This window comes from Choloepus didactylus, chromosome 10 (genome assembly GCF_015220235.1).
Source record: "Choloepus didactylus isolate mChoDid1 chromosome 10, mChoDid1.pri, whole genome shotgun sequence".
Taxonomy (NCBI): Eukaryota; Metazoa; Chordata; class Mammalia; order Pilosa; family Megalonychidae; genus Choloepus; species Choloepus didactylus.
Window position 1 is genome coordinate 1 of NC_051316.1, and position 53950 is coordinate 53950.

Consider the following 53950-nt stretch of genomic DNA (forward strand, 5'->3'; position numbering starts at 1 on the left):
TACCCTAACCCCTAACCCTAACCCTAACCCTAACCCTAACCCGTACCCTAACCCGTACCCTAACCCCTAACCCTAACCCGTACCCTAACCCGTACCCTAACCCGTACCCTAACCCTAACCCGTACCCTAACCCGTACCCTAACCCGTACCCTAACCCTAACCCTAACCCTAACCCGTACCCTAACCCGTACCCTAACCCGTACCCGTACCCTAACCCGTACCCTAACCCGTACCCTAACCCGTACCCTAACCCGTACCCTAACCCGTACCCTAACCCGTACCCTAACCCGTACCCGTACCCTAACCCGTACCCGTACCCTAACCCGTACCCTAACCCGTACCCGTACCCTAACCCGTACCCTAACCCTAACCCTAACCCTAACCCTAACCCTAACCCTAACCCTAACCCTAACCCGTACCCTAACCCGTACCCTAACCCGTACCCTAACCCGTACCCGTACCCTAACCCGTACCCTAACCCGTACCCTAACCCGTACCCTAACCCTAACCCGTACCCTAACCCGTACCCTAACCCTAACCCGTACCCTAACCCTAACCCGTACCCTAACCCGTACCCTAACCCGTACCCTAACCCGTACCCTAACCCGTACCCTAACCCGTACCCGTACCCGTACCCTAACCCGTACCCGTACCCGTACCCGTACCCGTACCCGTACCCGTACCCGTACCCGTACCCGTACCCGTACCCTAACCCGTACCCTAACCCGTACCCTAACCCTAACCCGTACCCTAACCCGTACCCTAACCCGTACCCTAACCCCTCACCCCGACCCCCTCACCCCGACCCCCTCACCCCTGACCCCTGACCCTTCTCCTCCCAGGAAGCTCTAAAGCTCAGAGCAGGTGGGCAGTCGCTTCGTGGCAGAGAAGGGCCGCCCTATGATGCCCACTCTGTTTTCCGACGGGCTGTTCATCGCGGGCATCAACCTCACGGAGAGCCTGGAGTATGTCTTGTTTCACCCGGCCGCGTCCCTGCAGAAGCTGACGCTGTTCAACCTGCCGCACCTGATCTCCTGGGTCCGCTAGCAGCACCTGGGGCCCGTAAGGGGCTGCACAAACATCATCGCCGCAGATTTCGTCCTCGCCGACAGCTTCGTGGGCGACGTCATCAGGCTCAACGACAAGCTGCTCTGCTGTGGACAGTCGCCTTCAGTCAACTCCTGAGGCTGTGGAAAGGATCCTAGCCCAGTAAGCATGGACACTCCAGCCGCGTGCTCCCAGCACAGGCACCCGTGGGATCTGGAGCAGGTCTGCTCGGCCTCCTCTGGCCTCCTCAGTCTTCCCTGACCTGCGTGTCCCCTGGAGCTGGGCCGATCCTCGTTCTTCACTTTCTCTCCCGGGATGGATTACAATATATGCAGCTGAGAAAACGTGATTCCACTGTAGCATCTTAGAGGAAGGCTTACCCGTGAGTGGGGGCTTCACACCTCCAGGTTCCAGCCCACCTCTCTGGCAAAGAGAGGAGCTCCTGGTCCTCTCACCTTTGAGAACAGCGGGATGGAGCTTCCATGGGCTTGACGAGCTCAAAATTACCATGTGGCTTGGATAGGACTGAGGGTGTGTGAACCTGCTGAGAAAAGCATGAGAAACAAAGGAGAAGTAACCAATCTTTAATTCTCACGGAAAGCACAGACTGTTCTCTTTGCCCTGGCACTGCAGCTCTCCTGGGGCTGCTGGTTTTGCTTTGTCTTTTCTGACGGTTCAGAGGGATGAATTTAATGGAGGGGGGCAGGAGTTTATTTCAAAGATGAAAATGAGCAGCAGAGATAGAATAGTGTTGGAGACACGCTGCCCTCCCACTTCCCAGAGGCCTCCATGGTGCCTTCTCCATGCAGGTGTCAGTGGAACAGGTATGAGCAGGTGTGACACAGGTATGGAGGGCTGTCACCTTACACAGCACACCTTGCACACCTTACCACTGCACAGCATCCTCCTCCCTGACCCTCGTGTCCTGCTCACACCTTCTCTCTCGTGTGCCGCTTCCAGGAAGGACCATGACCCTCCTCCTTTCCCACTGCCCACGAGGCCCAGCTGTGACTCTGCTTCACAGAAGGGCCAGCCCCTACCCCTCTCCAGCCCTCTGCAGCCCTCTGCACCCAACGTGACTGGGTGACAGCTGCCCTCTTCCCTGCCTCTGCTGCCAACCGCCGGTCCTACTTGCCCTCATGCTCACCCTTTAGCCCTCTTTGTCCCCACCTGTCCTTCTCCCCTTTCTCCCAGGCCTCCATAGGTGTTTCTTTTGCCTCCAGCCCTTGGGCCGGACCTGCCATCTTTCCAGCAAGCCCTTGCTCTGCCTTCCAACACCCGGGGGCCAGATTTCAAACCCCCACAAATCCAGGAGCTCCTCATTTCAGCAGGTGGCTTACAGAGCGGGAGGGTTTGGCTCCTGGCCCAGTAACGAGTTTGAGCACAGCTCTTACTTCTCCTGCCGTCCTGGGCACCCCCCTTAGCATTAGGATTTCCAAGATTGCATCAGAAATGACTGTTTAGACCAGTTGGAATGCGTTCTCCTTGGGATCTGCTTCTGCTTTGAGTATCCGGTTGCCAGGATCAGTGAGAACCAGTGGGTTTCCAAGGGCTGCCTCAGGCCTGCAGCTTTCCTGATCAGGCTTCCTGAGGAGCAGAGCCTGATGCTCAGGGAGATCAAGCTGCAGATGAGGTACACGGTTAATAATGAGTCACAACATAAGGACCAGTATTTCCCTCTAAACCTGGGTCATGGTTACCTTGGATCTGGGACAACAGGAACCATTTAATTCTGCAGAACAATTAAAAGCAATTAAAGCCCAAAATGGGCATGAATTTTTGTTGCAACACACTACTGGCAGCCCTCACCCTAATTTGGGGAGGACTTTAGAAACTGGTGATCTAGTACTTTAGGCAGGTCTCCAACAGTTTTTAGTGTTTTATTTACATAAACTCAGGGAATGGATCAAATTTTGAATTTTAGTATTTTAAGCTCTTTCTGGGGACATTAAGCAAAGGTTCTGTGTTTAATTTTAAAGATGAATTTTGGGGGACTTTTGTATTTGTAGGAACATGTCTGATCAGACAACATCTTTCCCCAGGGAATGACTTCATGGTCCACCACACAGGGTCAACGGAGGAATAACAAGCGGGATGGCGGCCAGGTGCTGATCGGGGTCTTGGACTTGCGATTCTGGGTGCAGAGGTTCCGTGAGCTCCCCCAGCTGCGCCCTCTCGGCATCGCCAGGGAGGGCTCTTCAGGGAGATTAGAGGGGCTGTCTGTGGCTGGTGGGTTTGCGGGGTGCTCCCAGCATCCCGTGGGCTGGGTAGTGCACTGAGCTCTGGCCTGTGGGTTCCAGGCGTGCATTTCTGCAGAGCCACCTCCAGGACCACCTCCCCACTCCCCTGAATGCTCCCAGCCGTGGACACTCTGTCTACCTCTAGTTCTCTTTCCGGCACCCAGCCCCGGGTAGAGGAGGCCGAGCCCCCCTGGTCCTGTCCAGAGCAGCTCCTGTACCTGGGCTCCTCCCAAAGGGTCTTTGCTCTTCCCCATCACAGTGAGGGAGGCCCCGTGGGCTCTGCCCGGCCCGGACCCCTCCTCACGGCTCGGGGCTCCTCCGGGCACCCCTGGAACTGGGAGGGGAGAAGCTGGTCTGTGAAAAGGGACCAGGAGCCGAGGGCACTCGGCCACCTCCCGGGACCCCCGGCGCCTCCCGAAACGGGTCCTCTCAGGGATGCCCCCCACCCCGCTCCCCACCCAGCCCCAGCGTTTCCGCAGAGGCACCAACGGGGCCGAGCTGGGCCGCCCTCGCTCGCGCCCTCTGTGAGTGGGCTCCAGGCTGCTGGGAGCCGGGAGGGGAACCCGGGAGGACAACCAGGAGACCCCACAGCCCTTCCCCCGGGGTACAGGGAGGACTCGGGGGGTGGGGGGCAGGCCCGGGGAGGAGGCAGCCGCTCCCAGAGGACAGACAGGCGCTGTCTGTCCTGACAGAATCCCCGCAGGGCCGGGAGGGGGCGGCGAAGTCCCCGGAACGTGCTGGGTCAGCAGAGGGGGGCGGGCCCGGAGGAGGGGGTGGAGGGGTGGCCCCCACTCCGGGGGTGGGGTGGAGGGGCGGGGGCGGGGCAGGCCGCAGGCCCCGCCCTCCCCCTCCCCCTCCCCGTACCGTCCCCAGGCCCGGGGGTCTCCTAACCCCGGGGCGCGTCGTCCTGGGCAGGACGGGCTTGTAACGAGGGTCGGCCATCGGCTCGCGGAAGCCGCAGACCCCCAGGGGGCCTTGTCCCGGAGGGGCAGGTGGGCCGCGCTGCCGCGGGGACGCCGAAGCCTGGGCCGTCCGACCCCCTCCCACCCGCCCCCGGTCCTCGGCTCTGTCCCTCTAACCCCCACCCCGGCCTCCACCCTCCCTCCCCGCGACCCGCGGAGGCTGCGAGTGTCTGCCGGAGCCCGCGGACCCCGAGACAGGCAGGGCCTCCTTCAAGGGCCTCCTTGCGGGGAGCGGGGCCGGGCGCAGCTGGGTCAGGCCGGGGCAGGTTTGCAAAGCCGGGTCGGGTCGCAGGGAAGATGCCAGGCGGTGAGGGGACCCGGTGGGCGGGGAGCGGGGTGGGGTGTGTCGCTCGAGGTGGATATTTACAACAGCTCGTCTCTACCTTTTGCCCCGTTTTTCCTGCATCTGGGGTATTTTCCCTGCAGCCCCAGCTACAAGTGACAAGGCGCTGAGGACCGCGTGGGGAGAGTGGGTGGGGGGAGTGGAGTCAGCCCCCTCCCCGACAGTCTGTCTTGGTCACGCCGAGCTCCACACGCAGCCTGCGGGTCCCCGGGGCGGCTCCTCCTCTCCGCAGCCCACTCCTCCAGGGCAGCTGTGGGGCTGCCGGGGAAGGCGTCCTGCCCAAGCAGGGAGCCCCCGAACCCCCCTCCTCCCCCGGTGTACGCGTCTCCCGGGACTGCTGCAACCAAGCAGCACAAACTGCGGCTTCCAACAGCACATCCATTCCCTCGGGTGCTGGAGGTGAAGCGAAAAATCCAGGTGGGCGGCTGGCCGAGCTCCTCTGGGCCCACGGGACACTGGCGCCCGCGCCCTCCCGGCTTCTCCAGGCCCTGCATTGGGCTTGTGGCCTCTTCCTCGCTTCGCTCTGCGGGCTCCGCTCCCTCCTCCTCTCGAAGGACCTGCGATGTCCCTCCCACCTGCAAAGGCCCTGGCCGTGCCGGGTCAGATGCACAGGTTCTGGGGCTGTTATCCCGCAGACCGCACCTTCCCCAGGTGGTTTCCACAGGACGGCAGCTCTGGCGCCGGATTTCCAGCAAGGGGTAGGGCCGGGGGCCTGTCCCTCGGCACTGGGCTGCCTGTCTACAAACGGGAGGAGAGAGACCGGCTTCTGGCAAGTTCACACACTGCATTCTAATGTTCAGGAGGAGAGGGAGAGAGCTCCCCCCCCCCGCCCCCCTCAATTATCCCTGAACACTGAAATTCTGGGACATCTCACAAACAGCTAACCACCATGAGTAAATGAAATCTCAGCAAGTCAAAAACATTCTATTAACATTTTCCCCTGGGGTCAAACGGGAAAACGTCCCCTTTCCATACTGTTAAGTATTTCCCTTGGGAAACCTGCAATGGTGGGCGCCCCGGAGTCTCTGTGAGAGGCCTGTGTGTCTCTAGAAGTGAAAGCCTCCAGTCGGGTTTGCACCCAGGTGGGTGGGGGGAGGTTAGATGAGGTGCCCTGAGGGTCTGTGCAGTGCTAGCCTGAGGACAGCCTCCTCTCCCTCCTGGTGGGAGTTCTGCTCCAGGAAAGACATCAGTTTTGCTTTTCCTGTGGATAAAGGAGCTTGACTGCAACGGGTTCCCGAGCCTGGCTGTGTGAGAGGATGCGCTTGCCTTCTGTGTGTGCAGTGCAGTCTGGCTTGCTGCTTATTTTTGGAACTTTCCTTCTGCGTCCAGCTCTGTGGAGACTTCCAGGCTAGCTTGCCCCTTATTTTAATTTTCTCCCCAGTGCTACCAAGGAGAAAAGCAAAGCATGGCCGTTTGTGTTGCTTGTGAGACCCATGCACAGGGGAAAGGCCATCTGTGGTTTACACAATTGAAGGCCAGAAACTCCCAAAGCTAGGAAAACTGGTTCACAAGTTAAGAACAAACGAGACGGCATTTACTGGCTTGTAACCCAAACACCCTGGGGATAAGCTCAATTCACACGGCCCAACCTCTGTCTGGGATCACCGAGGGCTGGCACGGCTGGTGGGTGTGAGGGACACAGTGCAGCAGGGGGCTCACTGGGCAGCTCACAGCACAGATGCCCAGCAGAGTGGGGCCGGCTTCCCGGAAAAGGCCAGAGCAACACGAGGCCACGGGCACCTCCTCATCCTGGAAAGAGCTTCCGGAACCTGCCGAAAGCGGCATTGCTGATGATGACCTTCACGTGGGCCGTGCCGTCCTCAGGAACCACGGCCACATCCTGCACAGTCGCCTCCTGGTACAGCCAGCTGTGAACAAAAAGGCACGTTCCACACGCACCAGTTACAGGAGCAGGCAGCCGTTCCCGCTGATCAGGACATGAGACAGTGTGATAAATATCGACTGAACGAGCATTTGCCCAAACCACTGGTAAGAACGTTCTCTTTTTCCAGGGTGGGGAAGTGTGAGTGCCACCCCCGAACGTAAATAAGCAGAGATCAGCAGCTGACATCTGCAGGGGATGTGAGCAATGACCAGGTGGGCAGAGTACAGCAGCCCTTCCAGAAACAGCACTGGACGCTGCGTCCTCCACACTCCCACAGGTTGCACAGCCACCCACCGCTGTCGGCCCACTCAGAAGGCCGCTTCGGGGGACCCTGCTGCCGGCCCACTCAGAAGGCCGCTTTGGGGGGACCCTGCTGCCGGCCCACTCAGAAGGCCGCTTTGGGGGGACCCTGCTGTCGGCCCACTCAGAAGGCTGCTTCAGGGGGACCCACGGCCTGCACAGTGAACCCCACCATTGTCCAGCTGTGGAGCCCACCAAGCAAACCTCACACTGCCCACAAAGGTACACACCACTCCCCCACCAACTCTGCACCTCCACCCTCCGACCCTGCACCCCTCACCCCTCACCCACAACTCGACACCCCCACTCACCCACCCTGTACCCCCACCCGCTGACCCTACACCTCTCACCTATGATTCTGCACCCCCACCTGCTGACCTGCAACCTCACCCATGACCTGGCACCCCCACCCACCCGCCGACAACGCACCCATCACCCACGACTCTGCATCCCCACCTGCCGGCCTGCACCCCCACCCGCTGACCCTGCACCCCTCACCCACGACCCGGCACCCCTCACCCAAGACCAGGCACCCCCACCCACCCGCCGACAATGCACCCGTCACCCATGACTCTGCGCCCCCACCCGCCAACCCTGCACCCCCACCCACTGACCCTGCCAAGCAAACCCCGCTGTCGCCCACCTGCCAACCCCCTTGCCCCACACCAAACCACTGTCCCCACCATCGTCCCCCTGGGCCTGCGGTCCACTCACCTCAGCTGTGCTCCGGCCAGCCTGACCCTGAGGGTGAGAACCTGCCTCCCCGTCACTCTCAAAACAGCATCTTCAAGCTCCGCCTTCAGCTGCTCCAGCCCATGCCCGAGGAGGGCAGAGACGGCCAGCACCTTGGGCTCTGGCGGGCTGTACCTGTGTGGGGAGAGGGAGCCAACACACTGTGCTCAGCTCCGAGTATCAGCTGGGGCCTCCAAGGGGAGGTGCCACGTCCCAGGGGCACAGACAGCCTGGACCTCTTACTGGCTCCACCTGCCTGGCCACGTGACTGCTTTGCCTACTCAGGCCCCTACCCAGATAACTAAGATGCAGGAAACAGCCAAGGGGAAGCCACTCTAATGCCTGGGGCTCAATCTGCAAATGTAGGAGTGAGGATGGACAAGTTTCCATTAAGGAGAGAGACTGAGTCAGGTAAGTTCAGGGGGTGTGGGGGCAGGTGCAGGGGTGGGAAGGTGTGGGGGGGCAGGTGTGGGAACAGGTGTGGGGAGACAGGTGTCAGGCAGGCAGGTAAGGGGCAGGTATGGGGACAGGTGTGGGGAGACAGGTGTGGGGCAGGCAGGTAAGGGGCAGGTATGGGGACAGGTGTGGGGTGGGCAGGTGTGGGGCAGGTGTGAGGGCAGCTGCAGGGTGGGGACTCACCCCGGCACCAGGTCCACCTTGTTGTGGACCTCGATGATGGAGTCGAGCAGCGGGGCGGGCAGGCGCAGGCTGTGCAGAGTGGACAGCACACTGGCCTTCTGCAGCTCGGTCTCGGGGTGGCTCACATCCCTCACGTGGATGATCAGATCCTGCAGGACATGAGCAAGCCGCGTGACCCCCGAGGCTTAACTGACAGAAGGGCAACGAGACAGGGTGGCGAGGATGTGGGACATCGGAACCCGGCGCGTGGCTGGTGGGAACTTCAAATGATGCAGCCACTGCTTCCCAGAAAGGCACACGGAGGCTCACGGATAAGAAGACTTAATATCGTGAGGACGTCAACACCACCCAAGGCAGAATCCCAACCGAGACCCTAGCAGCCTTCCTGCAGAAATGGAAAAGCTGATCCTCAGTTCACGTGGAGTTGCAAGGGCCAGAAGAGCCATAACAACCCTCAAAAGGAAGAGCAAGGCTGGAGGGCTCACGTTCCAACTTCAAAATTTACTACAAAACCACAGGAATCAAAACAGCACGGAACTGGTGCAAGGGTAGACAGACAGACCAGAAGCAGACCTGGTGTGAGGGTAAAAAGACAGACCGCGAGCATAGACCTGAGGTTCAGGCACAGACCCTCACATCTGTGGTTAGGTGATTTTCAACAAGGGGGCCGAGTCCTCTCACTGGGGAAAGGACAGTCTCTTCAACAAATGGGGCTGCGAGGATGGGATGTCCACATGCAAAAGAATGAAACTGGACCCCATGCATCTCACCATATGCAAAAACTAACTCAAAATGGATCAGTGACCTAAACGTAAGAGCTAAAACCACAGAAGTCTTGATGAAAACACGGGAATATCTTCAAGACCTTGTATTAGGCAATGGATTCTTAGATATGACACCAAAAATATAAGCAACAACAGGAAAAATTAGATAAACTGGACTTCATTAAAATGAAAAACTTTTGTGATTAAACAACATCATGAGAAAAGTGAAAAGACACCCTAACGAATGGGAGACGATATTTGGAAACCACGTATCTAATAGAGGTTTAATATCCAGAATATATAAAGAATTCCTACAACTCAACAATGGAGACAACCCAATTTTAAAAATGGGCAAAGGACAGACATTTTTCCAGAGAAGACAGTCAATGGGCAATAAGCATGTGAAAAGATGCTAAATGTTATTAGCTATTACGGAATGTGAATCAAAAGCACAATGAGATGCCACCTCCCAAACCCACCAGAGTGGCTGTTATTTAAAAAGCAACAACAAACCAACAGAAAACAAGTGTTGGGAGGATGCAGAGAGACTGGAACTCCTGTGCGCTGCTGGTGGGAATGTAAAACAGGGGAGCCCTGTGGAAGGCAGCAGGTGGTTCCTCGAAGAATTAAACATGGAATCACTGCACCACCTGGGACATCCTCTCCTGGGCATTTACCCCAAAGAATCGAAACCGGGAGCTCGGGAACTTGTGCACTGCCGTTCACAGCAGCATTATCTCAACAGCCCCAAACGAGGAACAGGCCACGTGCCCATCAACAGAGGATGGACAAATACGGTGGAGAAATTACTCAGCTGTAAAAACAAAGGAAGCGTGGGACACACCACAGCATGGACGAACCCTGAAGATGGCATGTTGTGTGAGAGACGCCGGACAACCAAGGCCACGTATTGTAGGGTTCCCTTTCCGTGAAATGTCCCCAACAGGAGAATACCTGGAGACAGAGCCGACCACAGTGTGCTGGGGCCAGGGGGTGGGAGGGGGTGACCAGCTGAGGGCTGGAGTCTCCTGTCCGGGCGGTGGGAAGATTCCGGAACCAGACAGAGGTGATGGCTGCCCAACGCTGTGAATGTACCCAAACCAGTGAACTGCTCCCTGTGAAACGGCCAGCTGTACCGTACATGACCTTCACCTCAAGAGAAAACAAACGTGCTGCATGGTCCACTGCTTCGCCAACCCCAGGGCTGGAGCTGGAATCAAAGCCAACCCGGCGGTGTTTCTATCCACTCGCCTGCTCCGAACTCAAGGTGAGCACAGGCTCCCGTCACAGCCAGCTGCAGGGTCTCAGCAGCCCGGGGTTCTGGGCTGGGGGCCAGGTGAGGAAGCCCACCGTCTGCTGTAACCTCCTGTGACCCTCAGGTCTGCTGACGCAGGCAGGGAGGATTTTCCAGGTCCCACCCTGCCCCCCGCAGCCTCTCTGTGCACTTACTGAGCACGCCACATCCTCGAGCGTGGCGGAGAAGGACCCGATCAGGCTGTGCGGCAGCTGGGAGAGGAAGCCGATGGTGTCCATGTAGAGCACACTCAGGCGTGAGGGCAGCGAGCCCCCATGGGCAGTGACATCCAGCGTGGCAAACAGCTGGTCCCGGGGCTGCATGGCGGCGTCCCCGGTCAGTGCTTTGATTAGGGTGGTTTTTCCTGGAAAGTGGGTCATAGGAGGACACACCATCTTCATGTGGCACTCACACTTCTTCGGTTACATCTATGTCCCTCATCTAGCCCTGGGGCCTTGGGCAACACCCAAGGGGGTCCTCTGACAAGGGACAGGCTAGATGAGGTGCTTTATAAGGTTTCTGCACTCCTGGGACCCCTTGGCCTCAGGCTGCCGTCCGTGCAGTGGATGGTGGACTCCAGGGTTCAGGCTGCCATCTGTGCACTGGACGGGGACCCCAGGGGTTCAGGCTGCTGTCCATGCACTGGATGGTGACCCCAGGGCTCACGCTGATGTCTGTGCACTGGATGGGGACCCCAGGGGTTCAGGCTGACGTCCGTGCACTGGATGGGAACCCCAGGGGCTCTCAGGCCGTGGAGGAAGTCCCCTCCCACTTAACCAGAGACGCTGACGCATGGTCCTAACCGACCGTGGTATTAAACAGCTCTCCCATCATGGGTCCTGGCAGAGGGTGATGCCATCGCCACTGGCTTGACCCCTAGCCCAAGGAACGTGAAGCTGGCGGGGAGGCGACGGCTGTTTCGTGAGGTGGGGATCAGCCCTGGAGGCGGCTGCTCTGCCGCAGACACGCTGGGCCTGGGGAGGACTCAGGGACCAGCTAGGAACCTCAGCAGGAGGCTGGAAACCAGGAGCTGAGCTGACTGGGGGTGACCCCATAAGTCAGCTGTCCTGGAGAACAGGGTGGATTTCCTAGGAGTCTTTCTACACACACATGCACACATGCACGTACAAACACGTCGTGTAATCTGCTATGTAGCTTTAGTGCTCCCTCGGCTTCTGTTCCAGACTGGTGGGGAGCGACCTGCCCCTTTTCCTGACGTGGACCAGGGGCCACCTGGGCAGGGGCCTGGTTTGGCTCCCACTGGGATTACTGGCATGGGGAGGGCCTGGGTCACGTGGGAGGGCCTGGGTAATGTGGGGAGGGTGTGTGTCACGTGGGGAGGGCCTGTGTCACGTGGGAGGGCCTGGGTCACGTGGGAGGGCCAGGGTCACGTGGGGAGGGCCTGTGTCACGTGGGAGGGCCTGGGTCACGTGGGAGGACCTGGGTCACGTGGGAGGGCCTGGGTCACGTGGGAGGGCCTGGGTCACGTGGGTCGGGCCTGGGTCCATGGGTGTTCAGCAAGGGTCAGCACGCGAAGGTCCAGGAGGGCAGCGGGTGCGGCTCTGTTCTGCTTGTTTTATCGATGACGCCTGTGACTTTTCAAGGCTGTGGCTGTGAGGGGTTGAGTCGTGGCCCAGGAAGGGTACTGTGGCACCTCAGAGGTGACCCTACTTGGAAATAGGGTCGTGCAGGCGTCAGCAGGTAGGATGAGGTCACCATGGAGTAGGGGCCCAAACCCTAAAGGACTGGGGTCCTTACGAAGACGAGACACACAGAGAGGAGGAGCCTGTGTGAGACGGGGCAGAGCTGGGGCGACGCAGCCACGAGCCAGGGACGCCCGGGGCCCTGGGAGAGGCAGGAGGGGCCCCTGAGCCCTGCAGGGAGCAGCCCTGCCCACAGCCTCATTTCTAACTCTGGACCCCAGGATCATGAGAGAATAAATTCCCGATGCCTCAAGCCACCAAGTTTGCGGTACTTTGTTATGCAGCCCCAGGAAACTATAAAATAAGCCACAATTTCTGTCTTCTGTGTAACATCTGACCTGACATACACATTAAGATGTCTTAATACTGGTGAAGTTTTACTATGTAAAATCCAAATGCTTTCATTCTTCTAGGAAAATATCTACTCTAAATAGATTTTTAAGTGTTAAGCACTCAATATTGTTCCTATTTCTCAGAGTTTGGAAAGCATTCATAAAGAGATGTACCCAGCTGAGGTGGTTCGAAGCTCTACGTGCCCCAGAAAATCATGTTTTTAAACTGAATCCATTCCTGTGGGCGTGAACCCCCTGCAGGGAGGACCCTGTGACGAGGCAACTTCAGTGCAGGGGTGGCCCAGCCCCATCAGGACGGGGCTGAGTGCTACTACTGGAGAGATTTATAAGCAGAAGGAAATTCAGTCAGAGAGAGACAGAGACAGACAGAGAGAGAGACAGAGACACTCACAGAGGGAGCAGCCGGAAGCTGAAATGCGATGGAAGCCGGGAGAGAAGGGGCCAGGGGAGGCCGCCACGTGCCTTGCCGTGTGGGAGAGGAGCCCAGGGCCAAGGGTTGCCGGCAGCTGACCCCAGACCCATATTTGGGAGAAAGCATCACCTTGGTGATGCCCTGATTTGGAAATTGCCAGCCTCAAAACCATGAACTAATAGTTTCCTGTTGTTAACCTGACCATTTCCTGGTATTTGCTGGAGCAGCCCGGGAAACTAAAACCCCGGTCCAGGGTCAGGTACTCAGTCAGTGAATGAACATTGAAACCCGAGTGGCAATGGCCTCTGGCCCCTCCAAACTCCCAGAAGATGGAAGTTATTCTTCCAGTTCCTCCCAGTTATCAGCTGGACCTCACTAAATGTCAGTGTCCGTAGTGGATTCTCCTAAAATACGTGCAGCCTGCCTTAGACGGGAAAGTCACACACGTCAGCTCCACAATTTCTCCTTACCACAGTTTGTGTACCCCACCACGGAGATCATGGGAAATTCTCGCTTCCTGCGCTGCCTTCTGAGGAGATGTCTTTTCTTCTTCAGTTTCTCGAGGGCCTTCTTAATTTTCATTTCCTTTTCTTTTAAGAGGCGTTGTTGTACTTGCATGAAAGACTCTCCTAGAAGCAGCCAAGATGCCCGTGAGAAAGTCACAGAGATGCCGTGGGAGCCTCAGCCACTGCGCAGCCCTCAGGCCTCTGCACATCCGGGGGTCTCCCGCTAGAATCCCGTTTTCCCCCTTTCTGCACCGTCCTCAGGCCTGTGCACATCCGGGGGCTGCCGCTAGAATCCCGTTTTCCCCCTTTCTGCGCCATCCTCAGGCCTGTGCACATCCGGGGGCTGCTGCTAGAGTCCCCCATTCTGTGCTCCGGTGACGACAACCACAGACACCCAGGCACGGCCCCGGCTTACCTGAGCCCATGATGTAGCGCGAGCCCCCTCCGCGGTGCAGCTGAGGGACGCCGTGTCTCAGGTTCGACCTGTGTGGACACGGGAGTGGCTGGTCAGCTGCGGGCACACCCCTTCCTGCAGGAATGCAGCGTGAGCCACAGCTTCCAACGCGCAGGTGAGGACATGCTTTTCCGTGGTGGCTGTGGGGGCCTCAGCGACCCTGTGACCTTACACTTGTTGGGTGCTCACTTTCGAGGGCAGGGGGAGCGGGGTGGAGGGGGCGTTCCGAGGAGTCCAGGTGTTGGCGTCCCTCCCACCCGGCAGAACGGACACTGAAGGGCTTCTCAGGCAGGTGTTTCCCTTAGGCAGCCCAGGAGGGGTCAGAGGTGTGAAAACAGAAGGGAGGCAGGTGAGAGAGGGGAGGTGACCCAATGACAACCTGTGCAGGGCTGTGGGAGGTCGGGTGACACACCCAACAGAGACCCACTCTTCCCTGAGTGCCTGTGGGTGCGAACTCATTTGTGATAGGACCCGCTAAGGATGGCATTTTTAGTTAACGTGCAGCCGGCTGAACCAGGTAGGTCTTGACCCACGAGCCAGAGGCCCGGGGAGGAGGAAAATCCATGTCAGACGGTGGAGAAGGCCACAGGGCAGGGAGTAAGCAGAGAGGCTGACAAGGAGAGGGGAGCTGTGGACAGAGACAGAGGTGCCCACCACGGAGCCCAGGATTCCACCAGACCAGGGGGAGGGGGCTCCGTCCAGACCAGGGGGCTCCGTCCAGACCGGGGGAGGGGGCTCCGTCCAGACCAGGGGGCTCCATCCAGACCAGGGGAGGGGGCTCCGTGCAGACCGGGGGGCTCCGCCCACTCTACCTCAGCAGGGGGATCTCGGCCAGTGCCAGCTGCAGTCTCGCCTCTTTGGTTCGGGCGTTGCAGCGGAAAATGTGAAGGACAATTGTGAACCGGTCAAAAACCTCCACACCCCAGGCAGCTTCAAGTTCTTTCTGGGAAAGGAAAGAAGGCAGGCGTGGTCCAGGGTGAAGCTCCAGCCCGTTGCAGGAGGCCTCGGCTGATGGGACGGTGGACGTGGCTCAGGGGGGCTGTCACGTCCTAATCTGTTCATCTAGGGTGGGAACCCCTGACCTGAGCCCTTTGACGTCACCTGACGTACGCAGTGGCTGCAAGTCAGAACGACGGCACAGACGTGGTCCGGCATACCTTTGTCGGCGGGGCCATTCTCTCCACGTTCAGAAAGACGGATGTGATTTCTGGCGACTTTCTGATTCTCTCTAAGGCAAAGAAAAGTGGCACCAGGGTTTACACTTTCCCATACGTCCACCCTGGAAATAATCCCCGCACTGGTGTTTTCATGTGAACTTTTGTTGGCGTGCTTGCACGACACCTGTCGGGCCATGGGTGGGGTTCAGGGAGAGGAGTGGGCTCCAGTTGTGGGCGTGTGAGTGACGGGGTGTGTGGAGAAGCAGGTGATGACAGCTGGATGACCAGCCCCACTGCAGCCAGACACCAGAGGAGGGCGGCAGGGGCTCACTGCACTGGACCCTGAGTGGTGGGTGGTCCAGCAGGGGACAGCGAGACGACACAGGACCCCACACCCAGGGCGGCAGGGAGAGCGGGCGGGGTGCACGAGAGGGCTTGGCTGGGGGCTCAGGGCACAGGCATTCGGGGTGCATGAGGGGGCTTGGCTCCAGGTGCAGGGCACAGGCGGTTTTAAAATGGGCCTCACTTCCACCGTCACCCCACTCGGGCCTCAAGACCGACGATCTCTGATTTCGGAAATCCGCCTACCTGCCAAAATTTACTCATAACCCCAAATCAATGGCAGCACTTTCCCAGTCGTGTGTCTGGGCAAAGGGGCACTGATCTGAGTTGCCCGAGATGCCTGTTCCCAGCTGGGGAAGGCCATGCTCTGCCTGCTAGGGCAGCCCTGGGGCTGTGAAAAGTGTCCTTATAGGAGACAGTTTAGAGCTGCTTCTACATTGCTGTGCTTTCCAAGGGTGACCTCTCTGCTTACAACGCCCCTGGATGAGTGCTGCGGTGGTGACTAGTCCCTAGGCCAAGCTGTCCCTCACGGAGGAAACACACGTGCTGGCTGAGTCTTGCTCAGACCTGTGTTCTGGTGCTGCGGCAGAGTTCCATGAGTCAACCGTGTGAACTGAATCCAGAGTCTGTACTCGGAAACACACCTGAGACATGGTGCTGTGTGGACCGTGTCCCCACCAGGGGCTCACGGCTGCGCCCTGTGCTTCCCTGGGGCAGCTGTCCAGCTTCCCTCCACTAGGGCCCCCGGTGGCTTCCCGGAACACGCTGCCCACAGCGGGACTCGCCTGCACCCGGATCTTAGCATAGACCACCTCGGCCATGTCTTCTGGGACCTCACTCCATGTTTCTCGACACCTGACCAGCTTCCCTGGTTGTGTGGCGGTTCCTCTGTGGCCCAAGCAGCCCCTGCCCGCCCACCCCATCCCGGTGCAGGACTCAGGAAAGGAGGGGAGAGAGCACCCTTCCTCCCCGACTCACCCATCAGTTGCTCGAAGGTGCCCCTGCCAAAGACAAACTTGCTGTCAGGCACCTTCGTGGGCAGCACCACCGTGTCCACCACAACCCAGCCGTCCAGCGTGTGCACCAGCGCCATCGCCTCAGCCACCTGCCACTCGGCTGCGGGGAGAGAGGCCACCGTGAGACGCTCTCCCCCATCCCATCCCCAGACGGGAGCCCCTTCCGCTCTCGCCGGGTGTGTCTCATGGCCGCACAGTGGGCTGTCAGTCAGGGGGACACAGGCGTGTGCAGAAGTGGAAATGCCCCGAGTCCACGAGCCTCAGGCTGAACCCAGTGTGCCCTGGAGGGCCGTAGTGAAGGCTGCTGGGAGGTGTCTGCACGCTCCAGCTTCCAACAGGGATTGTGTCCGAGTTCCAAGGAGCAGAGCCCCAGGGAGTACCACCGACGAGAAACTGCGGCCTCCAACAAAGGAAGGGCCGGCCCCAGGAGGGTGCGTCCCTGTTTTCTAACCACCCTTCCGTTAAGACGCGTTGGAATCCCTGCATGTGCACAAGGCCGAGCTCCTCACGGACACCGCCGTGGGTGTCTCCCGCTGGGACAGCTTCCAGCCTTTCTCCAAGGGCTGTGAGGCTTTCCACGGAGAGGCCGTGCCAGGCTGCCTCCCCCCAGGCCACACTGGGACCCACTGCAGCCGGCCAGGACACCACGGGCCCGGCTTTCTGACGTTGACTGCCACTCCTCACGCCAGTCGCCCGCTCAGGCACCCTGAACCTGGGAAAACCGCACACAGCCACCCGGCCCTCTTCCAGGACCCCACTTCCTCCTTGGGCTGAGTGAGCCCTGGGATGAGCCCGCCCTGCAGACCTGGGTTTCAGACGTCTGGGCCCAGAACCGGGAGAGAATGGGGTCCCGTTGTTTTCCACCGCCGGTGTGTGGTGATATGATACAGTGAGCACAGGAAACGCAGCCAGTGCCCAGGCTCTACTGGGGCTCCTGCCTTGTCCCCCCACCAGAACTCTGCCCTGCCCCCTCTCTTTCCCTTGCAGCCCCAAGATTTCCCTTCAAGCACCTCATTTCCTGCAGTGTGATCTCTCCCACTTGCAACAACAAAGCACCTCTTTTCAGCCCACACCCCCTGCACCCCTTTCCGCCCCTCTCCTTTAGGGCAGTTTCACAGAGCAGAGGCCTAAGCTCTGCCTCATTCCCCGGCTCCCTGAGTCACGGACTCTACTTCAACAGCACCAAGGTGGCGGCATCTCTGGCTTTGGTCTAAGCACTTGCAAACGACAAGTCCCTCAGTCCTGGAAACCACCCCAACATATTGGTACAAGGAAGAAACTGAGACACGGGGGTCCTTCACACGACAGACAAGGCTGGGAAGAGGGGGCCAGGCTGGGTCTGAAGGTGTGTGTTGGGGGTCCCCTCATGCCGTGAGGGGGCCTGTTCCCTGTGGGGGATCCCCACTGTGCCATGGGATTTCTCTGTTCTTTGTGGGGGACCCCCATTTTCTGTGCTCTGGGGTGACCCCATTCTCTGTGCCATGGGGGCGTATCTGTTCTTTGTGGGGGACCCCCATTCTCTGTGCTTGGGGGGATCCCTATTCTCATGCCACAGGGTATCTGGTCCTACCTAGACCCCCAGACCCCATCTTCCCCTAGCCTCGCCGTCAGCTCTGGAGAATCACCACCTGCTTCGCCGTGGTCCCCGCTCCGGCCTGTGCTCCCTGAATATCCAGCCTCACGCGGACACCGGCTGAGGGGCCCACCCCTAGGAACTGCCCAGGGGAGAAGGACTGTACAAGTGCATTCGTCACAGCGTTATTCACAATCATTGCCAAAGCGAGCAGCAACGGACAGACAGAACAAGAGAACATGGTCTGTCCAAGCAATGGAGTCACAGAGCCACGACAGAATGCGGTTCTCATCCACTGAACAGCACACCCGAGCCTGAAGACACAATGCTGAGGGCAGAACCCAGTCCTGAAAGGCCACGTGCTGTGTGGCTGCATTGACGTGAAACCCAGGTCCGAGGGGGGGGGAAAGCAGACTGGTGGCCACAGGTGCTGGGAGACAGGGAGTGACGGCTGCGGGGACGGGCTTTCCTTCCGGGGCAGTGGAAGTGTTTCAGAACTAGACAGAGGTGATGGGTGCACAACTCTGTGAGTTCACTAAGCACCACTGACCTGAACGCTTAAAACGGGTGAATTACATCTCGATAACACCACTACCCGACCCCCAAAAATAGGACAAGAGAAAAGACACAAAGAATGTCAGGTCACTGCTGTGCTCTGACCCTTTTCTGGCCTCAAAACCTGGAGTGGCCGGGCTCTCACCTCCACCCTCCGTGGACCCCTCAGTCCTCTAGACCCCGGGCCAGCTCCCTGGCCTGCTCCCCGGACACAAGGCAGCACGGCCCCGCCAGCCTGGAAGCAGTCTCGGAAGCAGCCTCCCGCGGTGCTGGCTGCTAGAGGACAGGGGACGGGTCCGCCGTGTCTGCTCTGCCTCCAGCCTTGAAGGGGTCCAGGGAGAGCTGCCGAATGGGGACTGGAGGGAGGCACAGGTGCCTGTGAGGGCCTCTCCCGGCAGCTGAGTGCTGCATGAGGAGCCCTGATGACAGACACCCAGACGGCCTCAGCGGCCCCTCGGTGGGGCGGGCAGCCCATGGGGGAGGATGTGGGACACCCGACAGGGCCTGCCCCACTGAGGACACTGCACAAGGCCTGGCTCCCTTCCACTTTGAACATCTGGCTGTAAAGACAGGGCGGATCCCCAAGGCCTAGGGCTGGAGGAGTGAACCCCAAACCCGGAGGCTCCCAGGGCCTCGGCTCTGTGGAGGGAGGCAGCAGGCCCAGGGAGGGGATCTGCTCCTCGGCTCTGCGAGAATTTAACCTTTCAGACACGCTCGCAGTCAGAGGAAAACACCGATCAGCGGCAGGGGCTCGCAACGAACAAATCAACCTTTTCGAGTATGGCGCACAGAGGCTTGGTCATCTCCACTTCCTCGCTAGGGACGGGGGAACTGAGCCTCCCTCCCTCGGCCGCATCCCTCCCTCCGCCCCATCCCCTCCTGCTTTTTGGAACCCCGCATTCCCCACCCAGACCCTCGGCAGGTGAGGCCCGGAGGCCCGGCCCCATCACCCGGGCCACGCCCACCCGGAGGCCCCGCCCCTCGCAGCCCCGCTCCATCCCACAGGCCCCCGCCCCACCCCGCAGGCCCCGCCCCGGTCACCTCTGGTGAGCTGCGGGCTCCTGGCGCCCCACTTGACCTCCGGGTGGACCACGCACACGCGCTGGGCGCCCCCGGGCAGCAGAGGCTCCGTCAGCAGCAGCTCCTCCTCTTCCTCCTCCTCCTCATCCTGCTCCGCATCACTTTGCTCCTCCTCGGTCTCCTCCTCTCCCGCGCGCACCCTCCTGCCCTCCGCCCGAGGACCCCGCGCCCCGCCCGCCGCCCCCTCCAGGCCCGGGCCCCTGGGGCCGAAGGCGACGAGCGCGCGCGCGGAGCAGGGCGGCGGCGGCCGGGGTCCCGGCGGGCGGCGGCCGCAGGGCGCTCGAGAAGGCCGGAGCCCCAAGCGGACGGCGGCCCGGAGGGTCCACATCGCTCCGCGCGCGTGACGCGAGAGGGAGGAGGAAGGGGGCGGGGCCTCAGCGGGCTCCCATTGGCCGCCCGGAGTCAGGTGGGGACCGCCCGCCGCTGCCTGATTGGTCCGCGCGGTAGCGGGTCGCGGAGGCGGAGCCCGGGGATGGTGCTGTGGGGGCGGGGACGTGGCCGCGCTGCTCGCCTGGAGCCCGCGATGTGGGGTCCGCTCGGGTCTCGGGCGTCCGAATCGGTCCTGCGGTCCCAGCCCGCCCTGGGGGTGCCGACCCGGCCCTGGGGCCCCTGTTCAGCTGTGGGGTCTGGGTGGGGTCAGGTGCAGGCGTGGGTGGGGTGGGCTGAGTGCGGTCAGGTGCGGGGTCTGGGTGGGATCAGGTGGGGGTGGGGGGCTGAGTGGGGTCAGGTGCGTGGTGGGGGGGGGAGCTGAGTGGGGTCAGGTGCAGGGTGGAAGGGAGCTGAGTGAAGTCAGGTGCAGGAGTGGGTGCGGTGGGCTGAGTGGGGTCAGGTGCGGGGGGGGGAGGTCGGGAGCCGGGATGGGGGGGATGCGTGGAGGCTGAGTGGGGTCAGGTGCGGGGGGAGGGGGAGCTGGGTTCTCTGGTCCGAGAGAGCTGCGGTCTTAGGCGGCAGGAGGCTCAGGTGCTGCCTGGTGCCTGGGATAAATTCATCTTCCCTTTTAATTGTGTGAAAGGAGAAAGGGACCAGGTTAAGCCCAGCGTTTTCTCTGACTATTCTAGACCACCTCCCATTCTTTCCCGGTGGGTGCACCGCTTCCTTCAGACCAAGCCCTACCTTTGAGGGCCTGATGGGTTTGCTTTCCCGGGGTGGTTTATGTATTGGGTCGGTTTACGGTGGAGGACGGGGAGGTGGGCGGCTTGCAGTGAAACGCGGCCCCAGTGGTGCTGGTGCACACCCACCTGCTCTTTGAGGGGGGTCTGCAGGCTGATGGACCCCGGTTTGGGCTCTTGGCGGGGTCTCCTCATCTGAGAGGTTTGGTGAGAACGGGAAGAGCCTCCTTAGGAAACGGGCGCAGGCTGGGACCCCTGGCCCAGCTTTGCCAGCTTGAGGGGCTGCGCAGGGCGACCCCCTGGATGAGGACCCGCAGCGACTCGTCCCGAGTTTGCCCCACCCTCTTTGTTTCACGACCCGAGAGCTGTGCCGAGAGCTGGGCCGGCCTGTTCCATTGGGGCTGATGCCGGCTGCCTCCTGCAGGGCTGGAGAAACGCAAGCAGCCCGAGGGGCTGACTTCATTATGGGGAAAGGCCTCGCCGCCACGTGGACGGCTCAGGGGCCGTGTGAGGCCGGGCTTGGCGCGCCCGTGGAGAAAGGCTCTCGGGCTGTAGACGCCTCGGGAACCGGGGGGCGGGAATCAGGCCCGGAGCTGCGCCCACCTGCGTGCGGTGCCAGCAGGTGCCTCCACTGAGCCCTGCCCCCGTGCAGCCACCTGCCACCTGCCGGAGCAGCTTATTTTGGGGATAGAAACGGTCGCGAACGGAGCCTCGGCTGTGTCCTCGCTGGACGCCGATCTCGGGGGGTTTATGTCTGTGAGTTTCTCGCGGGTTCCTGAACGGAGCAGCTCCAGGGGCGGTGTCTTTATTTTGGGGGGTGGGGTAGAGGAGTGGGGCGCGGAGGATTTTGATAATCTTTTACTTGTCTCATTACCTGGAGGGCACTTGATATGGGACAGGTTTTTCTCCTGAGTTCAGAATCCTAAAGCCTTACCCGAACGAAAACGCAGACCTCGGAGGTCTTGGCTCGGCAAGTTTTCATGGAGCAGCTACCTTTTATGAAACCCGGCTTATATGTTTGTCTCCATAATGGTGGAGCCAGAGAAAACTGAGGGAAGAGATGGAAATAAATCACCGTGTGGTGCAGTGGGTGCCCACGCAGACGAGGAGAACAAACGGGCTAAACTGAAAAGAAACACTCTAGTTTTTGTAGTTTGGTGATGAAGGTATTTTCTTGATTGTCTAATATCTGTGATTTTTAAGATGTGTTGTGGGTTTAACTTTTGTTTTTGTTTTTGTTTTTTGTTTTTTTTTTGGCAAGGAAAAACCAAACCATTAGATACTTTCTAAATATTCACCCCAACTGAGAATCAGGGTCTGCTGGAGACTTACATCTCTATTTATATTTTACCACCATCATCCTAGTCACTCCCAAGCTCTTTTTATTGTCTGCCTCTGCCCATTGTGGCTTGTTTCCTGTGTGGACCAAGGTTTCATTGCACGCGTTAGAGCTTCGAGGGCCTTGCATGATGACTTTTGACTTTTCTCATGTCTTAGTGGGAGTTCTGTCTGAGATGCAGTGACGCTGGTGGCTTTGTCAGAAGGCCGTGATCTGTGGGGCTTGTTGGTAAGTTTTTATCACATTTGTTACTTGCACACTAAAATGCATTCTTTCCTCTAAGGAAAAAAGTGAATTTGGCATAGGTAACTAAGAAGGTACAGAAAAGAGCACAGAAGCAAATTAAAACCACTCAGAGTTTGACCATAGAGAGATAATGCTGTACTTAAGATTTTGATATACATCCTGCCTATCCTTTTTATATATGTGGGTAAGTGACAGGAGCAGGTGGACATGCATCTATGTGTCTGTGTGAGTGTGTACGTATCTGTTTCATGTGTTTATCAAAGGTGGATCCACACTGTATACATTGTTTCCTCAAAGGCAGATCCACATTGTACACGTTGTTTCCTAAACTTTTCTAAACTGTCTCCTGGTGTGTTTCCCAGGAGGAGCGTATGGCACTGTGTATCTCCTAGCTGCAGCCAGTAGTGTATCTGTTAGAATGTGGTCAAATGGACGTTTCATGACATGTTTTACCCCTTGCGCTGATGGGACCTCCAGCCTGCCCGGGGACCTCAGTGTGGGGCGGTGAGGCCGCCTTTTCCTGGCCGCCCTCCTGCATTTCTCCGTTCATTTCTCTGTGAAAGAAAGAGCCACCCAGCGGTAAGGCGGATGGTTGCATTGGGCAGATCGCTGACGTGTAGAGGAGTTCCTAATTTGGTTGTAAACATTAATAACCGTTTAGGTCAGTTCAACAGTGTTTCAGTGGCTAGCTGTGCTAGGCTGCCACTTGCACGTAGGCTCTAGAGTAACTGCCCCCCACATCAGAGCTGCTGAGTGCCTGTGAGAAGAGGGGTGCAGGGAGAGTGATCCAGCTCGTGTCCTACAGGCGTGATGTCCATGATGTCCATGAACTCAGGAAGGTGGCCCTCACAGTTCATAGGGGATGCGGATTTTATTTCGTAGGCTGTTTCCGCCCCCATCCCTGCTTCTCCCTCCAGCTCCCTCTCCCCCTCCAGGCAGAGTTATTTACTCTTTGCTATTTTGTTGTAAGTCTCACAGAATGTCACTTTGTAACAGCTTCAATTGAGGTGCAGTAGACTGCATGTTAAAAGTCTACAGTTTGGCAGGTATGCGCCCCTGGGACCCTTGCCCCACCCCAGCTAATGAACTTGTCTTCATCCTCAAAGGTCTTTCTGCCCCTGGGTGAGCCCTCCCTCTCATCCCCCACCCTCCACCCCACCCCCGTGTGTTCCAACCCCCCTGAGGCAGCTATGGACCTGCTTCTCGCACTTACTGTTAGATTGCCTTCTGCAGACTTCTGTAGATATGGACTTGTGCAGTGGGATTTGGTTTTCATTTGGTGGGGGGAGGGAGCAGTCTTCTTTCAGCAGCATTAAATATTTTGATACTCATAGTTTGTGTCAGTATTTCATTCCTTTTTATTACTGAGCAGTGTTCCGTGGTACGAATATGGTGCAATTTGTTTGCCCATTCACCTTTTGACCGATATTTTGAGTTCCCATTTTTGGCTGTTACAAATAAAGAGGCCAAGAAGGACACTCGGGTGCAAGCCTGTGTGCGTACAGCCTCTGGCTCTCAGGAGCAAGTGCTGGGACTGGAATGTAGGTGGATGTTTAATTTTCTAACAAGCTGCCAAACTGTCTCCGAAGTGGTTGTGCCGTTTCCCGTTCCTGTCAGCTGGAACTGGATGGATGTTTTACCCACATCTCCTCCAGCGCTTGGTATCATCCGTTTCCTGATATTAGCCATTTTATCTGGTGGGAGCTGGCAGCCACTGTGGTTTTCTTGATGTCAGGTGCTGCCGTTTGTTTGCAGCTGACTGATCTGAGGTTCTAGGTCTCCCCTGCATCCTGTGCAGGAGAGAGCTCTTCCTGGGGGCTGTCTGCCATCCTGGGACTGAAGGGCCCTCTCCTGTGTCTTGGGGAAGTGTGCTGGGTTTGTGGGTCCCCCGTGTTTTGGGAGGGAGCATCGAGGTTTCGGAGCCTGTGCAGTGGGGCTGGCATCTCTTCAGGGCTGGTGCCTGGAAACTGACCCATCTTCCTTGAAGGCTGCTGCCGTGCACACTGGGTCCACACCCCTGACCCCTCAGTCACACCCCTGACTCCCTCATCACCCTTTTAGGAACACAGACTTCAGTGGAAGTTGAGTGAAAAGGTGTTTTCTGTTGTGTCACATACAATAGTAAGAGAAGAACCAAGCCGAATGCTCTGTAGTAAACTTGTGGGCAAGTAAATTGTTCCACCAGTGCAGACAAGTAGCAGAGAAGCTTGGGGGATTTTGAAACCTTTTATTGTAAAATCATTTCAGAGTTAGAGAAAGTTGAAAATCACAGTATGTGAGATAACCAGGTGCCCTCCATGCAGCTTGCTTATGGGACACTTTTACCATGTGTGCCATGTCATGTTCTGTGTGTCTGCACGTGTGCATGTGTTTGAGCGTGTGTGTGCACATTTATAGTGGCACTTTCCTGGAAATGAGGGAGGGAGAGAGGCTGACATTTCTCTATGTGTAAATGCTTCTGGGGATTGGGGGTGGTGGTCCTACAATCGGAGACATTTCCACAGCCTGGGTGGTAATCAGGGTCAGCACTGACGGCACCAGCACCCGTGGGGGACGGGGCCACATCCGTGCATGCTCCTCCAGATCTGCTCCCCCGCCCTCCCAATCTGTCATCCCCAGATGTGCTACACACACACACACACACACACTCTCTCTATCTATCTATATCTCTCCCTCTCTCCCTCTCTCCCTCTCTCCCTCTCTCCCTCTCTCCCTCTCTCCCTCTCTCCCCCACCCTCCCTCCCTCCTGGGATGAGCCTGCGTGGACGGGCGGCCTCAGTGTGCTTGGGTATTCGTGGGCAGGTGACAGCAGACAGGCTATGGTGAGGATGATGATGCCATCCATGTGTGTGCCCCCCCAGATCTGCTCCCCCTGATCTGTTCTCCCCGCATCTGTTCCCCACCCCCCAGATCTGTTCTCCCCTAGATCCTTCTCCCAAGATCTGTTCCCCCACACATACATGCACACTGGCTCCTGGGGCAGCCCACCTGGGTGAGGGTTAGCGTTGCAGGTCAGGGCTCTCCTCGGCTGTCCTCAGCGAAGGACTCCCAGTGGTTGCTGCTCCTCACTTCCCCTGGAGCCCTGGGGCAGGGGGCACGGCCGACCCCTGCTGGGCTGACGGCCCTGCTCCCTGCAAGAGCTCTCCTGGGCTCATCTTCCCTTGTGCAGCCCCGGTGGGTGCCCGGCGGAGAGCACCAACCCCAACCCCTGGGGCCCTGGCTGATGTGGAGTGAGTGGGGGCTGCCTTACTGCCCCAGGACAGACCCTTGGGGGATTGGGGCCCATCACCCCACGTTCCTCAGGTCACCCCACGTTCCCCAGGTCACTCTACCTTCACCAGGTTGCCCCAATTCCCTAGTCACCCCACCTTCCCCGGGTCACCCCACCTTTCCCAGGTCACCCCACATTCCCCGGCCACCCCATAATCAGAGGTGCCCAGTCACTTCCAAGCCTGGTGAGACACAGCACTGGCCGAGCATCTGGGGTGGGTCCGGCATGGACTGCTGGGGGACAGGTCAGGGCTGTGGGGTCAGGGGTCAGAGTGCACATGGTGGAAAGTTCTGGAAGCCCTGAAATGCCCTTCGGGTCATGGTGGGAGTCAGGGGGTCCAGTGAAGTTCCCCATCCTGATGTCCCCCAGGTCACAGTGGGAATTGGGGGTCTGGGTGAAGGTCCCCACTCACCTGCCAGAGCTGGGTGCTTCCCTATTGGGTGAAGGACTTGCCCTCCCACGGGGTGTCCTAAAAGGGGGGTGGAGAGGGAGACACGGGGTGCCTGGCAGGGGGGGTGGGGCTGGTGGGGCTGGGGGGGTCTCCCGTGAGCCTGCCTTACTGCGCTTCCTGCCCCAGCCTTTCCAGGGTGCCCCGTTAGTTCAGGGGAGCTGGTTCTCAGGACCTTCTAGAACACTGTCCTGCCCCTGGTCTTGCAGAGTTGGGCTGTACCATGGGTGGGGGCCTCCTGGGAAGCAGGGAGCCCCAGGCCTCACCGTGAGGGTCTGCAGGTGCCTGGAAGGGTGGGGAGGGGCTCTGGGGGTATCAGGAGAGGAGGGGGTGCGGCTTGCTGCAGAGGGAGATCATGGCCCAGGGCAGGAGACGCAGGACCAGCCCAGAGGAGCCGTCCAGCTGCCCCATGCCCTCCCCTCCCCTCCCCTCCCCTGCCCTGCCCTGCCCAGCCCAGCAGGGGGTGTCCTCCCGGGCTGGAGAACCACGGCGGTTGGGGCCACAGAGCTAATACAGATTCTCTTCTCTGACCACTTCTAGACCTGACCTGGGGTGGGGAGGCAGGCCCCTAAGGAGGGCCCCCCATTTCAGGCAGAGCCCAGCCCTCCAGGGGCACCTGCGGCCGTTGAGAGTGCACCGTGAGCAGAGAAAGGAAAAGCTCGGGGACTGAGGTGACTGACTCATCCTGGAGACGCAGATACTGTCAGTGTAGAGGGTCCTGGGACAGTTGGAGCAGGCCCTAGAGTGGGGAGACATGGGCTGAGCCTTCCTCACCTCGTCATTGTCCCTGCTCTTTGTCCACCTGTCGTGCCAGGTGTGCTCTTGCTTCCCAGGTACGTGCTGTTCGAGTAGATGCTGCATCTGCAGACTCAAAGGGAAAAGTCTTGTTTCGTGATAGTGAACAGGGACCCCTGTGTCCTGTGAGGTCCCGCCAGTGCCCAGCATGGAGGGAGCTGGCTCCACGCACGACAGCACCAGGCTTGTGCCCACGGCACTGACATGGCGGCCTGCCCTGTTGGGGTCTTTGTGGGGGACTGGGTCCCGGGCTCTGCCCTGTCCATTCTTCCTGTGAGACCTGGGCCTGGGGTCTCTGTCCATTTCTGGACCCCCACGTCTCCAAGATGCCCCTCCTCGGTGCCAGAATCAGGCCTCCAGGACTGTGAGAGCATGAATGGTTTCAACCCCCGGGTTGTGGTCCTTGGTTATGGTGTCCCTGGAGACTCAGGCAGTTAGGAGCTTTCACTGTCAGGAAGGATGGGGAGAGGGGCTGGGAGAAAGCCCCCCACAGTCTTTGAACTTGCAGAAGGAAAGGCTCAGCTTTGTGGCACTCCTCTTCTCCAAGAGCACGCAGTGCCACGATGTGCTCCATCTGTGCGTCCACATCCCAGGGGCCAAGGAGGCCCTATGCAGGGTCATGACCCAGGACGACACACAGTCACCACGTAGGATGACATCCACACGGACGGTCACCACAAGGAGCAATGTCCACACGGACGGTCACCACCTGGGACGAGATCCACACAGGTCATCACGCGGGATGACATCCACATGGACGGTAACAACCTGGGACGAGGTCCACAAGGACAGTCACCACCTGGGACGACGTCCACACAGTCACCACGCAGGATGACATCCACACGGACGGACACCACAAGGAGCAATGTCCACACGGACGGTCACCACCTGGGACGAGGTACACACAGGTCATCACGCAGGATGACGTCCACATGGACGGTAACGACCTGGGACGAGGTCCACACAGATTATCACGCAGGATGAAGTCCACACGGATGGTCACCACCTGGGATGACGTCCACACACTCACCATGCAGGATGACATCCACACGGATGGTCACCACAAGGGGGGAGGTCCACATGGACGGTCACCACCTGGGATGAGGTCCACAAAGATCATCACGCAGGATAACATCCACATGGACAGTCACCACCTGGGACGAGGTCCACAAGGACAGTCACCACCTGGGATGACGTTCACACAGTCACCACGCAGGATGACATCCACACGGACAGTCATCACAAGGTGCAATGTCCACACAGATGGTCACCACCTGGGACGAGGTCCACACAGATCATCACGCAGGATGATGTCCACATGGACGGTCACCACCTGGGACGAGGTCCACACGGACAGTCACCACCTGGGACGACGTCCACACGGACGGTAACCACCTGGGATGAAGTCCACACAGGCCATCATGCAGGATGACGTCCACATGGAAGGTCATCACCTGGGACGAGGCCTACATGGATAGTCACCACCTGGGACGAGGTCCACACAGGTCTTCACACAGGATGACGTCCACATGGATGGTCACCAACTGGGTTGACGTACACACGGATGGTCACCACCTGGGATGACGTCCACACAGTCACCACGCAGGATGACATCTACACGGACGATCACCACAATGGTTGATGTCCAAACGGACAGTCACAACGTGGGATGAGGTCAACACAGATCATCACGCAGAATGACGTCCACATGGATGGTCACCACCTGGGAAGACGTCCACACACTCACCACGCAGGATGACATCCACACGGGATGGTCACCACAAGGGGCTATGTCCACATGGACGGTCACCACCTGGGATGACGTCAACACGGACGGTCACCACCTGGGACGAGGTCCTCACGGACTTTTACCACCTGGGATGACATCCACACGGATGGTCAACACAAGGGGCGATGTCCACACGGACGGTCACAAGGGACGAAGTCCACACAGGTCACCACGCAGATGACGTCCACACGGACGGTCACCACCTGGGACGACGTCCACACGGACGGTCACCACCTGGGATGAGGTCCACACAGGTCATCAAGCAGGACAATGTCCACACGGACAGTCACCACCTGGGACGATGTCCACACAGACGGTCACCACCTGGGACGACGTCCACACAGCCCCATGTGGCGTGGCCCCTTGTGGCCCGGACCCCACCCAGGACAAGACCCTGACCGTGTCCACGAGTGTCCGTGCAGCGTCCCGCCCATTGGCAGCACCAGCTAGCACCAGGCGACCCAGTCCCAGCCATGGACTCAGACACGTCAACAACAAGGAAACAGCCATGGGGAGGACAGCTGAGTCCCCTCGAGGAGAGGGTCTGCACCTAGGGGCTTCCTGACAGCGATGCCACAGAAGCCAACTGGGAATGATCTAAAGGCAAAAGCTAAAACCATAAAACTCTCAGAAGAGAACAGGGGAAACCTTCCAGACCCTGTACTAGGCAGTGGATTCCTAGAAGCGACACCCAAAGCACAAGCAGTGACAGAAAAGACAGATGAACTAAACACCACGAAAATACGAAGCTTCTGTGCAAAGAACGTTATCAAGAAAGTGAAAAGAAACCTGCAGGATGAAAGAAAACAGTAGCAGATCATGTCAAAAAACCATCATGGTGTTGGCATTAAACTGGTCATGTCGGGCTGGGCTGTGGGGTCTGCTATTTCCATCGTGTTCTGAATTTCAGGTTTCTACAGCCGCACATATAACATTTAATAGAGAACGTCCCAAGCTGCACTGCAAACACACACCCTTTCTAAAGGAGGAAGTGAACATTCTGTGGTTAGGGATGTGACATTTCCATGTCCCCCTGGGTCAAGGGTCGTCCCTCAGGGTGGACGTGATGCCCTTGTGTCCTGGGTCAGGGGTCGGCCTTCTGGGGTCCCCAGCCCTTGGGGGGTAGGTGGCTGTGATGTGATCCAAGTCCTCATCTCATTCTGTCCTTCGTGTTTTCATCTCTGGGCCCTTCTGCTCCGGGGCTCCAGATCGTCCAGAGGAGGGTCCCCTGCTGGCAGGTCAGCCCCCGCGGAGGTGCCCCTGTGTCCCTGCAATTCCCACTGCCCCAGGGAGGTCTCTCTCTCTGAGATGGGGTCCTGGGAAGGAGCTTGGTGCAGGTAGGTTGGCCGCACTGTGGAGCAGCTGGGCCCAAGTGAGGATGGCCCTGGGTGCACAGTGTGACCCTGCTCCTGTGTGAGCTGCGGAGGTCAATGCAGCCCAATGTCAGGCCTGCCCACGCCTGCCTCATGTCCCCTGCACTGGGGCTGCTGCCTCCCAGGGTGCTCCTCGCCCTGCTCACAGCAGAGATGGTGGACAGACAGACGGACCCCCACACGCCCTCCTGAAGCCTTGAGCTCACCGCCTGCCCCTGCTCTCCAGGCGGCCGGCAAGGGCTGGGTGGAGGCCTCCAGGGAGGATGGACACGGTGCTCCACCTGCTCTGCTGCTTCCTCAGGAGCTGTGTCTGCCCCGGCGAGCAGGGTGGGGTGTCCTCGGCCACGGAGAGAAAGTGGCTTTTAAACGACGGGTAGTTTTTACAGCTGCATTTGGACGCGCAGCATTTTCTCTCCCTCTCAGGGTAAGCATCTTACTCCTCTCTCCCTGTTCTGTCTTTAAACGCAGGAGAACGACTTTTACCTAGTCGTCGGGCCTGGCCCTTGCTGGAAAAGGTTCAGGGGCAAGGTGTGAGTTCACGGCCCTCTGGCCCAGCGGGCGCAGCGAGTGTCATGTGGGAGGTGCCTGACCACGGCGCTCTCCCTGCTCCAGGGCCTCAGCCGATCCCGTGCGCACTGCGGAATGCGCATGAGGGCAGCGGGGAGGTGCGCCCCTGCCCGAGTGGGCCCTGTGCCTCCAAGCCCCACCCCTCCTCGCCTGGGCCCCGCCCCTTATTGCCCAGGCCCCACCCCTCCTCTCCCGGGCCGCGCCCCCTGCCCACCTGCCTGGAGCCCACTGTGAACCAGACCCCAGCCCCTCTGGCCAGCAGCGTCCGGGGCTGCGCAGGGAATCGGCTCTTCCACCCTGGCGAGGGAGCCCCGCGGCTTAGGACCGGCTGACGGAGGTGCGTGAGGGCGTCACTGAGCCCACGAGCACGACACAGGAACACAGGGATGGTGGGAGGGCTGGGAGCTGGGGGGGCAGCCATGGGGGGAGAACGAAGGTGATGGAGGGACCCTGTAGGGTACCTGAGAGGAAGGCCAGGCGTCCTCGAGGCCACCTGGGGGCACGGTTTCTAGCTGGGCCCTGGTGGGGAAGTGCACTGTGCACGGACGGACATGTAGCTGGGGCCCGTCCCTCTCTCCCCTGAGAGGCCCCATTGGGCTGCCCCTGGGTGTCCTGTCCCCTCCGTCCCTGTCCCTCTGACCCCCAAGGGGCCTTGAGCTGCTCCTAGGCATTTTCTGTCCTGAACCAAACCCCCTCCCAAGAAGCCCCATGTTCAACAAATGCCAGCGCCTTCTCGGGCAGGAGCAGTTGTATCTAAGGAGCCATGGAAAGCTCCTCATTAGCAGACACCTCTGGGGAACATTGGCAGAAATTCAGTTTCCAAAGTTAAGGACGTATTTGAGTTAAGTAATCGAGGCTTTATGAGACTTGAAGTCATTTTTTTTTTGTGCCCTGGAAGGATAATTTTCAGATTAGAACAATTTCTAAATGCCTGCAGTTTTCCCCTTGATCAGGACAGGTGTACGTCTTTTTCTTCTCTTCTCCTTTAGTCTGGCAGGAGGAACATGGCCACACGTAGTTTCTTTCTCTGGAGTGTTCATGTCCCAACTTCACTACGTGGAGAGTGGTTTTCAAATCTCTTTATGACAGTTCACTATGAGCGATGTGTCGGCACCTGCACAGTATGATGGAAACGCACCTGTAATGGAAGAAACGTCTGTGAAACTGTTCTTTCCCTCGCCTGACACCGTCTGATGTTCTGTGTGTTAGTGCGGGGACTGAGCTTGTGCCTCGACTTACCAGGCCTGGGCCAGGGGACTTGATATCACCCCCTGGGGAGGGTAGTAGGTACGGGCGTGAGTGCCCTCTGCAGCCCCCCCGAGCCTGAGGAGCGAGGTCAAGGCAGCTCCCTTTTCCTCACCCAAAATGCCACTGGCAGGGGAGGCTTGCCGGAGGAAACCGCCTTTCTCCCAACTGCCCTTTCCCCACTTCCTTATCTTACCCACATACTCCCTTGTGCCAGGGCCACTCCTGCCACCGCCAGCGCGCATGCACCGTGGCCAGAACAACCCCCGCCCGCTGCAACGGCTCCTGCGTCCTCTCAGAACCAATCCTAGCCCCTCTCCCTTCAATATTGCCATTTAAGGCTGCTTCACCTCCTTTCCAGCCCTGCCCCTCTTACCAGCCTATATAACCTGTAATCACCCCTGAATAAATCTCTTTGGCGCATACTCCTACTGGATGAAGAGGGTTTTTGTCCTTATCGCCGCCCTCCATACCTTGCACGCCTCTCGCCGAGGACCTTGGCCACGTCCTCCGCCTCGCCCTCGCCTCCGGGAAAGAGCCCCCGCCGCCGGTACCCTTTAAGCAGCCCCGAGAGCTGAGGGCTCGGCTACCGGCCGCCACTCCCCCTAGAAGCAGTAACCCCGACCGCAACTGGTGCCCCGTGTGAGGAACGTCTCCACACAACAGTTTGGCAGGTCGCCCGCTCGCCCGGACGCCTCTCCAGCTTCCCGTTTCCTCGCCTGCAAGGTAAGGGCCGCCTCTCCCTCGCCGCTTCCGGAGCCGTGGGAGGTTCCTTGCTCCGAAGCCGCTCCTCCCTTCCCCCACGCTCTCTTCATCCAGTAGGAATTCCTCCCTTCCCCCACGCTCTCTTCGTCCTCTTGTATGCGCACTTCTATGACCCCCGTTCTTCCTAACACTCCCCCTCTTCCCCTCCATTACTTTGCTGTAGTTCTTTGTATCTTTATTTCCTCATTTGGTGCCGTGTGCCTCTTTGCAACCGCCCCCCCTGACTGCTCTCGTTGCCAAAGGGCACTGCTTTCTGCTCTCGCCGTCTCCTTCGGCCTTGCGGCCACAGTTTATCTCATTCTCTCTGCTCGGTAAACAACTCCTCCTCCTCCTCCCCGCCAGCCGGCCGGCCCGGCTCGGGAACAACTCCCCCTCCTCTCCCCTCAGCTATGGGTAATCGTATATCTACATGTCAGGCACCTCAAGTTCGTGCTCTGGCGGGTCTCCTAGACACGCATAGCTGTAAAGTGTCTGTCCGGCAGCTGCAGATATACTGGGATCTCCTGCTGCCCTTTAACCCATGGCTCACCACTTGCCATCTTTGGGACCCTGTTACTTATGATCGCCTTATTGATCGGGTCACCAACGCCATGGAACATGAGAGCAAGCGCTTCCCTCCCGGCTTGCTCCCCACCTTGATAACCATCCGCTCCTGCCTTCAAGGCTCCCTCCCCCCTGATAGAGGCCCCGTTAAATCCAAAGAGGCCCTATCAACCCAGCCAACAGATTCAGATAGCGATACTAATTCAAATCATGACTCGGACACAGAGTCCTTAGTCGAGCAGATTAACAACGCGCTCGAGGTGACTCCCAAAAAGCAAAATAACACTGCGCCACGCCAAGATGGCGAACTTCCTCCTTCTTCTTCCATCGAGGGGAGGAAATGCTCCGGCGATGACATCAGCCCTAAGCTGGGCCAGAAACCGCAAACGCTTTACCCCGCCCTTCCACAGGGCGGAGCTAGTCCGCCATCTTATGCCTTGGGCCCCACCCTTTCACAGGGCGGAGCTGATCCACCATCTTGTGTCTTAGCCACGCCTACCGCGCCGCCATCTTGCGACGCTTGGGGCCTCCCACTCCCGCCTCTCCCTCCGGCGAGCTCCCCCTCGGAGCCGCTACCGGCAGCTGCCGCCGCTCCTTCCACCCTGCCGACTAACAACCCCTGGCTGCCTTCTACACCTCAAGGCAACCCTTGGGGCAACGCTCCCCCTACCCCCACTCCCGCGCCAAGCCCTCTACAAGCGCGCCCTCCTTTCTCTCGTGCCTTTCACTGCTTTCCTCTTAACCTTGCCCCCACCCCACAGAGGCCGCATGACTGGTATCCCATTGACTTAGATACTATCAAGCAGCTTCGCAAGGCCGTCAGGGAGGACGGGTTAGGTAGCCCATATGCTTCCCAAATACTACAGGATCTCGCCATGAACTATTGCATCCCCCAAGACTGGGCCTCGCTTGCCCGTTCAATTTTTAACCCCGGTCAGTTTGTTGACTGGCGTGCTCACTTCCAGGCAGAAGCAGCTAAGCAAAGTGAGCAAGATGCAGCCCTTGGAGTCTATCATCCCCCCGAAGCCTATTTGGGCACTGGAGCGTTTCTAAATGCGTCTGCTTATATTAATGTCCCTGCCACCTTCTGGACTGTCCTCAGAGGCATCGCCTTACGCGCGTTTGCCAATTGCTCTGCCTGTCGGCCTAATAAATTCACCAAGCTCTTCCAGGAGCCGAGTAAGCCTTTCGCCACCTTTGTCTCCAGAGTCGAAGAAACCTACGCTTGAAAGGTAAGTAATCCCCAGGCCCAATATTACATGTGCCCATCCTCAAATCCTGGAAAATCGTACTGTAATTCCCCCAACGAGTACTACTGTGCATACTGGGGGTGTGAAACATTAGCCACTAATTGAAAGCCTCCTGTTCCTAATCATTACCTTACCTTAAAGTGGGCCCCTACAGGGTGCAAACTCCCTACTGTTAACTGGCTCGGCCAAGAAAGTAAGGGATCCTGCACACATCTTAATCTTACAGTGCAGCTCCCCACTAATCCCTCCTGTTTACTCAGTCAAACTTGAGGCTTCAGAATCTATGAGAAAGGAGCCGACCGAGAATCACTTATTCTAATAAAAAAGGAGGCTATAAGCCAACCATACCAAAATACTGCTTTAAAAACACCCTCTGACATTGGTCCCAACAAAGTCATTAACCCCCTTTTTCCACAGCCTTCCAGCCGCACCTCAAGTACAAGCAGCGCATCCGGAAACCGCACCTCAGCTGCCAACAGCGCATCGCCAACCCCACCACCCCAACCTTTTCTGCCCCCCTCTCGTTACTCCTCTCCCCTCCTCAGCCTCATCCAAGCCGCCTTTGCCTCAGTGAACTCCTCCAACCCCAATTTTACCTCCTCCTGCTGGCTCTGCCTCTCCACCTCTTCCTCACTGTACGAGCCCGTTGCCTCCAACCTCTCCTTTTCAGAAAGCACAGAAAACAGCCCCTTGGAATGCAGTTGGAATACCTCTGCCGTCCCCCTGACCTTTCATTCAGTCTCCTATACGGGAAAGTGCGTCCGCCCTCGCTCCAGTAACTCTCCCGACCTCACTGCCTGTGCCAGCTACTCATCTCCTAGCAGCTCGGCAAAATTTCTCATTCCTCATAATTCCTCCCAATGGCTCTGCTCCTCTACAGGACTTACCCCCTGTCTCAGCACGAATATCATCAGTGAATATAAAGAAACTTGCCTCCTAATTGTCCTTATCCCTAGGGTCTTATACCACAGCGAAGAAGACTTCTTCCTCCGTCTGGAAAAAACTGCAGCTCCTGCCCTTCTGCAAAAGCGAGAGCCCATCACCATCCTCACAATTGCCTCCCTCCTAGGTCTTGCCGGCGCTGGCACCGGAATCGCTGCGTTAGCCAGTCAAGGCTCCGCCCTAACTCACCTCAGGGCGGCTGTTGACGAGGACATTCGTCACCTACAAAACGCTATTTACCATCTAAAAAATTCTGTCAATTCCCTCTCTGAGGTAGTGCTCCAAAACCGCCGAGGTCTTGACCTTCTCCTCCTCAAAGAAGGAGGCCTCTGCGCCGCCCTAGGAGAAGAGTGCTATGTATATGCCAATTCCACAGGTCTCGTCGAGGACAGCCTGAAAAGGGTCCGAGAGGGACTGGAAAAGCGTAAAAGAGATCGTGAAGCCACCAGTTATTGGTCCAGTTTTTTCACTCCCATCCTCCCATACATCCTTCCTTTTCTTGGCCCCCTATTAATAATTATTCTAGCTCTCATCTTAGGACCCTGCATCATACGCAAAATTGTCCAGCTTGTAAGAAAACAAACGGATGCCATTTTTTCCTCGTTCGTGCAAATCCAGTATCAGCGACTCGCCACCTCTGACGCCCCCCACTCCAAGATGACAGTCAACCCTCCGCGACCTCAATGCCACCGGTCAACCCGCCGACCGCGAGGCCCTTCTCAATCACCTGAACATCGCTCTCACCTCGAGTTCCAGCTTCTCTGAACCCCTGAACTTTAAACCCCTCACCTTCGCCCAACCCGCTGCAGCGAAGCCCTTGTCGAGCGCCCGGGCACCACACCAACACTGAGCTCCAGCCTCGCTGAGCCACCGTCAACCCCTTTTTCCCTTCCCTTACCTCCCCCTTCCCTCACCCTTAGCGGACCTCTCCGGTAAAGCCTCTTCCTCTAATTAGAAAAGAAAGGGGAATTGCGGGGACTGAGCTTGTGCCTCAACTTACCAGGCCTGGGCCAGGGGACTTGATATCACCCCCTGGGGAGGGTAGTAGGTACGGGCGTGAGTGCCCTCTGCAGCCCCCCCGAGCCTGAGGAGCGAGGTCAAGGCAGCTCCCTTTTCCTCACCCAAAATGCCACTGGCAGGGGAGGCTTGCCGGAGGAAACCGCCTTTCTCCCAACTGCCCTTTCCCCACTTCCTTATCTTACCCACATACTCCCTTGTGCCAAGGCCACTCCTGCCACCGCCAGCGCGCATGCACCGTGGCCAGAACAACCCCCGCCCGCTGCAACGGCTCCTGCGTCCTCTCAGAACCAATCCTAGCCCCTCTCCCTTCAATATTGCCATTTAAGGCTGCTTCACCTCCTTTCCAGCCCTGCCCCTCTTACCAGCCTATATAACCTGTAATCACCCCTGAATAAATCTCTTTGGCGCATACTCCTACTGGATGAAGAGTGTTTTTGTCCTTATCGCCGCCCTCCACACCTTGCACGCCTCTCGCCGAGGACCCTGGCCACGTCCTCCGCCTCGCCCTCGCCTCCGGGAAAGAGCCCCCGCCGCCGGTACCCTTTAAGCAGCCCCGAGAGCTGAGGGCTCGGCTACCGGCCGCCACTCCCCCTAGAAGCAGTAACCCCGACCGCATGTTAGAAAGTGGACCCCGAGATTATTTTAAGGAGACCCGTGGCCCCTGGTGCCATGGACCTGTGGTGACAGCCACGGCTTGGACGGGCAGGCCTTTTCTCTGACAGGTGCGGGCACGTGTCGTGGGACAGTTTTATTGGGTCACGGGGTGGCTCTGGCTTTGAGAATGGCTGTACAAGCCGCCCCAGCAGAAACCCTTTTCTCCTCCTTGTTCTCCCTCACCGTGCACCAGGCTGTGGCGGTGCGGTGGGTTCTGTGCGAGTGTGAGCTGTCAGCTCAAGAGCTTCTGTTTACCTCACCCTGCTCCGCGTTTCAGCCACGAAGCTGCTCGTGGCTCTGGTCCGTGTGAACTCAGTGTGGACAAGCAGCTGCCGAGCGGCTCCACCAGATCGAGATCTTCACACAGCTGTAAGGGCGGCACAAGTACTGCACGGAGCTGAACAGGAGGGGGAGGTGAGCGAGGCCTGGGATGGGGATGAGGATGGGGGTGGGGGACAGAGCACAGGGAGCTGCTGAGTGAAGGTGGGGCAGGTGAGTGGGAACCAGGCTGGGGTGGGGGCAGCCCATGGAGCTGTTGACGTCGCTCCTGTGCGAGTTGGGGTCCACTCTGGGGGATGGAAGCTGAGTTATTCGCGGGGAGGTGGGGCCTCTCCCAGGTCTCCTGGTGACGAGTTTGGTGCAGTTGCTAACGTGGGTGGGGTCTTTCCTTGGCCGCTGTGTTGCCTGTGTCTGAACCACAGGTTCTGCCCCCGGCCCTGGGCGTCAGGGGTGCTGGCCCCGGCTGCTGCTTCTGGGCAATGGACACGAGCGAGGAGGGGCACCCGGAGCGTTGAGGCTGCAGGGGGTGGTGGTCTCCACGAGAGTGGCCCCAGCCCCGGTGGGTGTGGCAGTTTCAGTGTGTGCAGCCTCCAGCCCCAGGTGCAGGTTCTCAGAACCCGGCCAGGCCTGGGACCACAGACTCGGCAGGTGGGAACTTCTGTGCGTCCGTCGGGCTGTCCTGAGCCCCTCGCCCCCAGTGCTCCCTGCGAGTTTGGTCCTTCAGTTTCAGAGTAAATGGGTTATGTTTTTGTCAACTTCCCCCTGTTCTCGCCTCACTTACTTAGGGACATCAGCTCGGACATCAGGATTGTCTGAGTGGAGGAAATAGGCAGCTGGCTGCAGACGGACCCAGTGTGTTTCTGAACGACAGCCACTTGAAGGTGGTCCGAGGCTGCACGATAAGGCAAGTGCCCAGCGCCTCCCCCACTTGGCTGCCTCAAGTCTCCATTCAAGCTGTGATTTTGCTCTGTGCTCCCTGACCCAGTGCTGGGCAAGTGGAAAGCTGCCTGACTTGGGGCTGCCTGGGGCTGGGGGGCAGCAGATGCAGCTGGTTCAGGCTCAGCAATCATGAATGACTGCCAGCGGAGAGCACTGCTGTCCCTGCAGTGGAGCAGCTGTGTGTCCACGGGGTTCCAGCAAGGACTGCTGCGGAGGGCGGGGGGGAAGGATGGGAGGGAGGTGAAGGGACAGGGAGGCTGGGGGACTGGGAAGGACAGTGGGGGGGACGGGGAGGATGGTGGGGGGATGGAAGGCCAGGAGGGCAGCAGGGGGTCGCCATGGGCTCGGGGGTCAGGGAGAAGACGGGTTGGCTGGAATCCATGCAGGCAGGGTGCTAGCAGAGTCTCCTTTTCTCTCAGGACACTGGTGCTCACTGAGGGAGCCACGTGTCCTCTGTACCCTAGGGCCTGTGCCTGTCGTTGCCTTCGGTGCTTCCCTCTGAGAGCTCGGCCTCCAGGACCCCGTCTCATGCAGGGACTGGGTGCGGCCTTGTCCCCCACCACCCTGGGGCGAGCCTGGCAGCCACTGGTGACAAGTGAACCTGTGGGGATGGGCTGCTGCCTCCGTGCACTGGCTTCCCGCTCTCCACACCACCTTCCCTGCCCTAGCCCCCACCTTGTAAGCCAGGACACCCCATGCTGTCTTCCTGAGCTTTCCCAAAGTCGGCGGGAATCTCAGAATGGCCGTGTTCTGGGAGACACTGGGTCCACCATGAGAACAACGTGTCTTCCGGGACAGGACTTGTCTGCCTCCTCCTCCTGGGGAAGGCCGGCCACTCGCAGAGTGGGCCTTGCCTTTCGTTGACTTTCTGTGGTTGCAGGAGCTGGCACAGTGTGTGGTGGCCAGTCTTTCTGGGACCACCAGTGTGGGGGGCTGTCCAAGCTCCCCACTGCTAAAGCGGATGCCACATGACGGGCTGGCTTGACAACAGGAACTTACGGGCTCACAGTGGCAGAGGCTGGAGGGCTGGCTTCCTCCGGGGTCTCTGTCTTCTGGCTGTGGCCATCCATGGTCCTTGGCTTTCCCGTCACATGGCGATGCACATGGCGGTGTCTCCTTTCCCTCCTGAGTCCACTGACTTCCAGTGTCCAGCTGCTCCGTGGCTGCATTTTTGTGTCCACTTCCCTTGGCTTGTGAGGATCTGCCCTTTGGACCAAGGCCCCTCCTCCAGCGAGGGCACCTGGACAGCGGCATCTTCCGAGTCCCATCCACAGGTGGGTCCCAGCACAGGAGCAGGGCTGAGCCTGGGGGCCTGTTTCCGCCCCCACCTGGGCTCACCAGCGGGGCACATCCTGGTCTCCCCATCGCCCCCAAGCAGGTTGACCTGTGAGAAGAGAAGGGTCCGTCCCTCTGAGCTCGGGCCCTCCTGTCCTCCACTCTTGGTAAATGCTGTGTCCTGGGGACAGCCAGGAGGAAGGGGGCGTGGGGGAAGGTGGAGGATTTGGGCCACATCCCGCCGGGTTCTTCTCCCTCAGATCCCCCGCGGTGGGACAGAGGAGGGTGGGATGTCCTTGTGGGCCAGGGTGCTGGGGTTCAGGGTGTGTCCTGGGGAGAGTGTGGTGACATCACTGTAGGACTAGGGTTTGGGGTTCAGAGCGTGGACCCCGAGGTCTGAGTGTGTGGACACTGTCGGTATTTCCTACAGGACAGAGTGATGGGTTCTGGGGTTCAGGGTGTGGACCCTGAGGTCTGAGTGTGCGGGGGCCGTGCAGGGGTCCCCTGGTGGAGCCTGCGTCCTGCACATCACTGGGGGCCTCGCCTGCCTGCTGTGTTGCAGCTGCAGCTGGGGGCTTGCAGCACACGGTTCTTCCCCTGCAGGTGGCTGTGGGGTGCCCAGGCTTTGAGGGCCTGAGCCCCAGGTGTGTGGTGTGGAGCAGCCAGGTCCGGGCTTCGCTGCTGTGAGGTCAGTGGTCAGCTTCCGGGGGATGGCGAGCGCAGACGGGGGTGGGCATCGTGGGGCTGGAAGACGTTGCTTTTGAATGTGAGGATGACGAGGACATAGGGGCCATGGAAAGAGTGAGAGAATCACCGAGAGGCAGGATGGGTGCTGCATTTTCCATCCTGTTTCTGTCACCTGCGTTTTCCCAGAAAAGCCCGCGCTCCGGTGTGGTGTTGGTGAAGGGGGCTCTGCAGCGAGGAGCTGGGTTCTCTCTCTTCTTCATACGATGAATTATGTCCACTCCCACTGATGGCCATTCCTGGGGGTCTCCTGGGCGCTGCCCTCCCTGGGGTCCATGTCCGTGGGGCCAGGCCACTGCCATCTGCATCCCCAGCAGCTCCCGGGGCTCCTTGCTGAGTGCAGGGGAGATGTTCTGAGGGATCCGGTTCTCCACAACAGGCCCAGACAGTGCTGCTGAGGCGAAATCCGCCCCTGATGGAGCCCGGGGTCCTGACATCACAGAGGTTTTCACCTGCTGAGCTCAACAACAGGGTGTGACCCACTGTGGGTGTCCGGGTGGGGGTCCTGCTAGGGCACATAGGGGGAAGGGGGCTCCCTGGAGAAGGTGGGCTGGGACTTCCCCTCAGGTGATCCATGGGGCAGGGATCAGGGAGAAGCCCGTGTGGGGGACCCTGAAGCCGAGGAGCCGCGGTGGGTGAGGTGGTCGCGGTTGACAGGAAGCGCTGTTTGGACTTCCCACCAGGCTCCCACCTCAGCAGGAGGCACCGAGTCTGCTGAGGAGACGTGAACCGACTGCCCCGTCCTGTCCCTGCAGCCGCTACAGTGGTGGGGACGGGGTGGGGGAGTCTTCTCTGCGGCGAACATGCCTTCCTCTCCCAGGTTGTATATGCAGCGAACTGGCCGATGGCGGTGCCTGTGGGGAAGTTGATCTTCAGGAGGTGCCAATGGGGTCCATCCACGGGGGACAGAGAACAGATTCTAAATACGGGTCAGCACTGGGGGGACACGCAGGCCTGGTGTGAGCAGAGGGTGTGCCCTGGGACATGCAGACCTAGTGTGTGTGAAGGATGTGTGAGCAGGGTGTGTGCCCTGGGACATGCAGACCTAGTGTGTGTGAGGGATGTGTGTGCAGGGTGTGTGCCCTGGGACATGCAGGCCTAGTGTGTGTGAAGGATGTGTGAGCAGGGGGTGTGCCCTGGGACATGCAGACCTAGTGTGTGTGAAGGATGTGTGAGCAGGGTGTGTGCCCTGGGACATGCAGACCTAGTGTGTGTGAGGGGTGTGTGTGCAGGGTGTGTGCCCTGGGACATGCAGGCCTAGTGTGTGTGAAGGATGTGTGAGCAGGGGGTGTGCCCTGGGACATGCAGACCTAGTGTGTGTGAGGGATGTGTGTGCAGGGGGTGGGCCCTGGGACATGCAGACCTAGTGTGTGTGAAGGATGTGTGAGCAGAGGGTGTGCCCTGGGACATGCAGACCTAGTGTATGTGAGGGATGTGTGTGCAGGGTGTGTGCCCTGGGACATGCAGGCCTAGTGTGTGCGAGGTATGTGTGTGCAGGGGGTGGGCCCTGGGACATGCAGACCTAGTGTGTGCGAGGAATGTGTGTGCAGGGGGTGGGCCCTGGGACATGCAGACCTAGTGTGTGTGAGGGATGTGTGTGCAGGGTGTGTGCCCTGGGACATGCAGGCCTAGTGTGTGCGAGGAATGTGTGTGCAGGGGGTGGGCCCTGGGACATGCAGGCCTGGTGTGTGTGAGGGATGTGTGTGCAGGGGGTGGGCCCTGGGACATGCAGACCTAGTGTGTGCGAGGGATGTGTGAGCAGAGGGTGTGCCCTGGGACATGCAGACCTAGTGTGTGTGAGGGATGTGTGTGCAGGGGGTGGGCCCTGGGACATGCAGACCTAGTGTGTGTGAGGGATGTGTGTGCAGGGGGTGGGCCCTGGGACATGCAGACCTAGTGTGTGCGAGGGATGTGTGTGCAGGGGGTGGGCCCTGGGACATGCAGACCTAGTGTGTGCGAGGAATGTGTGTGCAGGGGGTGTGCCCTGGGACATGCAGGCCTAGTGTGTGCGAGGAATGTGTGTGCAGGGGGTGGGCCCTGGGACATGCAGGCCTGGTGAGTTTCATGGACATGTGTGCAGAGGGTGCATTCCCGAGATGTGGTTTTGCAGGCTGACGTGTGGGGCTTTTTTTCTCGGCTTTTGGCTCCTCCTGCCCAGGACCGTCTCGCAGGTCAGAGCCCTGGAGAGGAGCTGGAAGGGCGGCGCTTCTGCGGGAAGGTGCTGACTGATCTTCCTGCGGGGTGAGGCGAGGCCGCTGGAGCCGAACATGGGGCTGAGACGGCAGCCGGGTGGTTTCCTCTCTCCACCGCGTGCAGTGGACGCCTGGATCCTGCTTGCATTTCTAGGGTGGGGCCGGCCCGGGGTCTGCATGAGGGTGAGGGATGGATTCGGGGTCCCTGTTGGGGGCTGTGTTGGGGCTGTGAGATGGGCTTGGGGTCCCTGTCGGGGTCACTGCAAGGGTGCTGGGGTCACCATGAGGGGGCAGGGGTTGCTGCGAGTGGATGTGGGGGAGGGTGTGGGGGAGGGTGGGGGGTGGTGGTCTGCAGGGTTCTGCCCTAGACTCAGCCTGCCTTGGGCTTCCAGGGTCGGGCAGACCTGGGGGAGGGTGGAAGGGGGGTGGTCCCCCAATATCTTGTGTTCTGAAAGGGCAGATTCAGAGCACTGGCGCTGGGAGAGCCGGGGGTCCCCACTCTGGGTCCTGAGGGAGCCCCCTGGGGAGTCTCTGTACTCTGGGGAGTTGCCTCCCTGCACCTGGGCCAGCCTGAGCCAGGACTCTGGGCGTCTCTGAGGAGCAGAGCCCCTCCCTGGGACCCCCATGTTGGGGACCCCCTGGGACCCCGTCCTGCCGGCAGGAATCCATCTTGGGCCCGAGCAGGAAGCTGATGCGGTTCCACATCATGTCCCACATGACCCGCGGCCACCGCAGTGCCCAGCTCAGCAAGAAGGTGGGTGCAGCGCCCAGGCCCAGCTGCCTTCGGGTCGGGTCACGGAAGGAGTCACGACGGCCATGTGTAGTGGCAGCGGGGACTGGCTGACTGCCCCGTGGCTGGACCCCCATGTGGCCGGGTCCTCCCCTACCCCGTGTGGCTGGACCCCCATGGCTGGGTCCCACAGGGTGCATTGTGCTTTCTTAAAGCCCTGGGCTCGTTATGGCAGGGGCACTCCTAGAACACATCCGAGTGTCCCCTTGGCAGACCCAGCCCTGTGGCTGTGTTTCGCGGGTCAGCCCCTGCGTTAAAGGGTGAACACACTTGTGCTTGGCTTCATAGAATGAACCCCAGCGCAGGCTCCATGTGTGAAAGATGGAACTCATTTCAGGCTCTCTGAAGTGGGCAGGTCCCAGCATTTTCTAAGATCCCTAGCATGCTCTTGATATCTGCATGTCAGTTTCTTTATGCGGCTCTACCAATACCTTAAAATTTAGGTGTGTTCCCTGTGTTCATACGCAGTTATTAAGAAGATTAATTATGTTCTGTATTTTATCACTGTCGTATCTCCTCTGGGAATTGCCTGTCACAGCCCTTTGTTGGCAGACTTTTCTATTTGTAACCTCTAGGAGTTGGCTTCTTGCACAGCTGTAACCCGTGCTACACCACCAAGTCTGCAACTCTAAGGGGTCGGTCCTGTCCCCCCATGAGGTCTATGTGAGGGTCAGTTGTGTCCCTGCCCCAGGTCTGTGTGAGAGGTCAGCTCTGTGACCCCCACATCTATTTGGGGGGCTCAGCTCCATCAGCCCCATCCTTTGGGTGTTGCCTTGTGTGTCCATCACATGTTCATGGGAAGGACGTGGATTGGACCCCACACTGGGGCCTGCAGGGCACATGGACCTTGTTTCCCAAGTCGTCCCCACCTCACCACGTGGCCCCTGCCCCCCTCCAGCCTTCATCCCCCTCAGACCTGCTGCTCATCCTCAGCTGCCTGGGCCTGGGTCTGGAGCCTAAACTTGGGCTGCTGTGCTTTTCTCCCAACCCCGTCCTGCAGGTCTAGCTGCTCAGGTTTGTCATGGAGCACGTGTTCTGGAGCAGGACCTGGAGGCCTTGGTCAGCTCCTGCACAGAGCCATGGAGGAACGGGGACACAGGGCGGAGCGGAGAGCACACGGGGAGGCAGGGGATACCTCGGGGGGAGCCCTGCAGGGAGGGGGGAGGTAACCTGGGGGTGGAGAACCACCAGCCTGGGGGGGCTGTCCACCTGTGATTCCCTCCCACTCCCTCGTGGGTGTCCACTGGGGCTCCCTGCAGGAACCCCCTTTTCTGTCCATCAAGCCGTGAGGAGGCAGCGCATCCTCCCTGTGGGTGTCGGCCCCGGGGTAGGGATCCCGGGGCTCCTGAGCATGGGTGGACCTGCAGTGCCCAGCCCCAGCCCAGCCCAGCCCCAGCCCAGCCCCGCCCCAGCCCAGCCCCAGCCCAGCCCCAGCCCCAGCCCAGCCCCAGCCCAGCCCCAGCCCAGCCCCAGCCCAGCCCCAGCCCAGCCCCAGCCCAGCCCCAGTCAAGCCCCGTGTCCCTGCTGACCAGCCAGATCCGCACGTCCAGCATCTGGCCCCTGCCCGCCCCCTGCCCTGCTGGACTTTCGGCTGCCTCTCCAGGCCCCAGCCCTCAGTGTGGGCTCGTGGGCTCATGGAGGCAGTGGCCTGGCCGGCCAAGCACCCCTGGCTCGTCCTGGGTGGTCGTCACAGCAGCTCTTGGAGTGGGGGAGGGGTCTGTCATGTCTCCAAGACCATCACTGGGTGTCGGGGCCGGGCGCTGGGCTGGGGCCTCTGTCACCCTGCGGGCCATGCACATGCTCTTCCCATGCTGCTCACTCACATGCTGTGCAGCCGCCCTGCACACACCTGCACATGGGCTGTGGGCTCAGCTGGTACAGGATGAGCGGGTCAGGGCATGTGGAGACACACATGTACTCAGGACACGTGGACACAGACACAGGAACAGTCATGTACGTGGACATGCCAGGTGCACTTGCACACCACACCCAGGTGCGTGTACAGGTCACACGGCTGCATGTGCACTGCCGAGGAGGTGCCTGGGTCAGTGTGCTGCCAGCACGACTGTCTGGAGCCCCGAGTAGCAGAGACGTGTCCCAGAGCCAGGCCACCGTCCCCAGGTCCCAGGAGCAGCAAGGAGGAGGACGTGGAGCAGCAGAGTCCCCTGAGTCCCCTGAGTCCCCTGTCCGGAGCAGGAGCGCGCTGCCGTGTTCTGCCAGCTGAGCGTCTGCAGCGTGCTGGGGGCTCCCATGGCAGCCGCCATCCACCAGCTCCATGTAAAGGTCTCCACGTCTCTCTCCCTTTGAGAATGGAATTCACGCCGCTACCTACTCGTTTGTTTTTGTGGTTTGTATTTTCCTGCATAAGATATACAGACTTGCAGTAGAAGCAATTTCCAAAGTACAGGAAATATAAAAAGTAGAAAGGAAGTATAGAAATACGGAAAGCCGTGGTCTCACAGCCTCCTGTCGTCTGTGTGTTCTTTGTTGTCTTTCGTGTTGATGGAAGGTCTTGCTCATTGTGAACTATGTTTCCCCAATACTGTTTTTATAAGCACGTTTGTGTCTTTGAAAACGCTACCCAAGCCTGACTTTCGGTGCATGCTGTTTTCACTCATGGCATCACCTGCTGTCACTTGCACATGCTTACTTTTTCAGTGAAAAATGTTACTTGCGTTCTTTCATTGCTACTGAGATTGATCAGAGAGAAGGGTGATTTCACTGGTCTGATTTGATCACTGCTGCACCCCCAGTGCTTAGACCAGTGTGTGATACTAGGCAGTGCTTGGGAAAGCTCTGCAGGATGGAAGGACGAGTGGGTGGACAGGCGGGTGGGCATGTGGGTAGATGGATGGATGGATGGACAGATTCATGGATGGGTGGGTAGATGTATGTCTGGATGGATGGAAAGATAGATGTATGGATGGACAGACAAGTGGGTCGCTGGGTACATGGACAGATGGCATGGTGGTCAGGAGGTCGGCTCTATTATCTTTTTTCCTCGATTGTGAACTGGCTTTTATGGAATTTCTTCTGGTACTATAACGAGGACATTACCCCTTTGTTTTCTACTCATGTGTTGATGGACACTTGTATTGTTTCTGCCTTTTGGGCCACTGTGCATGCTGCTTCTGCTTGGTGAGCAAGTATCCATGTCTCTGCTTTCAGATCTTTTGGGAAACACCCACGAGCACAATTGCTGGGTCATATGGGGATTCTATGTTTGTTTTCTGAGGAACTGCTGCACCACTTCACAGTCCCCCATCAGCAATGTACGAGGGTTCCTGTTTCTCCACGTACTTGCCAACGCTTGTTGTTTTAAGTTTTCTAAACAAAAGCCATCCTAGTGGGTATGATGTGGTGTCTCACCATAGCTTTAGTTTGCATTTCTCTAGTTGCTCATGAAACTGAGCGTCTTTCATGGACTTATTGGCTACTTGACTATCACTGGAGAAGTGTCTGTTCAAATCCTTGACCTATGTTTTAATTGGATTCTTTGTCTTTTTGATGTTGAGTTGTAGGTCTTCTTTATATATTCTAAATATTAAGCCCCTTTTTGTTCTACTTTTTCCAAATATTTTCTCCCATTCTGTAGGTAGTTTTTTCACTTTCTTGGTAATGTCCTTTGTACAAAGTTTTAAATTTTGATGAAGACTGATTTATCTACTTTTTCTTCTGTTGCCTGTGCTTTTGGTGTAAAACCTAAAAATCCATTGCTTACTTCAAGGTCAACGTTTCCCTGTGTTTTCTTGTAAGAGTCTAATGGCATTTCTTCTTATATTTAGGTCATTGATCCATTTTAAGTTAGTTTTTGTGTGTAGTGAGAGTTGGTCCACATGCTTCCTTCTGCAGGTGGATTTCCAGGCGTCCCAGCACCATTTGTTGAAGACTCTATTCTTTCCCCATTGAGTGGACTTGTCACCCTTGTCGAAAATCAGCCAGGTATAGATGTGTGGATTTAATTCTGGACTCTCAATACTGTTCCGTTGGTCTGTATGTCTAACCTTATGCCAATGCCACACTGTTTTGATTACTGTAGCTTTGTAGTAACTTTTGAGATCAGGAAGTATGAGTCCAACAGCTTTGTTCTTTTTCAAGATTGTTTATCTTTTCGTGGCTCTTTGTGGTTACTTAGGAATTTGCGAATCAGCTTTAACAAGGCTGCTGGAATTTTGATAGAGATGGTGTTGAATTTGCAGATCACTTTACACAGAATTGACATCTTAATAATGTTAAGTTTTCCAGTCCATGAACACGGGTTGTCTTTCCATTTATTTAGGTCTTTATTTTCTTTCACCAATGTTTTGAAGTTTCAGTGGATGAGTCTTGCAGCTCCTTGGTTAAATTGGTTACAAGGTATTTTACTCTTTTTGATGCTGTTGTAAATGGAACTGTTTCTTGATTTCCTTTTCAGATGGTTCATTACTGGCGTATAGGAACTCAACTGACTTCTGTGTGTTTGTCTAGTATCCTGCTACTTTGCTGAGTTACTAGTTCTGGTAGCTTTGTTGTAGATTGTTTGGAATTTTCTCTATATAGGACCATGTTATCTGCGTAGAGGGATAATTTTTCATTTCTTTCTTTTTTTCCACTGTGGATACCTTTTATTTTCTTTCTCACCTGTCTGCTCTGGCTAGAACTTCTAGCACATTTAGTAACAGTGGTGACAGTGGCATCCTTGTCTTCTTCCTGATGTTAGGGGGAAAGTGTTCAGTCTTTCCCCCACTGAGTAAGATGTTAGCTGTGGGTTTTTCATAAATGCCTTTTATCACGTTGAGAAAGTTCCCTTCTATTCCTAGTTTCCTGAGTGTTTTTATCATGAAAAGGATGTTGGATTTGTCAAATGCCTTTTCTATGTCAACTGAGAAGATTGCTTGGATCTTTTCTTTGTTCTGTTTGTCTGATGTTTGACGTTGATGGAGTTTCTAATGATGAACTGTCCTTGCATTCCTGGAATAAATCCCACTTGGCTATGGTCCATAACTCCTTTAATGTGCTTTGGATTCCATTTGCCAGTGTGTTGTTGAGGATCTTTGCAAATGTGTTCATACGGAATGTGGGTCTGTAATTTTCTTTTCTTGACTTTGACTTTATCTGACACTGGCTGCATTGAGCAAGTTAGGAAGCAATTCCTCTTTTCCTATCTTTTGGAAGAGTGTGAGAAGGACTGATGTAAACCTTTAAATGGTTGGTAGAATTCAGCAGTGAAACTATCTGGTCCTGGATTTTCTTTGTTGGGAAGTTTTTGATGACTGAGTCAATAGATCTATTGAGATTTCCTAATTGTTCTTGTGTCAGATTATAATTTCCATGTTTCTAGAAATTTGTTCATTTTATCTAGTTTTTCTAATTTGTTGGCATATAACTGTACAAAGTATGCTTTTATAATCGTTATTTCTGTAAGGCTGGTAGTAATAGCCATACTTTCATTTCTGATTTTTCTTATTTGTGTCCTCTCTTTTTTTGTCATTCTGGCTAAACATCAGTTGATTTTATTGATCTTTTTTTTAAAAAAACAAAACAAAACAGCTTTTGGTTTTGTGGCGATAGATGAGAAATAATAGAATCTTTTCTAATATTTAATCTTTCCTTGTTTCTACTAACTTTGGGTTTAGTTTGCTCTTCTTGTTCTAGTTTCTTCAGTGTGAAACTGTTACTGGTTTGTGATCTTTCTTCTTTTTTTAATATAGATATTTAGAGCTAATAATTTCCCTCTGAGCACTACCTTAGCCACATCCTGTAAGTTTCGGTATGTTATGTTCTCTTTTTCAATTGTCTCAGTTGATGCTTCCCAGTTTCCCTCATGATTTCTTTGATCCATTGGTGGTTTCATAGTGTGTTGTTTAATTTCCAAACATTTTTAAAGTTTCCAGTTTTCCTTCTGCTACTGATTTCTAATTTTATTCCATTATAATCTGAAAAGATATTTTGTATGATTTCAATCTATTTAGTTTTATTAACATTGGGTCTTTTGTTGTCATTTGTTGCAAATACTTTCCCTAGAATGCTTTTTTTGGGGGTGGTGGTGGTGGTTTCCATTCATTTATTTTTATCAGAGAATTTGTGGGTTTTCACAACAGTCCTGCATAAAATACAGGATTCCAATATACCACCCTACTATTAACACCTTGCGTTTGTGTGGAACACTTGTTACAATGAAAACATTTTTATCCTTGTACTATTAACTGCAGTCCGTGGTTCAATTTAGGGTTCACTATCTATGTACAGAAGTTCCATGGATTTTATTTTTAAATTTTTATTCTGTTATCATATATACAATCTAAGATTTCCCCTTTTAACCACATTCAAATATGTACTTCAGTGCTGTTAATTACATTCACAATGTTGTGCTACCATCACCACCAGCCATTACCAAAACTTTTCCATCACCCCACATAGAAACTACAATTTAAGCTTGAACTCCCTACTCCCCATCCCCACCGCATCCCCTGGTAACCTGTATTCTAGATTCTGACTTGATGAGTTTGCTTATTCTAATTATTTCATATCAGTGAGATCGTATAGTATTTTTCCTTTTGTGTCTGGCTTATTTCACTCAACATTTCCTCAACTTCCATCCATTTCGTTGCATGAATCACAACTTCCTTTTTATGGCTGAATAATATTCCAATGAATGTTACCACATTTTGTTTCTCCAGTCACCGGTTGATGGACACTTGGGTTGCTTCCATCTTTTGGCAATAGTGAATAATTCCACTCTGAACATTGGTGTGCAAATATCGGAGGCCCTGTACAATTCTTTTGGGTATGTACATAGAAGTGGGATTGCTGGGTCCCATGGTAATTCTATACCTAACTTTCTGAGGTACTTCCCAACTGTCTTCCACAGCAGCTGCACCATTTCACATTACCATAAGCAATGAATGAGTGTTCCTATTTCTCTACATCCTCTCCAACACCTAGTTTCTATTTTTTTTTTTTTAAATAGCAGCCATTCTAGTGGCTGTGAAATGGTACCTCATTGTGGTTTTGATTTGCATTTCCCTAATGGCTAATGATGTTGAGCATCTTTTCATATGCTAATTGGCCATTTGTATGTCTTCTTTGGAGAAATGTCTATTAAAGTCTCTTTCCCAATTTTTAATTGGATTGTTTATCTTTTTGTTGTTCAGTTGGAGGATTTCGTATATATTCTGGATAGTAATCCTTTATCAGATATGTGGTTTCTAAATATTTCCTCTCATTGTGTAGGTGGTTGTTTTACTTTCATGACAAAGTCCTCTGAGGCACAGAAGTTTTTAATTTTGATGAGCTCCCATTTATCCTTTATTCTTTTATTGCTTGTGCTTTGGATGCAAAGTTTAAGAAACCATTGCCTAACACAAGCTCCTGCAGATGCTTCCCTATGTTTTCTTCTAGGAGTTTTATGTTCTGGTTCTTATTAGGTCTTTGGTCTATTTTGAGTTGATTTCTGTGTATAGTGTAAGGTAGGGTTCCTTCTTTTTTTTCCACAAATGGAAATCAGGTTTTCTCAGCACCATTTGTTGAGAGACTATTCTTTCCCAGTTGAGTGGTCTTTGCCACCTTGTCAAAAACCAGTTGGCCATAAATGTGAGGGTTGATTTCTGAGCCCTCAATTCAATTCTACTGGTCTACATGTGTCCTTGACCCAGTGCCATGCTGCTTTGATTACTGTGGCTTTGTAATAAATTTCAAGATCAGGAAGTGTGAGTCCTCAGACTTCATTCTTTTTGAAGGTGTTTTTGCTCTTTGGAGCCCCTTACCCTTCCATATAAATTTGATAAATGGTTTTTCCATTTCTGCAAAGGTTGGAATTTTGAATGGGATTGCACTGAATCTGTAAATTGCCCTGGGTAGAATTGACATATTAGCAATATTTAGTCTTTCAATCCACAAATGTGGAACATCCTTCCATTTATTTAGGTCTTTGATGTCTTCCAGCAATGTTTTGTAGCACTGTTAAGGCTGCTTTTTAATTTTGAGCTTTTATTTTTGTGAAGGCTGTTCTCTTGTATCAGCCTGAGACCCACCTGATATTCTTTGGTGTGGGTGTCAGGGGAAGCCCCCGGTCTCTCTGCCAGCCCCCGTGGACTGGGCTGGGCCCCCTGTCTCTGTGTTGACCCCTGTGGGCTGGGCTGGGCCCTCCTGTGGCAGTTACCTCCACAGGGCAATGCTCAGGGCCTGAGCCCTGGAGCCAGTGTCTGGACGTCTTCTTGCTTCTGAGAAGCTGCCTGGCCTTGGCTGGAGACTGCGCAGATAGGCCTTTCCCACCGTGGGAGTGTTTCAGTGCAGGGTGGCCCAAGCCTCATCCATAATTGCTGCCAGGTGCGCCCCGTGGAGGCAGGGTCCTCCCGACTTGAGGGGGTGGACACGGGGGTCCCGGCTCAGTTGTGTTGCAGGTAAAGCCAGCCTGTCCACGAGGAGGTGGTCTCACGCCCCCAGCATGTCCCCAGGGGCTGTTGGCACACAGACCTGGTAGCCCAGAGCCAAGCCCCCCAACCTGGGGGCCCACGCCCCAGCTGTCCCCCAACCCTAGTTTGTCTCTGAGCACACACCGGCTGGGATGATCTCAAGCGAAGATGATGGTGCTGGGTTAGGGTTAGGGATGGACTTGGAGTCGTCACTTCTCAGTGTTGACAACAGTGTGCTGACACATCTCGCTGTGTTTCAACGAAAGTGTTACCACAATTTTGGAGACATCATCAAGGAAACCATGGCCAGGACAAGGCAGACTGACCCACTGTGCAATGTGGCCTCCCTGCTCCTGTGCTGTGGCAGGTGAGCAGGGGGCCCACAGCCCTGACCTCCCACCCTAGGGGCAGCAAGCTCCTACCCCTTCAACTCACAGGCAGTGAACCCCCCTTCCTTTCACCCCATGGGCACTGGACTCTGACCTTTCACCTCAAGGCACCAAACCTCTGACCTTACACCCCATGGACACAAAGCACCTGACCTTTTACTCCATGGGCACTGAGCCCCAATCCTTACACCACAGGCCCTGGGCCCTGACCTTTCACCCCAAGCTACTGAATCCCATGACCTTTCATCCTACAGGCTCCAAGCCCCATGATCTTTCACCCCGGGGTCCATTCCAGTAGGGTCACCCCATCCCCAGGGTCTCTCCTTGTCCCTTGGGGTCCCGCCTGCTCCCCTCGCCCAGTGTCCCAGGCACTCCCCTCCCCACCTGTGGTCTCCGCCCTCAGACCTCAGCTGCTGGGTCTCGGGGAAGCCCTCAGCCCCATGTGTCTCTGGCTCCGTCTCCCTGAGCTGCTGCAAGTACCCAGGCCCGGGCCATCCATGCTGTGGGTTGGGTCAGGGGACGTTGGCAGCTAGGCCTGCAGCTCGGAGGTCCCCATGTTCCCTCATCTCTCTAGACCCCCCTTTCCCTCATGGAGAAACGAGAGGAGTAAGTGAGGTGCCGGCCGGTCCTCCGCAGGTAAAGGGTGGCGGCAGCTCCGTGAGCCTGTGGGGCCTCCACCATCCCATGTGGGATCCAGGTACCACGGGGGCTGCCGGCTGTGTCTGGGGCCGGGGCTCAGTGGAGTGGCTCCTCCTTGGCCTGCGGGGAGCTGGGGGCCCAGGCACCCCCGACACCGGCCCTGGGCTGCCTCGGGGCTCGTTCTGGGCTGGTCTGTCGTGGGGTGGACACGTGCCCCAAAGCTTTGCCTCCAGCAAGGGGTGGCTGAGGGTGACCTGCCCCTCACTCCAGCCCTGGGGGCTGCATCCGGCTGAGCTGTAGCTGGCGTTTTCCACTGCTGGACACGTTTCCATCTCAGGTTTGCACTTTGGGGGCCTGTGTGAGTTTTCTGGGGTCTTCTGTCACAAGTCACCCAAACTGGGTGTCTCAAAACAGAATCTGTTCTCCCGCTCTTCTGGGGCCAGGTGTGTGACATCAGCGGGGTTGTTCCCCAGGGGAGGGGGGCTGAGGGAGGGTCCGCCCGGCCTCTCCCAGCCCTGGGGGCCCCGGGGAGCCGCTGCCTGTGGCTGTCCCATCTCTGCTGTGGCTTCACGCAGTCCCCTCCCCCGCATCTCTCCTCTGTGTCCCTTTTTTCATCCCCCCCGTTGGGGTCCACCCCTCCCCACCCCTCCCCTCCCCACCCCAGTCCTCTCTTCCTTTAACACACACCATCATAGAGGATTTAGGGTGCACCCTGAGCCAGTTTGGCCTCATCTTAACTAGGAACGTCTTCTGAGACCCTCTTTTAAATAGAGTCCGTTTGTGGGTTAGGGGTTCAGCAGACGGAGATGTGTCTTCCCAGGGGTCTGCCAGGGCCCAGGTGGTGAAGGGCCAGCAGGTGAGGTCCTGGGAGGGCCTCGGGGGCAGCGGAGCCCTGGGCAGGACCTGGGGGCCCCACTGCACGTGTGCTCTCTCTGGGGGGCTGCCCACCACCCCAGGGACATGGAAAGTGTGTGTGGGCCTGTGGGGGACCCTGCACAGGACACGGGGCTTCCCAGATGCAGGTGTAAGCTGGGGTGGGGTTGGGGATGGACTGGTCCAGGGAGGAGGCTGAGCTTGGGGCCCCTGAGGTTTCCAGGGAAGCGGGTCCTGCGCCCTGGTCCGTGAGCTGCCCAGGGACAGGGGAGACAGACGGCGAGTGTGCAGCAAAGTGGGTCCTTCCGCTGATGCAGGGTGAGTCAGCCAGGGCATCTGTGTGTTCACGTGTGCGGACGGGTCCAGAGCACGGTGCGGGGCATAGACACGAGCATGGGGGGGCAACTCCCATGGGGGCGGGCGGGCGGGGCGCACGCACTGTGCATGGTGGAGATGCTCCCCACGCTCGGGGCGCACGCACTGTGCATGGTGGAGATGCTCCCCACGCTCGGGGCGCAAGCACTGTGCATGGTGGAGATGCTCCCCACGCTCGGGGCGCACGCACTGTGCATGGTGGAGATGCTCCCCACGCTCGAGGCGCACGCACTGTGGATGGTGATGCTCCCCACGCTCAGGGCGCACGCACTGTGGATGGTGGAGATGCTCCCCACGCTCGGGGCTGAGCTCCTGGAGGGGACGGGGCCGGGCCCGGCCCTCGAGGGCA

General features: G+C 57.3%; 2 protein-coding genes and 3 long non-coding RNA genes across 7 annotated transcripts; 4 read left to right on the top strand and 1 right to left on the bottom strand.

The window, feature by feature from the left end:
* Positions 1-6104: 6104 nt before the first annotated feature.
* LOC119505304 (putative GTP-binding protein 6) lies at positions 6105-19699 on the bottom strand. The gene is made up of 10 exons (XM_037797988.1): positions 19319-19699; positions 16112-16249; positions 14792-14862; positions 14447-14577; positions 13596-13663; positions 13145-13303; positions 10362-10570; positions 8149-8297; positions 7492-7644; positions 6105-6460 (listed from the first exon to the last, which is right to left on the bottom strand). Exons 1-10 carry the CDS (start codon positions 19683-19685, stop codon positions 6337-6339), a joined length of 1569 nt encoding a protein of 522 aa, XP_037653916.1. The 5' UTR covers positions 19686-19699; the 3' UTR covers positions 6105-6336.
* A 1556-nt stretch (positions 19700-21255) lies between these two features.
* Positions 21256-37898, top strand: LOC119505600. 2 transcript variants are annotated; one of them, XR_005210768.1, is made up of 7 exons: positions 21256-21632; positions 21964-22033; positions 30196-30631; positions 36681-36781; positions 36907-37127; positions 37415-37640; positions 37778-37898. It is a non-coding gene; the product is annotated as an uncharacterized LOC119505600 (long non-coding RNA). The 2 variants fall into 2 exon arrangements; XR_005210767.1 differs by having other exon boundaries at positions 36991-37127.
* Positions 37899-38292: 394 nt separating this feature from the next.
* LOC119505601 lies at positions 38293-42361 on the top strand. The gene is made up of 4 exons (XR_005210769.1): positions 38293-39205; positions 39810-39894; positions 40330-40879; positions 42109-42361. It is a non-coding gene; the product is annotated as an uncharacterized LOC119505601 (long non-coding RNA).
* A 171-nt stretch (positions 42362-42532) lies between these two features.
* Positions 42533-44054, top strand: LOC119505602. 2 transcript variants are annotated; one of them, XR_005210771.1, is made up of 3 exons: positions 42533-42896; positions 43508-43601; positions 43933-44054. It is a non-coding gene; the product is annotated as an uncharacterized LOC119505602 (long non-coding RNA). The 2 variants fall into 2 exon arrangements; XR_005210770.1 differs by having other exon boundaries at positions 43508-43589; positions 43933-44027.
* Positions 44055-44430: 376 nt separating this feature from the next.
* LOC119505115 (collagen alpha-1(I) chain-like) lies at positions 44431-52669 on the top strand. The gene is made up of 3 exons (XM_037797784.1): positions 44431-45209; positions 46785-46874; positions 52289-52669. The coding sequence occupies exons 1-3, from the start codon at positions 44831-44833 to the stop codon at positions 52651-52653; spliced, it is 834 nt and encodes a 277-aa protein (XP_037653712.1). The 5' UTR covers positions 44431-44830; the 3' UTR covers positions 52654-52669.
* The last annotated feature ends 1281 nt before the right edge of the window (positions 52670-53950 follow it).

Coding starts and splice junctions, on each gene's coding strand:
- LOC119505304 (XM_037797988.1), bottom strand. CDS start 19,685: ATGTGGACCCTCCGGGCCGCCGTCCGCTTGGGGCTCCGGCCTTCTCGA. Junction 16,250..19,318: donor GAGCCCGCAGCTCACCAGAG/GTGACCGGGGCG, acceptor CTCTCCCCGCAG/CCGAGTGGCAGGTGGCTGAG. Junction 14,863..16,111: donor CACCTTCGAGCAACTGATGG/GTGAGTCGGGGA, acceptor TCTTTGCCTTAG/AGAGAATCAGAAAGTCGCCA.
- LOC119505115 (XM_037797784.1), top strand. CDS start 44,831: ATGTGGAGACACACATGTACTCAGGACACGTGGACACAGACACAGGAA. Junction 45,210..46,784: donor CCGCCATCCACCAGCTCCAT/GTAAAGGTCTCC, acceptor TTCCTTCTGCAG/GTGGATTTCCAGGCGTCCCA. Junction 46,875..52,288: donor CCTTGTCGAAAATCAGCCAG/GTATAGATGTGT, acceptor TCATCTCTCTAG/ACCCCCCTTTCCCTCATGGA.